This window comes from Rana temporaria, chromosome 3 (assembly GCF_905171775.1).
Source record: "Rana temporaria chromosome 3, aRanTem1.1, whole genome shotgun sequence".
Lineage (NCBI taxonomy): Eukaryota > Metazoa > Chordata > Amphibia > Anura > Ranidae > Rana > Rana temporaria.
In genome coordinates, this window is record NC_053491.1 from 107,839,057 (window position 1) to 107,911,145 (window position 72,089).

A 72,089-nucleotide genomic window follows, 5' to 3' on the forward strand; every position below is an offset into this window, starting at 1 on the left:
GTGTGGGGAATCCTGTGATGTTCTTGTATGGAGAGGAGGGAATGCTTGACGGGGATATCATACCGATACCGTCACACCACCCACCGCCTGTGAAAGGGAATTCCACATTCTTGCTGCTCTTACAGTAAAAGACCCTCTACGTAGTTTAAGGTTAAATCTCTTTTCTTCTAATTTTAATGAGTGGCCACGAGTCTTCGGCAAAAAAGTTTTATCCCTATTGTGCGGTCATCAGTACGGTATTTGTAAATTTAAATCATATCCCCTCTCAAGCATCTCTTCTCCAGAGAGAATAAGTTCAGAGCTCGCAACCTTTCCTCATAGCTAATATCCTCTAGACCCTTTATTCGTTTTGTTGCCCTTCTTTGTACTCGATCCATTTCCAGTACATCCTTCCTGAGGACTGGTGCCCAGAACTGGACAGTATACTTTAGGTGTGGCCGGACCAAAATCTTGTAGAGTGGGAGAATTATCATTTTATCTCTGGAGTTAATACCCTTTTTAATGCATGCCAATATGCTGTTTGCTTTGTTAGCAGAAGCTTGGCATTGCATGCCATTGTTGAGCCTATCATCTACGAGGATCCCCAGGTCCTTTTCCATCCTAGAGCCTCTTAATCCAGTGGCATTGGCTGTGCAGATACAATCAACTTCTTCTGTGATGTGATCACTCTCCCTTACACCACAATCCACAGTGTGTGTTCTAGCAGCTCACCTCATTCTTTAGACCTTAAGGTCTAATAATGTTTAGGGTGTGGACGATTCCTCTCTGTGGGTCGCTGTATCCAATATTCTCAAAAGCCTTAATGGACTCTGGAGTCAGGGGCTTGACCAGAGACGAGATGTTACGAATAAACTTCCGATAATAGTTGTCAAAGCCAAGAAAGTGCTGCAGAGGACGTAAACCCATGGGTCGAGGCCAATGTAGGACAGCAGAAAGTTTCTCTGGGTCCATCAAAAACCCAGCCGTGGAAATTAAATAACCTAGGAATTTGACCTGTTCATGATGGAATTCACACTTCTCCAGTTTACAATAGAGATTGTTCTCTCTTAGTTTCTGAAGCACTCGACAGACATCTGTGTGGTGGCTCTCCAGGGACTTGGAAAATATGAGCTCAGCCCTGACAATAGGATAGCTGGAAGCTTTGGTGCATGAAGAGAACTATTGTTTAATTGGTATTGCTGAATCTTGGCTTGACTCTTCATATGACTGGGCTATTAATATTTCTGGCTATGCTTTCTTTCGGAGAGGGTAAAATGCAAAGGTGGCAGTGCCTATCTCTATGTGATAAGTGATTTCAGAACGAGTGTGAAAGAGGACCTACTTGATGGAAAGTGTGATGAGGCTGAACATTAATGGGTGGAACTGCATATGGATATGGAGTTTGTTATAGGCCACACAGTTTTAATGAGGAGATGGAGACTTAGCACTTTGAATAGATGTATGGGGATACAAAGGCCGGGACAGTAATAATATTGGGGGAATTGTAACTACCCTGACATGGACTGAAGTAATGGCATTGTTGGAACAGTTAAAGGCCAAACATTTATAAACCTTTTGCAAGGCAATTTTCTGGTACAATTCATATAGGCCCCAACTAGAAATGTTGCCCTGTTAATATCAAATCATGCAGAGCATATTACTAATGTTCATATTAAAGTACATCTGGGTAGCTGTGACCATAACATGATTTTATTTAATGATAGCTGTATGCAACAAACACAAGATAAGAACACTTAACTTTAAGAGAGCAAATTTTCCAAGGTTGAGGGCTGCTCTCCAAGACTTAGACTGGGTGGGTATATTGGCATCCAAGAACACAAAACAGAAATAGGAATTCTTCAAAAAGACTGAATATGAACACATTGGAAAGTATATTCCCATAAGCAATATGTTTAAAAGGCTAAAAATAAAACCTACAGTAGGTGACCGCGATATTGTGTCAATCTCGCTCCCTTTCTCGGTGAGATTGACCACCTACGAGCCCCGTTGAGGGAGCCAGCGCCGAGACGGCTTGCCGTGATGGGAAAAAGCCATCATAGAAGCGACGGGGATCCGACTTGGATTCCTGCCAATTCTAGCCACGGGGTTTGGTATGAATCATGAGGGGGAACTCCACGCCAAATTTTAAATAAAAAACTGGCATGGGTTCCAGGCCCTTAGGTCTGGTATGGATTGTAAGGAGAACCCCCTATGCCAAAAAAACGGCGTCGGGGGTTCCCCCACAATCCATACCAGACCCATATCCGGGACCCACGGAGCATGATGGGACTGTGACGTCATAAGAGGCCTATATAAATCGGTGCGAGCCGCGTACCCGGCATTACAGCGGGAGGAAGCAACGTGTCAACATGAGAAGAAAAGAAGAAGGCAGAAGACGGCAAAGAAGAGCGGGCTGCGCTGCTGCTAGTAAGAGAGCTAAAAAGAAGATAGTGGTGACCAGCCCCGAGGAAGGCACCGGAGAGCGAATGGGAGAAGAACCGGGGAGCGCCGAGACGACAGTGGAGAGTGGAGAAGATGGAAGAAGACCCCCCGGAGAGTGGAGAAGACCCCCCGGAGAGCGGAGAAGACCCCCGGAGCTGACTAATAAATTATTTTAAAACCCTATGTTGTGTGTTTATTTTATTGACATTTTTCTTCCAGGTGAATGGGTAGGGGTACGATGTACCCCATATTCATTCACCTAGGGTGGGGGGCCAGTATCTGGGGGCCCCCTTATTAAAGGGGGCTCCCAGATTCCGATAAGCCCCCCGCCCGCAGACCCCGACAACCAACGGCCAGGGTTGTCAGGAAGAGGCCCTGTCCTTATCAACATGGGGACAGGGTGCTTTGGGGCGGGAGGGCCGCAGGGCGCCCCCCTGCCCCAGAGCACCCAACCCCCCATGTTGAGGGCATGCGGGCTGGTACGGCTCAGGAGGGGGGAGGTGCTCGCTCGTCCCCACTCCTTTCCTGACCGGCCGGGTGGCTTGCTTGGATACGGGTCTGGTATGGATTGTGGGGGAACCCCCATGCCATTTTTCGGCGTAGGGGGTTCTCCTTACAATCCATACCAGACCAATCCATTCCCTGGGGGGAAACCCATTCCGTTTTTTTATTTAAAATTTGGTGTGGAGTTCCCCCTCATGATTCATACCAAACGCTGCGGCTAGAATTGGCGGGAATCCAAGTCGGATCTCTGTCGCTTCTATGAAGCGCTCGCTGGAATGTGCTTTTCCTATTCCAGCGAGTGCGAGATGTCGGCACCATGTCACCGAGAATCAGCGCGATGCCGTCGTGCTGGAAACACATTCTCGGCAACAGGTACTGTATGTGGCTCACGATCAAAGTTAAAAGATGTAAAAAATAATAGGAAAAGAGCCTTTAAAAATATAAAAATGAAGGAACACTATCATCATTTAAATGTTACAAGAAACATACCAGAATATGTAAAAAGGAAATCAAGGCAGCAAAAATTTAAAATGAACAACAGATTGCAAATGAGAGTAAGACAAATCCAAAGAAATTCTTAAAATATATTAATAGTAAAAAGGTCAGGTCTGAGCATGTAGGCCATTTACAAAATAATCTAGAGTGGGTGACTGGGCACAAAGAGAAGGCAAATTTACAAAAATACCTTTTTCAGCTCTGTGTATACAAAGGAGCATGGGGATGCTCAAGTCCATAATGGGAATGATATTGACCCAGCCCCTAATGAACCATTCTCGCTCAAAATTTATATGGTCCAAAAATATTATAGCATAATGGTTATTAAAGCACCTGGACCAGATGGCATACACCTACATATCCTCAAATAATTGAGCTGAGAGAGGAGACCAATCTGTGTCCCTTGTACATAGGGACACAGCATCGGTCACATCCCCCAGTCAGTCCCCCTCCCCACACACAGTTATAACACACCCAGGATACACATTTAACCCCTTCCTCACCCCCTAGTGTTAACCCCTTCACTGCCAGTCACATTTATACAGTAATTAGTGCATTTTTATAGCACTGATCGCTGTAAAAATGTGAATGGTCCCAAAATTGTGTCAAAAGTGTCCGATACGTCCGCGGCAATATTGCAGGCCTGACAAAAAAATCGCAGATCGCCGCCATTACTAGTAAAAAAAAAATCATAAATCTATCCCCTATTTTGTAGGCGCTATAACTTTTGCGCAAACCAATCTATATATGCTTATTGCGATTTTTTTAACAAAAATATGTAGAAGAATACGTATCAGCCTAAACCAAGGGAAATTTTTATTTTAAAAATAAAAAATTGGGATATTATTATAACAAAAAGTAAAAAATATTGTGGTTTTTTTTAAAAAAATTTCTGTCTTTTTATGTTTATAGCGCAAAAAAAAAAATTGCAGAGATGATCAAATACCACCAAAAGAGGTGGGAAAAAAATGATTAAAATATAATTTGGGTACAGTGTTGTATGACCGTGCAATTGTCATTCAAAATGCGTCAGCGCTGAAAGCTGAAAATTGGTCTGGGCACGAAGGGGGTTTAAGTGCCCAGTAATGAAGTGGTTAAATAGGGTCTGGGATTAAAATAATACAGTGCCTTGAAAAAGTATTCATACCCCTTGAAATTTTCCAAATTTTGTTATGTTACAACCAAAAACGTAAATGTATTTTATTGGGATTTTATGTGATAGGCCAACACAAAGCGGCACAGAATTGTGAAGTGGAAGGAAAATTACAAATGGTTTTTATTTATTTTTTTACAAATAAATATCTGAAAAGTGTGGTGTGCATTTGTATTCAGCCACATTTACTCTGATACCCCAAACGAAAATCTAGTGAAACTAATTGCCTTCAGAAGTCATCTAATTAGTAAATGGAGTCCACTTGTGTGTAATTTAATCTCAGTATAAGTACAGCTTTTTTGTGAAGCCCTCAGAGGTTTGTTAGAGAACCTTTGAGAACAAACAGCATCATGAAAGCCAAGGGACACACCAGACAGGTCAGGGATAAAGTTGTGCAGAAGTTTAAAGCAGGGCTATGTTATAAAAAAAATCCCAAGCTTTTAAAATCTCAAAGAACACTGTTCAATCCATCATCCAAAAATTGAAACCGTTTGGCACAACTACAAACTTACCAAGACATGGCCACCCCCAACTGACAGGCCCGGGCAAGGAAAGCATTAATCAGAGGAGCAGCCAAAAGGCCCATGGTTACTCTGGAGGAGCTGCAGAGATCCACCGCTCAGGTGGGAGAATTTTTGACCATGACAATTGACCCTGACCTTGACCTTTGACCCTAACAATAACCCTGGCAACCTCGATCTTGTTCTTTTTTCTTTATTAATTTATTTTTTATTCTTATTGTTATTTTTAATTTTTATTGGATTTTCTTTTTTTTCACACACTTGGTTTGTTTACAATTCCTCTGCTGCAAGAAGAGGAAGATGCAATGTATCTTTCTATTTATTCAGAAGAGGAAGGAACCCCAGGGGAAGGCTTACAGTCATTGGTCACTGTGGTAGCCAATCAGAGGCTATTGCAGTGATCTGGTGACCCTGAACTGACAGTACTGGGTCCTGATGGTTAATACGGGGCCCGGGCCTTTCAATGAGATCCCTGTCTCTGTGTTGAGAGTGTGCTCCCTGCACAAAGGGAGGTATGCATATACAGTATGTGGCCCCACAGAAAAAAGGCCACTTCCATGAGGCTGCATATACCTGTATATGTGCGGTCGGAACAGAGATGTTAAACCAAGGTCATTTTAAGTATTGAAGTTTAACAGAAAGTCAAACACTTTTATCAATACTGTCTAATATGGGATTGTCACGAGTATAGTGTCAGCACAAAAACTGGAGTATAACCTGAAAGCCTGTTCTTATGAGTGCCTGACAGATATTCAACTGTTCATAAAAACCCATTGGGGGGAATAAACAACAATCAGCAACACAAAGTCTGGAAAGGTGAAATCACAAATAATGCTGTGACAACTACTAAAATAAAGGGAGGGCAGATGGGAAAATCATCAGATGGTTGGAGTCTTTAAAGCAGAGCTTTAGTGCAAAAGGTAAGAAATGCTGGCAAGTAACGTTTTTTTTTTCCTCAGAAGAAACTCTTATGTGATCAAAGCTCCTCTTTTGCCTGCCAGCTTCTCTTCTACTAACTGTATCCTGAGCTTTGCATGTTAGTGTACATTCTTGGCCTTGGTGCTGGGCTGAGTTGATTCCTGTGTGCATGAGTTGGAGTTATGTCATCCCAGGGGGGTCAACAAATATGTCAGTGCAGATAGGAAAGCATGCTGATGTCCCATTGCTGGAGGAGAGTTAGAACTTGCAAACTTTAGTTCCACTTTAAGGCAAGTACCCGAGTACCCATGCACTACAATAAGTAAAGAACACAAGCCCACCCTGAAAGCCTTGGCCACTTAGGCCACACCTTAAATAAATAAAAAGCGTGAAACCGCTCACCCCTTAAAATACCATGCTCTCGGTATTTGGACTTGGAAAAACGTAATTCTTCTATCATTTTTCTGTGAATTTCTTGAGTTGGGGAGGTTTCATGTCCCTGTGATAGCAGAAAAAAATTAAAGGCAGGATTCCTATGCTGGATGTCACTGGCATAGGATAACACAGTTATAATAACCTGACCGGTGTTCTAACATTCCCCCATTTGACTGGAAAATAACTGTTTTGTTGCAGTCTGCATCCCTGCTGCAGAGATTTCCTATCAAGTAAATCTCTCAAGTGGGGTCACAAAATGCAAAAAACATAGAAAATAATAACAGTACATGTGCCAGTCTAAATATATAGACAATGTGAAGCTATTACTCCTTATGGCTAGGTTAAGCACTCTTTCAGAGGCCATTGAGATTGTCAGATATGAGGAACTGTACACAGGCTCTGGGCATTATGAACAATTCTTTGCCCACATCAGAGTCATATAATTGCTTTTATAGTTTTGCTGTGGAGGATGGGGATATAAAATCTAAGGTCTTCTTATAAAGGTGAACTTATCTTCTAAATGTCATTTTAGGAAGGCACAGAGATTGTTGTGTTGCGTGTGTTCCTTTGTGCAGTTATCAGAGAGGAACAGCCGAGTACGTGAAAAGATCATAATTTGAAAATCACGTACTTACTGCCTCTAATAATTTGTGACTTGAGACGTCCTCACTCCACCTCATGACAAGAAGTCTTGTGTCTTTAGATCTACATAAATTTTTATGATTTAGCTCCTCAGTGGTAAAGTTTTGTGTAATATTTATCACTGCATGCACTGTAAGGCAAAATGTACATTAACATCATCATCTTGCTATGTTATGAAGAGGCAATAAACATGTCAGCTGCGTGTCTATGCAAATGAATGTGTATTAAGTGATTCATATCCATTGGATGAAGAACTTGCCAGATTTGTTATTTTTTTATGCAAATGGCACATCTTGTCTCATCATGTATTCATGTGAGATTTACTAACAACTGATAGTGAATAAATCACTCATTGTAGAGTCATATCTGTGCATGCTGTTTTATGAACTGCTTGCAGGCCAGTGGAAAACCACAAATGAGCTTCAATTTGATTTTTTTGTGTGACATTCATGTAATACTGAGTCAGCGCATTTGTGCATACTGAGAATAAAGACAAGGAGATGCTTAAAACTTATTGTAGCAAGCCTAGCAAAGATTATGCATTCACACATTGTAACTGTTTTAAGTTTTACTTTTCTACGCGGCATGTTTTGTGTGCCAAGCTGGAATCTTTTGAAGAGTAGGATTAAAAGTATATAGTTGCCCTAAAAGGGATTATTTTCTGACTAAACTGGAATTTTAAGTTAAAGCATAAAGCCCAGGAACTGTCCTACACTATCTTACAACTGCCAATCAAATTGAGCCCTGCACTTCAAAATTTCAGCTTGGAGACTAAAGCTACAAATGTGGCTTTGTGTTCATAAATTAGAAGCATCGAGGTAGGCGTAATATCCCATTTATAGCAGCAGGCACAAGTGTGTAAATAAATTAATATAAAAATCAGACACCAAAGCTCTGATCCCCCACCAAACTGCATATTTTAGCATAAAGTGTATTTAGAAGCTGTGTTTATCAATTCAAGCATATACTTAATCACATAAGCCCATGTGACCTCCCATTAGCCTTCATTTTCTTATTTTTCTTTTCATATTCATAAATTCCATTTGTTAAAAGTATAATCGGTGCAAGAAGCCTGAGCAGTTTTAGGATCTTTTACTAAAATTATTCAGTGTAAGATGCATGATAAGATTATGTTATAATGTAAGGTACAATTATAGTTTTTAAAAAGAACAAAGTAACAAATTAATTAAAACAATTAAATTATATATTTAGAAGTTTCTCAATTTTTCAGACTATAATTAACAGGGGACTTATTGAAACAGTGTACCAAATAAAAACCTTTTATGTCCTTAAAAAAATATATAAATCGGGAAATTTGTTCTAGAGTTAATCAAAGTGAAACTCATATTATATAGATTCATTACACACAGAGGGGGTCATTTACTAAAGGCAAATCCACTTTGCCCTACAAGTGCAAACTACAAGTGCAAAGTGCACTTGAAATTGCACTGAAAGTGCACTTGGAAGTCGTGTTTTACATCGTTTGCGTAAGTCGTCCGTGAATGGGGCTGGACGTAAGTTACGTTCACGTCGACTAGGCATTGAGCGGGCGTAATTTAATTTGAAAATTCGACGTGATACTGAGCATGCGCGTGCATGCGCGCATGCGCTGTTAGATAAAAGCGTCATTTACATAGGGTCACAAAACATTTACATACAACACGCCCCCTACCAGCCTAGTTTGAATTAGGTGGGCTTACGCCGTATAAGATACACTACGCCGCGGTAACTTAGAGCGGAAGATGTTTCTGAATACGGGACCTGTTACGGCAGCGTAGTGTATCTGAGATACGCTACGCCCGCCTAAAGATAGGCGCTTTTTTTTTGAGAATCTGGGCCACTACTTGCACTTGTAGTGCAAAGTGGATTTGCGTTTCGCAACTAACCCTCATAGTGATATATTTCAAGCATTTATTTATTTTAATTGTGATGATTATGGCTTGCAGCTAGTGAAAACCCAAATTCAGTATCTCAGAAAATTGGAATATTACATAAGACCAATAAAAAAAAAGGATTTTTAATACAGAAATGTAGGCTTACTGAGACGTATATCAATGTAAAGTATAGTATGTACTTGATCAGGGCTCCTTTTGCATGCATTACTGTATCAATGTGGCATGGCATGGAGGTGATCAGCCTGTGGCACTGCTGAGGTGTTATGGAAGCCCAGGTTGCTTTGATAGTGGCCTTCCACTTGTCTGCATTGTTGGGTCTGGTGTCTCTCATCTTCCTCTTGACAATACCCCACAGATTCTCTATGGGATTTATATCAGGTGAGTTTCTTGGCCAATCAAGCACAGTAATACCATGATTATTAAACCAGGTATTGGTACTTTTGACAGTGTGGGCAGGTGCCAAGTCCTGGCGGAAAATTAAAATGGCATCTCCCTAAAGCTGGTCAGCAGAGGGAAGCATTAAGTGATCTAGAATTTCCTGGTAGAGGGCTGTGCTGACTTTGGACTTAATAAAACACAGTAGACCAACAACAGGAGATGACATGGCTCCCCAAATCATCAATAAGTGTGGAAACTTCATACTGGACCTCATGCAACTTGGATTAGGTGCCTCTCCACTCTTCCTCCAGACTCTGGGACTTTGATTTCAAAATAAACTGAAATTTTACTTTAATCCTAAAAAGAGGACTGTGGACCACTAAGCAACAGTCCAGTCCTTTTAATTCTTATCCCAGGTAAGACACTTCTGACATTGTCTCTGGTTCAGGAGTGGCTTGACACAAGGAATGCGACAGTTGTAGCCCATGTCCTGCATATATCTGTGTGTGGTGGGTCTTGAAGCACTGACACCAGCCGTAGTCCACTTCTTGTGAATCTCCGCCAAATTCTTGAATGGCCTTTGCTTCACAATCCTCTCAATGCTGCGACTATCTCTGTTGCTTGTGCATCTTTTACTTGCGCATCTTTTTCTACAATACTTTTTCCTTCAACTCAAAGTTCCATTAATATGCTTAATACAGCACTCTGTGAACAGCCAGCTTCTTGAGCAATGACCTTTTGTGACTTATCCTCCTTGTTGAAGGTGTCAATGACTGTCTTCTGGACAACTGTCAAGTCAGCAGTCTTCCCTATGATTTTGTAACCTACTGAACCAGATTATGAGACCATTTAAAGGTCCAGGAAACCTTTAAAGGTGTTTTGAGTTACTTAGCCGATTAGAGTGTGACACCATGAGTCTAAAATATAGAACTTTTTCACAATATTCTAGTTTTCTGAGATACTTTATTTTGGGTTTTTCACTAGCTGTAAGCCATAATCATCAAAATTAAAAGAAATAAATGCTTGAAATATATCACTCTGTGCATCATGAATCTCTATAATATATGAGTTTCACTTTTTGAATTGAATTACTGAAATATATTAACTTTTTGTGTGTATACAGTTTTTATGATTTCCTGGCCATTTTTCAGAGAATATGAATGATAACACAAAAATGTTTCTTTTACTCATGGTTAGTGTTTGGCTTAGGCCATTTATTATTAATCAACTGTGTTTACTTTTTTTTTTAAATCATAATCACAACAGAAACTACCCAAATTACCCTGATCAAAAGTTTACATACCCCCAGTTCTTAATACCGTGTATTGCCCCCTTTAATATCAATGACAGCTTGAAGTCTTGTGTGGTATTTGTGAATGAGGCTCTTTATCTTCTCAGATGCTAAAGCTTCTCATTCCTTTTGGCAACAAGCCTCCAGTTCCTGTAATTTCTTGGGCTGTCTTGCATGAACTGCACGTTTGAGATTTCCCCAGAGTGACTCAATGATATTGAGGTCAGGAGTGTCAGGAGACACGCCAGAACCTTCACTTTATTCTTCTGTAGCCAATGACAAGTTGACTTGGCCTTGTGTTTTGGATCTTTGTCATGTTGGAATGTCCAAGTACGTCCCATGCACAGCTTCATGGCTGATGAATGCAAATGTTCCTCCAGTATTTTTTGATAACATACTGCATTCATCTTGCCATCAATTTTGACCAAATTTTCTGTGCCTTTTAAGCACCCACATCCCCAAAACATCAGTGATCCACCTCCGTGTTTCACAGTAGAAATAGTGTACCTTTCACATAGGCCTGGTTGACATCTTTCCAAATGAAGCATTTATGGTTATGATTACTTTGTGCCAGAAGTTTTTAGGCTTGTCTCTGTGCTGTTTGGAGTATTGTAAGTGGGATACTTTGTGGCATTTGTGTAGTAATGTGTCACGTACCTGGAGAGGGGGCTTCTCTTGCACCTCCTGTCTGACACCCCTGGTAGTGATGACAGGGAGTGACAGACACAGAGTGGCATGCGAGCCGATGTAATGGATGGCGCTGGCTGAGTGTTGGCAGGAACCTGGTGGCTGGAGAGCACTGGGCCGACTCTGAGAATGGGAGCGCCGTATCGCCGGGTCAGCAGACGGAGGCGTAGCCAGGACGAAAGCCAGGAAGTCATCAACAGCCGGACAGAGCAGGTACCGCGATGAGAGGCAGAAGCAGTGACAGGACACAGGCAGGGTTCGGTACACAGCCGGGCAGCAAGGTGCAGGAACATCAGGCAGAAGCGGAGTCAGACACAAGCCAGAAACAGGTAGGCAGGCAGAGATCAAAGAGTGGGTTCAGGTGAAGCCGGGTCAAGACACAGGAGACTTGGATCCGATTGGGTAAACAGACACTAGCTGAAAGACCACTCAGCAATGTTCATGTGTCAGTGTTCAGTTTAAATAAGGTCACTGGGCGCCCATATGTGCACGTGCACGCACACGCGCATGCACCAATACAAGTCCTTCTTTGTGCACACACTGGTGTGCCCATGTGCGTGCGCAGGTGCTAATCTGTTGACTGGATTTCTCTTACATAATGGCTTTCTACTGGCGACTCGACCATGCAGCCCATCTTTCTTCAAGTGCCTCCTTATTGTGCATCTTGAAACAGCCACACCACATGTTTTCAGAGAGTCCTGTATTTCACCTGCAATTATTTGTGGGTTTTTCTTTGCATCCAGAACAATTTTCCTGGCAGTTGTCGCTGAAATTTTAGTTGGTCTACCTGACCGTGGTGTGGTTTCAACAGAACCCCTCATTTTCCACTACTTGATTAGAGTTTGACCACTGCTGATTGGCATTCTCAATTCCTTGGATATCTTTTTATATGCCTTTCCTGTTTTATACAGTTCTACTACCTTTTCCCGCAAATCCTTTGACAATTCTTCTGTTTTCCTCATGACTCAGAATCCAGAAATGTCAGTGCAGCACTGGATGAAAGATGCAAGGGTCAGTCAGGATTCCAATAACTCATCGACCTTTTATACACACACACTAATTACAAGCAAACAGATCACAGGTGAGGATGGTTTCCTTTAATAGCCATTCAAACTCCTTTGTCTCAACTTGTGTGCATGTTATCAGGCCAAAATCACCAGGGTATGTAAACTTTTGATCAGGGTCATTTGGGTAGTTTCTGTTTTGATTATGATTTAAAAATAGTAAACACAGTTTTTTGATAATAAATGGCTTCAGCCAAGCACTAACCATGAGTGAAAGAAAAGTTTTTGTGTTATCATTCATAGTCTCTGAAAAATGGCAAAGAAATCATAAATTCTGCCAGGGTATGTTAACTTATGAGCACAACTGTATATATAATATCTCACAAAAGTGAGTACACCCCTCATATTTTTGTAAATATTTTATTTTATCTTTTCATGTAACAACACTTTGCTACAATGATAAGTAGTGAGTTTACAGCTTGTATAACATTGTAAATTTGCTTTCCCCTCAAAATAACTCAACACACAGCCATTAATGTCTAAACCGCTGGCAACAAAAGTGAGTATACACCTAAGTGAAAATGTCAAAATTTTCCCTTTCCCGGTGTCATGTGACTCATTAGTGTTACAAGGTCTCAGGTGTGAATGGGGAGCAGGTGTGTTACATTTGGTGTTATTGCTCTCACTCTCTCCTACTTGTAACTGGAAGTTCAGAATGACACCTCATGGCAAAGAACTCTCTGAGGATCTGAAAAAAAGAGTTGTTGCTCTACATAAAGATGGCATAGGCTATAAGAGAATTGCCAAGACACTGAAACTGAGCTGCAGCAGTGGTGGCCAGGATCATACAGCAGTTTAACAGGACAGGTTCCACTCAGAACAGGCCTCACGATGGTCGACCAAAGAAGTTGAGTGCACATGCTTTGTGTCATATCCAGAGGTTGTCTTTGGGAAATAGATGTATGAGTTTTGCCAGCGTTTCTGCAGAAGTTGAAGGGGTGGGGGGGTCAGCCTGTCAGTGCTCAGACCATACGCTGTGCACTGCATCAACTTGGTCTGCATGGCTGTCGTCCTAGAAGGAAGGCTCATCTAAAGATGACGCACAAGAAAGCCCACTAACAGTTTGCTGAAGACAAGCAGACAAAGGACATGGATTACTGGAACCTTGTCCTGTGGTCTGATGAGACCAAGATAATGTTCAAATGGTATCAAGTATTTCTGGTAGCAACCAGGTGAGGAGTACAAAGACAAGTGTGTCTTGCCTACAGTCAAGACTGTGCTGCCGGAACTGGGGAGCTACAGTTCATTGAGGGATCCATGAATGCCAACTTGTACTGTGACATACTGAAGCAGAGCATGATCCCCTCCCTTTGAAGACTGGGCCGCAGGGCAGTTTTCCAACAAGACAACGACCCCAAGCAGAAGGTGGAGGAGCGCAAGGTCTCTAACATCCACCAGCTCTGTGATGTCATCATAGAGGGGTGGAAGAGGACTTCAGTGGCAACCTGTGAAGCTCTGGTGAACTCCATGCCTAAGAGGGTTAAGCTACTGCTGGAAAATAATAGTGGCCACATAAAATATTGACACTTTGGGCCCAATATGGACATTTTCACATAGGGGTGTACTCACTTTTGTTGCCATCAGTTTAGACATTAATGGCTGTGTGTTGAGTTATTTTGAGGGGACAGCAAATTTACACTGTTACACAGCTGTACTTTACATTGTAGCAACGTGTCATTTCTTCAGTTCTAGGGTATCCTAGAATATTCTATTAACTGTCCTGCTTCTGTGACTAAAGTGAGCGAAGGGCCATGGCACTAATGTTTCATATTCTAGGGACAGCAGCAGGAAGGGTAAAAAAGCAGCATGAAAGGAAGAAGGAAATTAGAGCGGATTACACAGGAAACATAAAACATTATTTTATTTTATTTTCATATGTTATGATCCCAGAAATATTATGATCTTAGTGTCCAACTGTTCCTGGGGTCTTTTAGGATCCTAGCAATGCCCCTAAGTGTAGCCAGTGAGAATTTGGAAAATAGGAAAAATATTTTGCACAAATGACACTTACAGACGTATGCCTCCATATAGGAAAGTGTGTTCTTTTTACTTATTGCAGTCAGCAAGATTCTTTTTGTCATGTTCTAACCTGCTGCAGAAATTTTACAGCTGGAATCTGATTGGTTGCTATGGATATTCCTCCGAGACAGACTCCAGGGTAAAGGAGGCAAGAAGATGAAGCGTGATATCTAATCTGACAGTTAAAGCTTTATTAAGTAATTCAGGATCCTTTTTTTCAAGATAATTTACCCAAATAAGTAAATCATATTCTCTTCACAGAATGGCTTATTTACTTATGGAGTGCTAGACATTTATATAAATTCAAGGGAAAATAAAACCTGCTTTCAAATAAGGTCTAATTTACCATTAACGCTTTTTGCCATAAATATATATTTGCAGTGCTCACTGAGATTATTGCACAGCTGGGGGACATGATTTCTGTTTCTTCCTAATTAGGCTGTAGAAACACATCTGGCTTATACACTATGAACATGAGATTGAAAGTTTCTCCTGTGACATATTAAAGGGAAGCATTTTAAATGAATAGCTGTTTTAATTTTTTCTTGGGGCCAGATGTACTAAACAGTATTCCACACCGTGGGGTTTATATGAGCACAGAATGTTCACCTAGCTTAGGACTTACTGTAGTTGTGTTCCCTTCAATCATCCAATCATGTGTAAGGTAAAAACTTGTTTTTGAAGTTTACTTGCACTAATTGGGTTTTCAAAGTGAGCGTTCACTTTCTTGAAGAAAACTCCACATTTGTTAAAAACAATAATATTGCATACAGTAGTAGAATTGATATATAAGCAATTTTGTAATTTAATGTTATTAAGAATTATCTTTCAATTTTAATCTGCTACTACTGTATGGCAAGCTGGAGGACATTGGTTTATGTGATTGGTTTACAAGGCATCTCCTGTAATATGAATATCATTTTTGGTGAGTTACTCCATAACACCTGACCAAAGAGATGCTGGCCCTGTAGCTTACCTGATTAGAACACTGAGATGTGCTTGGGTGATTATAATGAAAGCAGACCATCACATTCCAAAAAAAAAATCAGAATAGACACAATGAGGCTTAGCTATTTTTGTAGAACAGAGAAATAATAATAATAATAATAATAATAATAATAATAATAAAACATTTTATGTGTAGGCGCCTTTCAGAACTCCCAAGGTCGCCTTACAAAGATAACAACCAAACAACAAAAAAGTTAATAAATAAAATAAAATACATTACATAACCATTAAATTACAAAAACAAATCAATGTCAGACAGAGTATGCTACTTTAAAAAGATGAGTTTTAAATGTGATTTGAAGATGGGTAGGAAATCAATTTTGTGGATGTCAGGTGGCAGGGTGTTCCAAAGTCAGGGAGCAGATCAGCTAAAGGCTCTCAATTCCATAGTGATCAAGTGGGCAGATGGAACATTGAGATGAATGAAAGAAGACCTGAGGGGGTCTGTTGATATGTAGGAGTTCAGAAAGGCACGGAGGAGCGAGGTAATAAATGACCGTAAAGGTAAGTAACAAAAGTTTGAAATCAATATGATATTTAACCGTAAGCCAGTGAAGGAGTAATGTGCTTAAAGGAGGGGGTTCTGGTGATGATGCGAGCAGAAGAGTTCATAAAAAGTTGCAGTTTATGGAGGGACTTGAAAGGGAGACCAAAAAGAGGGGAGTAACAGTAATCTAAGTGACCAGATTATGAATGAGAATGGCAGTACTGTTGGGTACTAGATGGAAATATGCTGACCAAGTGACATTGCTGATGTGAGCTTGGAAAGATAGTGTGCTATCAAGGATGACACCCAGACTCTTTACCTGAGGGGGAGGGGAGATTATGGAGTTATCAATATTAATTGAAAAAATTGTTAAGCTTTGTCAGGGTGGATTTCGGACCAATGAGGAGAACCTTGGTTTTGTCACTGTTCAATTTGAGAAAGTTGGAAGAGAGCCAGGATTTGATTTTCTGTAAACAATCAGTAAGGGATTTGGGTGGAAGGGTGGTAGTAGGTTTAGTGGACACATATAGTTAGGTGTCATTCACATAGCAATAGAAGTGGATGTTAAATTTACAAAATATGAGACCAGGAGGAAGAAGATAGATTATAAACACAAGGGGTCCAAGGACAGAACTATGGGGCATGCCAGTAGAGATTAGAGATGGTTGAGATTTGAAAGATTTGAGTTGGATGAATTGAGTACAGCCAGAGAGATAAGATTTAACCTCCCTGATGATCTGATTATGTCAGTATTTTTGAATGTCAAAGCAGTACATTGTTTTGCATGGAAATTTGTTGTTTTGTATTGAAGGCCTGTAATTCTTGGGAATAACTCACTTAAATCTGTCCAAACAAGAGTCTAGTAGACATCCGGAGGTATTATAAAGGTTGAAACACAAAATCATAAATTATAATATAATAATTTAATTACCAATAATTATAAAAACTTATAATATAATATTAATATATTGTATTCAGCAATACTCAAGATAATGCCTGAAGATCTTCTTGTAATACCGTATTTATCGGCGTATACCGCGCACTTTTTTGCCTTGAAAATCAGGGCAAAATCATGGGTGCGCGGTATACGCCGATACCCGCTTTCCCGTGCGCCGAGTTTTGAATACTTCGCCGACATATACCGAGCGCAGTACACTCGGGTATAGTCGGCCAGTCTCGGCTCCTTCCGCGCTCACGTCCTGGACGTACAGGACGTGAGCGCGAGAGTTGCCAAGCCTGTCCGACAATACACGAGTGTACTGCGCTCTGTATATGTCGGCGCAGTATTCAAACTCGGCGCGGGAAACGAGCGGGGAGGACGCGAGGACGCCGCAGAAGGACGCCGGACCCAACGAAGAGGACACCCGAAGCCCGCAGACGGATCCCGGACCCGACGAAGAGGACACGCGAAGCCGCAGAAGGACGCCGGACCCGACGAAGAGGAGACCCAAAGCCGCAGACGGATTCCGGACCCGACGAGGCCGCCGATGGACGCCGCGCAAGACACCAAAACTGTAAGTACAAAAAAAAATTTTTTACACAGGATTCGGGGCCAATTTAGGGGTGCGCGGTATACGCGGGAGCGTGTTATACCGCGATAAATACGGTACTTATTTTGCTGTTTCCTCATTGCTGGGTAGAATGTCATTGCTTGTTCCGGTCTGTGGCGTCATGATTTCTTTCCCACCTTTTGTCCATACCATAACAGTGGAGGTGTTATGAACTATACTCATTAGGCGCACATCTTTCTTCTCATGCCAACGCAGTGCCATAATTTTGCCTTTATGCCAGGCAATCATTTCTCCAGTCTTCAGCTTATTACCAAATATTGGCGGCATGTCACACCAGTTGGCCCTTACAGTTCCATAGGCATCTGTTTTGTTTTGCAGAAGAAACTCATTAAGTTCAAGAGATGTATAAAAGTTGTCAGTTGTTATGCAATAGCCCTGATTTAGCAATAACTCAATGAGTAAAAGAACTGAAGATGTTGCCATTCCATAGTTGCTGTATTATGGATTAAATGTTTTTCCTTTTTGCAGTGTATATGACTGAATTCCCAATGAAGCCAGTTGATGATTGGCATAGCATGTAGGATTTTACACCAAATCATGCTCTCTTTGATGCAATGTATTGTACCCAGCTGAGCCTTCCCTTAGAGGCCATTAGACTTTCATCTATGCTGATATCTCTTTCTGGCAAATAGCTCCGTTGGAAATTCTTTGGAATCTTTTGAGATGTTTCACAAATTTTCTTGTAGGATGAGTAGTTTCATCAAATTCTTTTTTGGTTTTTGAAATGTAAATATTTCATGATCAGGGAAAATCTGTACTCTGACATGACAGTGCTAAAGAATCGAGTGGCAAGTAATTTATTAGTTGTCCAATACCACTTCTGCAGGGGTTTCCCCACCACTCCCTGAAGTATTATTAAGCCCAGAAATTTCCAAATGTAATTTTTGGTCTCGGGTTCCCACTTTCTGCCTTTTGGAAACTTTTGATGCATAGTAGCTAATTGTTGCTCTTTGTACTGGTTTGTCTCAGTAACAATTTTTTCAATAACCTCATCAGTCAGAAATAATTGTAAGTATGCCAAGGGGTTGTCGTTTTCAATGTCTACTTTCATACTAGATGCTCCAGTAAATGGGAATCTTGGGGGCACTGCCTGCTCCATACCACAGTCAATAGAGCACCAAGTTCACACATCACTGAGCTGAGTTGGAAAATCGTCACTTTCAGTGTCTGATGACGAATTTCCCCACAAATCACTATCACTCAATTCTGCAAGTGATTCTAATTCACTATAGCTGTTTTTTAGCTGGTCTAAAACGTTTTTGACCTAAAGGGAAGCTTTTTGGATGCCATGAACGTTCTCAAGTTTCCAGGCAGAAGGAATTGTAAAATTGCAGGCAGGGCTCTGTACAAAGCACTAGGGTCAACACTGAGGTGAAATGGTTTGATACAGTAATTTAATCTACAGATTACAATGTATTGTGTGTATGTTAAGTTTTGAACTTTTTTGGATTTCCCGCCGGCTCCTCCTCCATGCGACGCAGCGCTTGCAGGGAACGGAACCTGGAAGACAGATGTATCTGCCGGAGAACACGGCTGGAGGGCACATTGGGAGGACATCAGGAGATGGTAGTGACAAGGTAAGTAAATTAGAGGAATACTATGGTGTGGCTCGGGGGTTATCGCTTTTGGTATTAAAAATTAACCCCAGAGGCACACTTAGGATTACAGTGAATCCAATAGAGGCTACTCTGTCAAGGAGGATGTTGTGAGAAATGGTATCAAAGGCCGCACTCAGATTAAGGAGGATGAGGATAGTTATGAGACCAGAATCAGCTGCCATGAGGAGATCATTTGTTATTTTTACGAAGGCAGTTTCAGTGCTATATAGGGGATGGAAACCAGACTGAAATTTATTAAATAGGTCAGAGTCAGAAAGGTAAGCATAAACCACAGAAGCAACAGTTTTTTGTAGGATTTTGGATAGAAAAAGAAGGTTGGAGATGTGCCGAAGATTTCTGAAGTCACTGGGGTCTGCACCAGGTTTCTTAATTATAATAATAATAATAATAATATTAATAATAATAATAATATTATTAAGGAAGACAGAGATGGTAGACATTAGAGAGTCACAAAAAGAAGTTGTACAGAGGTAAGGCGGAAAAGAGTATGGTGCCTTAAATATGCTATTCACTACAGAAAACAAGGCCTTAGTGCCATCTTTCCCCAAACTGAATAATTGTGTAAAGTAGGTGGATTATAATGAAGGTAGGTAAAGGTAGGCCTTTACCAATTAATACGCAAACATTCCTGCAATCTTTATACAGTAGATCACCTAAAGTTGATTGTTCTTTCTCAAGTAAATTGCATTTACAATTAAAGTTAATAGTCTCTGCTTCTTTAGAAAATCAACCCCCATTTGTTGTAACTTTTAGGCCCCATACTCACGAGCAAACATGTCTGCTGAAACTGGCCCGCAGGCCAGTTTCAGCAGACATGTTTGGTCGTGTGTGGGCGCGAGCGGGCCGAATTCCAGCAAACATTTGCCCGCTGGGCCTTTTCCCAGCAGACAAATATTCCTGGACTTGTTTTAAAACAGTCCGCTGGAATTCTGCCCGCTCGGACATGTACGGTCGTCAGTACAGACCTACCGTACATGTCCAGGCGCCCGCCGTCCCTCGCATGCGTCGAATGACTTCGACGCATGCGTGGAAGCATTTTAAAGGCGGGCCGCCCACGTCGCCGCGTCATTGTCGCGGCGACACCGCGTCATCGACGCGGCGACACCGCGGACACGCCCCGCGTATTGTTTACGCGCGGACTTCTGTACGATGGTGTGTACAACCATCGTACAGAAGCCCTCTGGCAGACATGTATGGTGAAAACGGTCCGACGGACCGCTTTCACCATACATGTTTGGTCGTGAGTACCCGGCCTCAGTGGTATTATAAGCTTCTATAGTCTGTGAGTATTTTGCATGCTTTATCAGAGGGAAAGTGTCAGCCATTTCAAATTTGATGAAATACATAAAAAAAAAACCTGTGTGGGAACTGGAGTATGGGCATATCTCAGAATCTCATTACCTGACATGGGGTTAGAGTTGCCCCCTTCCCCAAACTAAAGACTACATTGGGTAATTGGATGATGGCAAACCTGATCAATGAGTTGATAGTAGACCCTTAGGATTTGTTTTTAGTTCCTACTAAATTTGAAGAGATAGGCCCAGATTCACAGAGTGTGAGTGCACATTACGCCGCCGTAGCGCAAACGGCGTACACCACACCGACGCAGAGCGGATAGGAAAGCACCGCATTTAGCAAGCTCTTGCTCCCAACGCTGCGTCGGCGTGGCGTGGGTTTTGAAGGCGTAGGCCGGCGTAGGTGGACGTGGGTGTGACCCCATGCAAATGATGGTCCGAGCATGGTGCAGTGTTTTACGCCCAGCATATCATGAACGGCGCATGCGCTGTGACGAGGACGCATGCACAGCACCCCTATGCGCATGCTCACAACCATGCCGGCGCAACCGCCTGAGATACGCCGGCCCACCGGCGTACACTGAGAACATAAGTACGCCCAGCCATACGCCCGTCCAGCGCAAAAGTATGCCTGCTTGTTCCCTGGTGCTGACGTACTTTTGTGATCTGTGCCAAGATGCCAGATACTGAGATTGACAGGGAGAGGAGGAAGAAAAAAAATTCTGCTGATGAGAGGGCGATCCTGACCTCTGCCATCTCCAAATGTGATTCCTTCCACCATGGCGCACAGAGCAGGAATAACAGCAAGGCCAGGAAGGTAGAGATCCTGCAGAAGGTGACCCTTGAGCTCAATACCCTTGGGCATGAAACCAGGACCTGGAAGGAGGTCCAAAAAAAGATAAATGACATGCGTCAGCGTGTCTGGGAGAAGCTGGCCAATGTGAGAAGGCACCTCAGGGGCATGGGAGGCGGACCAGCTACTTCTGTCAAGCTGACAGCTGAAGAGGAGGTGATTGCCAGCTGCCTGAAGCAGGAGCAGGTGGAGGGCCTGGAGGGTTTTGACTCCAGCGAACAGGACTTGACGAGAGGTAAGTGTGTTTCATTCCCCATCCGGTGTGTAGCATGTGAGGGGGTGCAAGGGAACATGTGACAAGTGTGTGGGTCCACCAACATGTGAATGCTTTGTGTCATCCACAGATGTGCTGGAGGGAGCTGGTCCATCCTCTGCTGCTGGACGACCCACGCCATCCAGGGAACATCCTCTTCCTGAGTCTGACCCCCTGGCAAGCCTTGTAACATCTGGTCTTGAGGTCATTGAGGAGGAGCAGGTGGACATCCATCAGGAGGAGTGTGTTTATCTTGAAGAGGATTCCATCTTGGCTGGTCCCACCGAGACGGTGGCCCCCCTGACCCCCTCAAGGGCTACCCCGTCCAGGGGAACCCCCTCAAGGGCTACCCCGTCCAGGGGAACCCCTTCAAGGCCTACCCCCTCCAGACGGACACAACCAGCTTCTTCTCCTAGGAAGGCTCTGGGCAAGACTAGGGGTGTAGCCGGATCCCTCCAAGAAGGGCTTGAGAGGGAACAGGCCCGCCAGACGCGCCACATGGCAGATATTGCCTGCGACCTGCACCGAGTGGCTGACAGCCTGGCCTCCTTTGTTGGGTCCTCAGCAAAGACCCAGGCTAAGTGCACAGTGGCTGTGCAGGGCACCGCAGCCGCTATGCAGCAGTGCCTCACCCAACAGGCTGCACATACCCTGGCCATATCGGACTGCCTGCAGAAGGTGAATGCGAACTGCGCAGCCATGGCCACATGCCTCTGCGACCAAACCCAGACCCTAGATGCCATGCATCACCACATGGTAGCAGGGGGTCCCTCGACATCTGTGGACCAGGGATCTGGGGACGTGCAGGCCACCCAGGACTGGCACACCGCGGCTATTGTGGAGCTGCAGGCCACAGCAACAGGGATCCTGGCGGAGGTGAAGAGCCTGGGGGAGATTGTGCAGGCCAACACTGCCGCCATCCAGACAGAGGGTCGCCAGAACAACGCCCGGCAGCTGCAGATGCAGGCAGAGACCAATAGCGTGCCAACACGCATTGCCGTTGCCTTGGAGTGGATACAGGCAACATCTGCCATCAGCTCCAGGAGCAACAGCCCAGGGGATGAACCTCCTCGTGATGCCCCATCCCCCCCACCTGAGTCGTCGCCACGACAATTGAGGAGCCGAACCCTTGGCACGAGGCCTGGCCCACGAGAGGGCAAATGACTCTCCTCTGGACGAGTGCAGCTCAGAGTATGAGGTTTATTTTTGTTTTGTGTGACGTGCACAGATGTATGTTCCGTCCTCCTGTAAGGGCATGCCATGTCGGACAATGGCATGATCCCTATTTTATTTTTTTTAGTCACTGCACACGGTCAGGAGTGCAGAAGTGGTGACTGGACACCAGTTTGTAGGGGCAGGGTTTGCTCGGTGATGCTACAGTGTGACTGGTGTGTGAGTGTGTCTATGTGTGTGACATTCCTGCCAGCAAGGTGTGTCACCTTGGATCGTCAGGGAGAGGTTATCCCCACGACCGTGTGAATGTGGTATGAATGGACAGCAACATCATTGGGGCCTTGGCGTGGCGTTGCTGCTCCCAAGTCCAGCGCGGTGGACTTGGGCTAAACTAATGTGAGGTGGATATGGTGTGTGAGCTAGGGACCACAGTGGTGTGCATGCGTGCATTGTCCGTGTGCCATGATGAATGTGTGTGTTTAACGTGCAGAGATGCGTTCCACGAGGCAACTCCTGACTGCTGTTCCCTCAGCAGACGGGGTAGCCTCGGGCAGGGGGGGACTGTGTGGCTCGGGGGTCAGGTCATCACATATGTCAATCTCCAGGCCCTTTCCCATGGCGTAGTTGTGCAGCATGCAACATGCACCGATGATCTGGCACACAAAGTTTGGGGAATACAACAGGGCCCCCCCCGGACTTATCCAGGCATCGGAAACGGGACTTCAGGATGCCAAATGTGCGCTCCACCACTGCACGGGTGCGTATGTGTGCAGCATTGTATCTTCTCTGGCCTGGTTTGGGGATTCCGGTATGGAGTCAGGAGATGGGGCCCAAGTGCATATGCCGAGTCACCTGGAAGGGAAAAGACAGGAGGCTGTTAGTCGTGCATGTGCCCCTCGTGATGTCTGCATCATGGGGTCAGACAGTCATGCCTGACACCCATGTCACTCACCAACCAGCCAGCTGTCCCTGTAAACGTTCTGTTCGAATTCCATTGGGATGTTGCTTTGACGGTATATGTAGCTGTCGTGGCTGGCCCCGGGGTGTTTGGCACAGACGTGCCATATGAGGCATTGGGCATCGGCTATCACCTGTACGTTGATGGAATTCCACTGCTTACGATTACGGTATATGTGCTCTGTGGCACGGGGGGGCCGTAGTGCCACATGTGTGCAATCAATGGCCCCCACGGTGCGTGGGAATCCGGCAATTCTGTAGAAATCCTTCATTGCCTTCTGCCACAGGTGCTCATGGGTGGGTTTGATGATGTGGTGGGACATGCGTGTGAGGATTGCAGGGACAACCTGGTGCACGCATCTGCTGATGGTGGATTGTGACATCCCAGACACGACTCCACTTGTACGTTGGAAAGATCCACTAGCGAGGAAATGCAGTGTTGCCAGTACCTTGATCAGTGGCTGCACTGCATGTGAGCGTTCTGTCTGGCTGGTGATTTCATCATGCAGGGCTGTGGCTAATTCCAGGATGGCATTAGGGCTGAATCTGAAGATGCAATACACCTCCGATTCACCCATGCCAAAGACGTTCATGCGCGTTCGGTATATCCTCTCCTGTGCCCTCCTCCATGCCTGTGGACGCAGTAGTGCTATGACCATGGCTGCCCCTGGCATGTTGGCATACAAATGTGTTGTCCTGCAAGTGTGGTTTGCTCAGCTCGTCCGTAACGGTGCTGCTGCAGCTGCTCTCCAGCTGACCTGTGCATGTCTGTTGCCGGGTTGCACCTCCTTTATGGGGAATAACTTTGTGCCGGACGTACAACTTACGCGCGCCCCGCGTAGCATGCGCCGGGCGCACGCACATTCGTGTATCGCCGTATTTCCCTCATTTGCATATTTGAATGCCTAATCAATGGGAGAAGCAACATGTGACCAGCCCATATTTGCGCCCACGCTACGCCGGCGTGTGCAAGATACGTCGGCGTAGGGTGGCCATTTTTTAGGCGTATATTGGTTTGTGACTCTGGCGCACACACATACGCCAGCGCACATTTGCACTTACGTCGGCATAACGTGATTTACGTCGGCGTAAGTGCTTTGTGAATCTGGGCCGTTGTCTAGAAATAGATTAAGAAGAAAATACAAGTCATCGTAAAAGGGTAAAAAGAAGAATGTAAATAAACCCCTTTACATGTCCACAAGGGTCAAGAGTAGTAACTTATCTTGTTATTGTTGTTATTGTTATTCCACACTTCAAGTCTTGCGCGAAATAAGACAAATGGCTAACTTAAAGTGTATATATTATCTAGATAAAACAGGATCAGAATTTATACAATAATTTATAACACAGTAGTGTTAATATTACATGTCAAAGGTTCTTTGGGGGATTTTTAAGACACCATATAATATAGCTTTAAATATAAAATGAGTTTTAGGACCATATTGAATATTTAAAAACACTCAATCACTGTGTCAGATGCAGAAACACATTCTGATTATCATAACACCTCTGACTCTTCTCGGCCCTTTCTAATATTCAATACTTTGCAATTTTTTTTATGTATTTATTTATTTGTCTAGCATTAGTGATTGAAAAAAAACAGAAAGAACCCAGACTCAATGGCATCTGTCCCATAAGGACACTCCCTCCTGATTGGCTGCTGGAAAAGAACACTCAAGTCTCGACTCTGCTGCTGCCACCTGTCGTCCTGGGGTGGGATAGCACCCCAGTAACAACAGAATGAGCCCACAGCACAGTCAAGCCGAAACAGAGACCCTATTTAATCATTGTTATTTGGATCAGAGTCATTAGTACTCTGATCGCCCTCTAAATTTCAAAAGCACCGGTACTTGGAAGTAACCAGGCGCTACAATATATTTTGTAAAATACTGGTATTATTAAAGTGCTTAGGGTTAACCAAAAGAACCAACCTTAGTACTTCTCTCCTTAGCTATTTTATTGTTATTTAAAAAATATATATATTTTACTGTTCGTATGCAAAAGAAACTCAATTTTAAAGTGTTCATTTGATAGTAGCATTGCATTACAAATACACAGAATGTAAAAAGCTTTTATTTAATTTGTAAATACATTTACTATTTGTTATAAATAGACCTAATGGCAGATGAAATGTGTTTTTTTATCTACAGTAATCAGTTATTCAAAACTACCACGGTTTAAACTAGTTTTTTTTCCCCTTGAAATACAGTATATACAAATAATACACAGTTGTGGGAGCGCAAGTGGTTCATAAAACATATAGTTTTTATAGTACCAGTACCCACGCATTACAATATAGGCTTTGCTAAATTGAATGTAAGTTGATTTGTCTGCAAGTGTCTTCGTTTTTGGAACATGGTAGTAAGTATGTTGTCTGAGGTTTCAAATGGAATACTCAGACAGCACTAAAGGGCTTTATTATAAGAAATATGGATTCTCAGAGTAGGCTGTAGAATGCAGTTGCCATAAGTAAAAATTGTCTACTGACCTCTGATCAGTAGACAATTAGTAAAATAGAGACCTCCTTTTGAAAATATTGTTGGATCATCATATATAATTTGCAGGACACTGTTAATCAGCAAGGTTTTGTGCAAACCATTACTGCATCCTAATGCTAATCCAGTTGCCTGCATAGAATAGGAAGTGTCAAAAGCGCTCCTAGGCAAACAGATGTTACGACTTGCTTCAAGAATACTAGATAAACACCCCTTCTTTTGCTTGTATTTATAAAATGCAGGAATTAGGAAAATCATGTTTTTTAGAGGTTTTGAAATTGGTTTTTAGAAAAAGCAAGGTCTTTAAAGTTTCCTTGTCGATTATTTGAACACAAATGTTTGTTATATTCAAATATTACATTTTATTGCAAAATGCAATCACTTATTAGCATAAATAAACAGAATCACTGAAAGGTGTTTGTTGAACACAATCCAGCACAATAACCTTCACACTTTATGAAATAATCATGAAATGCAGGTATACATTAACATATTGACAATGTCAATGCAGAGAAGTAAAAATGTGAGCATACTACTCTCTTGATGAAAAATTAAATTTCATTAAACAAGATTATATTGTGTTATGCTTTTCGTATTGTGTGTAAGTACTGTCCTTACATTAATGAGAATTAACAACTTTTGTTTATTTATTTATTAATAATGGAAGAAATTACATAATAATCTTTCAGAAATCAATTTCATGCTAACCCTATGCAGAAAGTTGTTTCTGTGTAGACCAAGAGAATCAAGGGCATCAGTTGTAAAAATAAATGATACGCAGACGAATGCCCTTGGCTGTAACATTTGTCATAAATATAGTGAATGCTGCCTAAATCTGAAATTCCCATTGAATCCAAGGGAGGGATAAAAGGATCATGATCTTTCATGTGCAGGAAAATCAATCGTTCAATGTTTTGAATGAGCTTAATCAATGAACAAAATGTGTTTGGGTTTGGTGATAAAAAAATGATGAACGATCTTTAAACTGATCATATTCCACTTTATAAATAGACATCACGTAGACAAATGCATTCATGTGATTCCAAACGCACTTGAACTTAATTTTCAGCTTTTTTTTTTTTGTACTTTGTGTACCTGTCCACCTGCAACTGCTAAATGCATTGTCAGCAATAATTGTTCATATATATCAACGTACTGTGGTGTCAAGTATAAGTGATAAGACGTCTTATTAGTGATTAGGCAAACAAAAGTCCACCTTTAAAATAAATATGTAAATTTATATAGGAGTCCAAAGGCCAATTATAATCCACAATGTGAAAATAAAAAACGTGCAAACTCCACAGGATAGATAGAGCAAATATATCTTCTTACCAGATATTAAGACCTTCCAAGGTCTATATGCGCATCAGTGAGCAATTACCTCTCATTTTGGCTATTAACCTGCCTCAGCTGTTCAGCCTACTTAGTGGACTCCAGTGATGCAACTCCCCACAGCAATTATCCTTGAGGGAACTCCCATACCTGATCACACAGTATATTGTATGAAAGAGGAGAACAACCTCATTATGCAGCGTTCATTAAAAAACACAAGAATTTATTTTAAGGTTCTCTACAAGTGCCACAACATCACTTCTGCTCTGTGTCTAGCCTGACGTAAGTTTCGCCCAATGGAACTTCTTCTTACTGCCTCACAGAAGAAGCGTGGCACTTGTGGAGTGTGTTGGATGAACGTTTGTTTCCAAAAAGCCTAATGTAAAACCTTTGCTGTAAGTAGAACCTTTAAATAAACTCTTGTGTGTTTTTAACGAACACTGTGCAATGAGTTTGTTCTCCTCTTCCATATGGTATACCGTGTGATTGGGTTTTGGAGCTCCCTAAATGATAATTGCTGTGGGGAGTTGCATCATTGGAGTCCACGAAGTAGGCTGAACAGCTGAGGCGGTTTATACCCAAAGTGAGGGGTGATTGCTCACTGATGCACATATAGACCTTAGAAGGTCTTAATATCTGGTAAGAAAGAATATATATTTGCTCTATCTATCCTGTGGGGAGCACTGGGTGTTTGCACCAATAGAAATTGGAAGGACACTTCCTTTATTTTCACCTTGTGGATTATAGCTGGACTTTGGACTCCTATAAAAGTTTACACATCTATTTTAAAGATGGGCTTTTGTTTGCCTAATGACTAATACGGCGTCTTATCACTTATACATAACAGTGCACCACCTTTATATGTAAAAAGAAAAGAAAGGAGGGCGCACCGACCTTGTGCATTACCACTTAAAATTTTTAATTAAAAAACAGAATAAAAAGCAATGGTCCTACTCACAAAATAATTATAAGTAAGCGCTTTTCAGACAGCTGGACTGGACCTCACGGCACCTGCCAGTGGAACTTCAGACATCTGAACATCTGACGCGTTTCTGGGGCGTACCCCCTTCTTCAAAGCCTAGATGGTCCATGATACCTCTCTCCTGCTGCATGTCCTCCTTAATATAGGTATATGTGTGTATGTATGCACATGTGCAAGGGCTGCCCCCAACGCTAGTGGCCACTGATTGGCAGGCCCCACCCCTTTCCTCGGAACCCCACCCATCCAGACTGCCACCCCAAAAAGGCGTGCACAAGTGTGGTATAGAGAGGCACATTGTGTCAAGGTGATCCCTGCACTGCTGTAGACTCAATAGCCTCCTTGTTTTATGTTTAATAACAGGGGTCACCAGGAAACAAAAAAAAAAGAAAAAAAAAAAAGAAGAGGAAAAGGGCCGAGCATGATCTAAAAAACGGGGCAGTGCCCAGATGGTCAGATAAAAGGAGTCCTTACCTGCTCCCCCTTGTGTTGCAGGACAGGAGCCATGATGGGGCCGTTTGCTGCCATCATCTCAATAGCCAGAGTGTTCCTGGTCAGCGAGTGTGTGCACTGGAACGCACGCCATCATACAACCAGGAAGTGCGGGGACCGGTTCCACCAAAAAAAAAAAGGGGTGAGCATGATCTAAAAAACGGGGCAGTGCCCAGATGGTCAGATAAAAGGAGTCCTTACCTGCTCTCCCTTGTGTTGCAGGACAGGAGCCATGATGGGGCCGTTTGCTGCCATCATTTTTTTTTTAATTGAAAAAAATGCGTCATTGCTCGTGTGCATATGTGTGCACATCCGCAAAATGCGTGTGCATCCGAGGTGCGCGCGCATAACCAACTCCCGTGACCAGGAAGTGCAGGTGTATTGCGTTCCACCCGCCACCTTTATATGTAGAATTTGTTGGATATGGTGTGTACATATTTGTGAGTGCTGCTGTTTCTTGTCACAAAGTTAATTTTGTTATTCATTTACACTAAGGGCAATATTCTTTTGCATACAATAATTGTTCATAACCAGTAGCAATGAGCAAACCAAGCAAGGTTTGGTTTACTGGATGTTGAAAAAATTTGCAAACTGCAATGAAGTATATGGGAGCTGAATCTTGTAATTCTTGTCTATTAAGGTTTGCAAGCTTTTGGTAAAAAGGCATGGGTGATTGGGACATTGCCAGATGGGATATGTTCCAATGAAGATATTTTAAGAAAAAAATACTATTAAGCAGGTGGTTTAACTGCTTCCTTTCTGTCCAATGTCCATGTACGGCTAGGCGAGGGCTTTGTCAATTCATGTGTACATATCTTTTTTTTTGTTTTAAAGATTTTATTGAAAAGATTTGCATATAACATAAAATGGAGTGGCTCCATGAGCCCAAACACAAAGTCGTACAGGCAAATTTTGGCAAAACATAGATCCAATATGTCTGTACAAGTCTACACAATAGCTTCCCGGGTCAAATGATTTGTTTGGGTGGGCATATTTAGAAGAGTTAGAAGGAGAGAGAGGGAAGGGGGGAGAGCGAGAGAGAGATAAGAGAAGGAAAAGAAAGGAAAAAAAAGAAAAAAAAAAAAAAGGGGGGGGGCACGTTGGGGAGAGATAGGTGGGGGGGAGGGAGTATATGGGTAAGCAGGGAGAGAAGGGATGAGGGGGAATGAGGTTTAATCAGGAGAGGGGGTACAAAAGTCACCAGCTACCCTCTCCAGCATCTAGTGGTCATAATTCTACTGTGTGCCAGGCCAGGAGTGTGAGTCTGAGTCTGTATCCTAGACTAAGGGCAATAATGCCACAGTGTGGTACTAATCTGCATTATTGAGGAGATCCTTGTATGATTGAGAGTTTTTAAAGGTTATCCATGCTTCCCATATAGCAGTGAATTTAGAGATATTATCTGAGGCCGTGTAAATCAGTTCCTCCATCTCAGTGACACGGTTTATTCGAGAAGCCCATTCAGCCATGGAGGGCGGGGATGGCGAACGCCAATGTACTCGTATGCACATTCTAGCAGCATTAATCATGTGCATTGCCACCGACTTGAAGTACCCCCCCCTGAGGTTTTTAGAGAAATGCAAGAGGTATTGTGCTGGGCAAAATTCCAGAGGGAGTAGGGACACCATTTTTGTCCAATTATGTACTTTGTGCCAGAAGGGTTGGAGCATTGGGCACTCCCACCAGATGTGGAGAAAAGTGCCACGTTCCTTGCCACATCGCCAGCATTGGTCAGAGACTGACGGGGAGAATTTATGGAGCAAGTCTGGGGTTTTATACCAGCGGGTTTTTAGCTTGTACCCATTTTCCTGGATAGAGACGTTCAGGGATCCTTTGTGAATGTACAAGTGTATACGGTCCCAACTCTCCTCGTCGATCTCCGAGTTCAAGGCTGAATTCCAATAGGAGCGTTCTGAGTTTAATAGTGAGAAGGACTCCCCAAAGAGAGAGGTGTAAAGCATGGATATGACATGATTCTGGGGTGTCGAGCGAGAACATAAAGACTCCAGGACCGTAGGGGTCCTTGTAAAGTCTTTTCTTCTGGACGGGTCGTCTAAAAAGTGTTTGAGCTGGAGATAGGGCCAGAATGGAAATGTGCCAGTGTTAGAGCGTCTAGCAAGTTCGGTTTGCCGCAAAAAGCGACCCCTTTGAAAAAAATGTTTGGCCAACATTTCAGCTTGCGACCATTCAGATCGTAAAAACGTTCCGGAAAGGCCTGGGGGAAAGTCTGGGTTGTGTCTTACTGGAGTAATTGGGCAAGATTTAGTTGAGACTGCGTGAGCAGCGCAAGCCTTATCGAATTCCTGAAGGGTGGCACCAACCAGAGGGTGGGTTAAGGCAACTGGGGACATGTGTGACTTAGGGATCCACGGGGCGCATTGTAAGTCCGAGTTTGTTGTCATGTTTTCAACAGTCACCCAGTCCTTATATCGACTATGTACCTTCCAATCTACAATTCGCGCTAAATGTACTGCCCGGTAGTATCGTTGCAGGTCAGGTAGACCTATTCCTCCGCGCGCTTTCGGGAGCACCAGCTTCTTCCAACTAATCCGAGGGGATTTGTTGGCCCACAGGAAGGTTCTAGATATGGACCTATAGAGTTCAAAAAAGGAAGGTGGCAGACGAATAGGTAGCGTTTGGATTTTATAAAGCAGCCTGGGGAGGATTGTCATTTTGATAATGGACGCTCGCCCAAACCAGGAAATAGTGGATTTATCCCATTTTTGGAGATCACGACGTATGTTCTGCAATTCCGTTTGGAAGTTCCTATTATAAAGCTTTGCTAAATCGGCCGGAAGTTGGATCCTTAAATAGGGTATGGCATCCGGTTTCCATTGGAAAGGGAAATTTAGCTGGCATTGCTTCGCTAGTGCCGCGGGTAGAGATACATTTAATGCAAACGATTTAGAGTAATTGATTTTTAAATTTGATAGCAATTTGAAATGTTCCAGGATTTGCAGGAGATTAGGTAGGGATGTGAGCGGCGAAGAAAGAAACAGTAGGACGTCATCTGCGAATGCCGCAATTTTAAATTCACGTTCCTGTATCTTTATGCCTTTCACATCTGGGTTGGCTCGAATGCAACGGAGAAGGGGTTCCAGTGTAAGTATATAAAGCAGGGGGGATAGAGGGCACCCCTGTCTAGTTCCATTGTGGATGGAGAAGGCGTCCGACAGGTGACCATTGACTTTTACTTTGGCCGTTGGGTTAGCATATAATGAGCAGATTAATGACCGCATACGTGTCCCCAATCCCAGCGCGGTTAGGACTTCTGCTGTGTAGTCCCAAGCCACCCTGTCGAACGCCTTCTCCGCGTCCATTGCCAGGAAAAAACCTTTTTGCCCGGAGGTAGTAAGCCAATTGTGAAGGTTCAGGGCCTTAATGGTGTTGTCCCTGGCTTCTCTTCCAGGGACAAACCCCACCTGGTCCAGGCCCACCCAGGCTGGTATGTGGTGAGATAGGCGAGTTGCCAAGATTTTGGCAAAAAGCTTGACGTCCACATTGAGCAGGGATATTGGACGATAACTGGCAACATTAGTTGGATCCTTCCCTTCTTTGGGGATAACAGATATATAGGCTTCAAGCAATCTTTCTGATCTGTAAGAGGAGTCAGTAGGAAGAGAATTAAATGCTTTAAGGAAGCTTGGTGCTATGACGTCAGCAAAGGTTTTGTAATATATGGCCGTAAAGCCGTCTGGGCCTGGACTTTTGCCTGGTTTTGTGGCTTTGAGTGCCGCTAGGAATTCCCCTAGGGTCAGGGGGGCTTCTAAGGCTAGGGAATCCTCCGTTGACAAAGCTACTGGACTGTGTTTACCTAGGAATTCCCTAATTAACTTCTGGCGTTTCTCCTGCGTTGCAGGATTCTCATCTCCTGGGCGTAAGTTATAGAGGTTATTGTAAAAGGAGTGGAACTGTTGTGCTATGTCTTCGGTTTTTGAGTGTGTCCTACCCAAAGCATCTACAATATGATGGACTGTAGAGGCCAATTTACGCTGCTGGGTGGCTCTGGCCAGTAACCTGCCTGGTTTGTTGCCTTGTTCGAAGAAAAGTTTCTGGGCTAATGCATTACTTCGGCGTGCTTTTTTGAAAAGTTCCTCCCGTAATAGTGTTCGTGTTTCTGCCAGTTCTTGTGATGTTTTAAGCGCTAATGTACGTTTGTGTTGAGCTTCTAAAGTGCGTATTTTGGTGGACAGCGCAAGTACCAGGGCTTGTCGTTCCTTTTTTTTCCGAGCCGAAATCGAGAGCAACTGGCCCCTAATGACGCATTTGTGGGCCTCCCATTGTGTCATGGGAGATGTATCTGGTGTGTCGTTGTGGATAAAGAATGCTTCTATTTCGTGTTTGAGCGTCGCTAGGTCTCCAGGGTCTGTAAGAAGGGACGCATTTAGTTTCCAGAGCTTAGTAGAAGGGACCATGTCAGGGAATTGCAGGGTGATCGTGATAGGATGATGGTCAGACAGCGTCATAGGTTCGATCGATGCTGAGTGAAGGAAGGATAAGTCTGCCTGTGTTACAAATAGGTAATCCAGCCTTGAATATCGGTTGTGTGGGGTTGAGAAAAAGGTATAGTCTTTGTCTTTAGGGTAGAGGGTCCTCCAGGTGTCGTGTAGTGTCAGGGACGCAAGCTGAAGTTTAATTTGGCGAAGGGCAGAGTAGGGGAGGGAGGAAGTACTGGTAGAGGTGTCCAATAGGGGGTCGAGAGGGACATTAAGGTCGCCCCCCATAATCAAGAGCCCCGCTTGAAAGAGTGTGAGTTTCGCAAGGGCTTCCCGAATAAATGTGACCTGCTTAGAGTTGGGGCAGTATAGATTAGCTAGTGTTATTGGTCTGTTTTTTCATGAGCCCCTCAAAAAAATGTACCTACCCTCCGGGTCTATTAGCTGGTCCTCAATATCTAGAGATAGCCCCTTGCAGAACAAAATGGACACTCCTTTAGTCTTAGAGTTAGGGGAGGTGGCCTGGTAGGCCGTGGGGTAGTAATCGTTGCGGAAGCGCGGGACCGAGTCCGATTTAAAGTGTGTTTCTTGAATAAAAAGGATTTGTGCTCCAAGTCGGTGTGCTTCTGCTAAGACACTGCTGCGCTTTTCGGGGACGTTTAGTCCCTTGGCGTTCAGCGAATATACCTTGAGAGAGAGGGGAACTGAACGTGTCGGATTGGATGGCATGGTGAATATTGAGGTGTACACGCTCAGAGGTGGGCCTATAAATAGACAACCAGGGTCGTAGAATGCCGGAGAGGGTAGAGGGGGTCGGGATAGAGAGGGGCGAGGGAGGTTGGAAGACGGGAGGGGGGGGGGGACAAAAAAAATAAATAAAAAAAAAGGGGGGGGGGGGAGAGAGAGATGGGGAAGATTCCCCTAGTAAGGGCGAGGAGTGAAACCTCGCAGAGCAACTACCGGAGGTGGAGACAGGCCTGCTCTTCCACCTAAAAAAGTCAGGGAAGGGTTATAGAAGGGTACAGGAAGAAGAAGCCGGGTACTTTTAGAGGGGAGCTAGCCGCTCTAAAGTGGGGTAGTAGTCTTACACCGGGTAATAGGTAGTATCGACAGCCAGGACTAACACACTTTGAGAAAAAACATAACATATATAACAGCCTCAATGTAAGGAGTAACATGGCCCTAGAAAGAGCTTCCTTAGATAAGCAAGCGTTTCATTCCCAGGTCCCCTTGGGCCCAGTTAAGAAATGTAATATCTGTGCCGTGTTATATGAAGTTCGGAAGGCCACAAATGTGATCTCTGTCCCGCTCTCTTATCCCGCCAAGGAACCGGCCAAAATATCAGGAAATCCGAATGTAGCCGTCCGGAGGTCAGTATACACCGCTATAGAAATCCTGTGTAACCTTGGGAATGTTAATACAAGTACCGCAAATAAACAGTGCATAGAACTTAACAGTCTAAGCTAGTCTGTCCATCCACCCGCCTCTATAACTGGGTCATAAAACAGGGATGCCACTGCCCATCAGAATGTAGAGACTCGCTCTCCCATCCGGCCATCCTGCTCTACTGGAAGAGATGTTCCGGGCAAGGGAGCCACGTCCCCATTCCCAACATGTGTTGTATCATCTGTTGGTCCTGGGCCCATTGTTTGCCCCGGGCCCTACTAAACAGGCCAAGCCATCTAAATTATCTAACCGAGATTTGTGCATTGTTGTAACTGTGCTATCAGACCGAACTGCAATTAACATTATGCAAGGTTTCGATGGTGTAGCTTAGGCATAAAGCAGGGCCACAGCCAAAGAAATCCCAAATTCCCCTTGGGAGGCCCCGCAATCCCTTCGGGCATGGCCCAACTAAGGCATGAGTTTAAAGAAAAAAAAAAAAAACAGTTATTTACCTGAGTCCAGTCCATTGAGCCCTAGAGCATAAGAGTGGTGTTGCCCCCTTAAAAAAAAAAAAAAAAAAGGGGGGGGGGGAGGGGGATTATTAAATAAATAAAATAACAAGGGGTAGTGTAAGTTGAAAATTATGCGACTTCTGGGCCAAACATGCAAAAATGAGCTATGGCAGTAGGATCTCTTAAGTGTGTAAAGGTTCTGTTCTTTTACATGAAGAGGATGGTCTTCAGAAGGCATCAGCAGGTTGAGGACCGTTCTGGATTATATGAGGAAGTCTGACTTACATCAGTCACTTATGTAATGCCAGCGAGGGAGATGTTATTAACATTCAAGTTTCTGCGGCAGTTTCAGTCTGGATGGGTGCCCTAGCATTGGCTGGTGGGTGGAAGTCAAACAAGGCGGCAAACATGCCAACAAGAGTGCGGGAGTCGGAGAGGAAATCATCGCTTGTTCAGCCTGCTGACTCACGTTCAGTGGTCTGTTTTTCGGCGAGCCGCTGAGGGTGAGGATCTCGGGTGACGGTCAGTGATGTCATCAGGGCCTCTTCTCGGTGAACTGGAGGCAGATCTGCGGCGCCTTTGGCGGTTGCGTTGCGAGCGTGGGGTCATTTCCTGCTGTGTGTTGATCCAGGGTTCAGGTTGCATGAAGGCGCTATACCACTCTGGGACAGCAATCACAGGAATGCCCAGTGTGTCGCAGAATAGCTGCAAATCTGCTGGCGTACGTAGAAAGGCTGTGCGGTTCCCAGCGGTTGCGGATAAGCAAAATGGAAATTTCCAACGGTATACAATACGCCTGTCCCTCAAGGCTTTGAGAAGGGGACGAAGCTCTCTTCTGTGCTGGAGCGTAATGGCAGAGAGATCCTGGTATATTTGTATGGGAGAGCCTTCATGCTGTAGTTGCCCCTGATTGCGTGCTAGCCTCAGTATCTCTTCCTTTTGTGTGAAGCTCACTAGGCAGCATACTGTATCTCTAGGTGGCTCACCATCTCTGCCTCTCGGTCTCAGAGCTCTGTGGCATCTTTCCATCTCTATGGGAGCATCTGGAGGCCTGCCAAGGAGCGTGTTACATATTGCACATACTGCTGGTTGTAATTGGGGGCCTTCTATGTTTTCAGGGATCCCCTTAAAACGTAGGTTCCGCCTCCTTCCTCTATTGTCGAGGTCCTCCATGTGTCGGTGGATCTCAATGAGGTGTCTGGTGTGTGTGTCAGTGACTCTTTGTACCTGCTGTATGGCTGCTCCATGCGTCATGGCCGCCGACTCCACCATCTCCACACGTGCTGCCACGGCCTTGATGTCAGTCTTAAGGTCCGAGATCGCTGCGGATAGCGTGGTCTTGATATCCATTGCCACCTGCTGTAGATCTGCCATGCTGATGAAGGAGGGTGACGGCATAGCGAATCTGACGGTGTTCGGGTGTCCCTCATGATCTGATGCGCTGGGCAGGCTGATATGACTGGCGGCATCGAGGCTGGAGGCCTGTGTGTCTGCCTGCTGAGAGCGGAATAGCGCCGGGATGGTTCGGCTAAGCTGCGTCGGAGGATCTGCCTGGGAGCGGGTGACTGAGCTGCTCCTCCCGGCCATCTCTGCGTGATCGCGGCGCGGCTGTCTGGCTTATGAAGGCTTGTGTGCTAGTCCTGGATGCCGGAGCTCGGAGTTCAAGCGGCCATTACAGTCCGGTGCCAGGCCACGCCCCTCCATGTGTACATATCTTAACATCCTCGGCAATGGCTTGTGCACAGCTCCTAGAAAGAGCACCTGGAACCCTGGAGATTACTGTGTCCCCCGGAAATTGGTGCTGTACTATGTGATCTTTGTGCCCAATCATAGAAATCACATGTATAAACAAAGAAAGCAATAGTAAACATCCTCTTCTCTAAGAGGAGAACTTACTGCTATGGCCAGCTATAGATGGGGCAGTGGACATGTTTATGTTTCACCTGCGGTGCTTGTATTGGTCCAGCAGTGCACCAACACCTTTGCAGCCATTGTGCTACATGCTGGGTGTTTGGTGTGCTTCTGCACATTTAAGAAGGGGTGGTTCCCCTTCAGTCCACCTGCCCTCATCTATCCATTAGATGGCATGTGCCTCCATTGTGGGCACACTCATTGTTTAGTGTTAGAACCATTGATTACAGGGTGCCTCGGCGTGGCTCTGTGGCTCACTCATGCGTTTGCAAATGCGTGCTGACAAAACCCCTGTTTTTAACGCATACTGTTAGACAGGTTAATTGGCTGTTCTGCGAGCTGGCCGGTAAGTAGGCTTGGTTTTTCCCTGGGCATTCCCCAGGTTTTGTTGTTATCTGCTTTAGCCTTCCAATGCTACTTACTGCTATGGCCAGCTATAGATGGGGCAGTGGACATGTTTATGTTTCACCTGTGGTGGTTGTATTGGTCCAGCAGCGCACCAACACCTTTGCAGCCATTGTGCTACATGCTGGGTGTTTGGTGTGCTCCTGCACCTTTAAGGAGGGGTGGCTCCCCTTCAGTTCACCTGCCCTCATCTATCCATTAGAATGCATGTGCCTCCATTGTGGGGACACTCATTGTTTAGTGTTAGGACCACAGATTGCAGGGTGCCCTGGCGCGGCTCTGTGGCTCATGCATGCGTTTGCAAATGCGTGCGGACAAAACCCCTGTTTTTAACGCATACCATTAGACAGGTTAATTGGCTGTTCTGCGACCTGGCTGGTAAGTAGGCTTGGTTTTCCCTGGGCATTCCCCAGGTGTTGTTGTTATCTAAGAGGAGAGAGAAGCATTACAGCAGTACTGTGAGTGTTATCATCCTGTCACACAGCAATTTCACACACAGAACACCAGTGCCAGCCAGTATGAACAGACGGTCAGGCATTTCTCCCCTGACAGGACCGGGATCTGTGTGTTTACACACACAGCTCCCGTTCCCCGCTTTGTAAAAAGCAATCGCGGGCGCCCCTAGTGCCCGCTTCGAGAGCCTGACATATAGCTACGTGCTCTCACGCAGGGGAGCCGACCTGCCGCCGTATAACTGCAAGTAGTTAACCACTTCAGCGCCGGACCATATTGCTGGTCAAAGACCAGGCCACTTTTTGCGATTCGGCACTGTGTCATGCTCCGATGAAGATCCGATAGGATCGAAACATGTAAGCATTACGTTTATCAGCAATGAAGCAGGACTGACCATCATTCCAGCCACCCAGCTATATTTCTACTGGGTGTCTTTTCTCCCAACCTGAGAATTTATTTATATTCCAGCATACATCCCTTTATGGACATTATCCTGAGATACACAGCAAGGATTTAAAACTGCATGCTGACTCTTTACTGCCTATCTACGCTGCCATCTACTGGCCTCTTCACAAAAGGCATTCATCCACCCTGAAATCATCCTGGAACCTGGAACTCAATCCCCTGGTTGCTGTATGCCGAGGACCTCAATTGAAGGTGCACTCCTTACCCTCCTGCTGGAGGAACTTGCAGAAACACCGGCTTTTGTAACCAGAGGGAGTCCTGTAATCTACAGAAACGGACAATCTTTCAAGGGTGGTAAGATCTGAGCAATAAGCAGTTTTTGTGATATTGTGATCTTGTTTTTTAGCTGTACTGACTTATGGTACACCTTGCTGATTGCAGCCTCCACAGCAATCCTTGCTTGGCTTAAACAGATCCTATTACATGTTAATCACACGTATCACTGCCAACTAGCAGTGCTTTCAAATGATTTACTTGCTGTCATCCATCACTGAATTGTAGTTTTATCTACTTCATCTCTATGTGGAATAGATCTCTGTGAACTGGTGATAGAATTTGACTGGAACTGTACTTAGCTTCACAGCCCTGTCTGTGGCTATATTATCCTCAATCCAGCCCTGTGATATTCCTTATCATGCCCCAGCTCTTTGATTAATTCCTGCAGGTGTATGTAAGCTGTGTGTATGGCTGTGGTGGCCACCTGTCCTGTTTAGACTAACGTCTAATTTTACTAGTGCTGTGGAGATACTGGCACCTCTGTGTTATTTAATGTGTTTTTTATGTGGATAATTAATAAATTGCAGTCCTATTTATCCGTATTCCTTTCTGACCAATTCTTTCTCTCCCATTTTTGATATGCAGTATTAATTTAGAGGAATGCAGATAGTAGTATTTAATATATCTATGACTACCATCAAATCGGATAACATGATCTGGTTAGTGTGACTAATGCAGGATTTCTTTCTGTCACCTACCTCTGACTGCACTGGATGAGTCACTAATGCCTATATTTTCGTGAATTATTCAGTATACACTAGCACCAGTGTGTTGAGCACTGTCACACCAGTGTCAATGTCAACAGAGCCAGTGTCTCTGACTGTAGTGAGTGAAGCCAACAATATTGTTCTGATTCCTAGTCATGTCAGTGTCAGTATAGCTATTCAAGTGAGCATTACGTGTAATTATCACTGCCACACCAGTGCCAGCATCACCAGAACCATGTTCTTTATTGCAGTGACATCAGACCACTATATGCCAGTACCAGTGTCCTAATCACCTTCATGACCCACCTCCATGACCGCACAGTTGCCAAAAAAAGTAGTACAGTGATGAATAGCAAAACATGGTCTGGTCATGAAGGGGGTAAAATCTTCTGGAGGTCAAGGGGTTAAAATGTAGCAGAATACATTTTGGCCTACATTTATGAAGAAACTAAAGAAATTAAGGAAAAAAAAAACATTTTTATTTTTATTTTGGCAGGGGTGATTAAAATGACCAGCTTTTATTTATGTATGGAAAACATTTATCCCAGAAGGAAAAAAAACTGTTTGCCATAACTGAGTATACAGTGTGAGCTGGAATTTAGCTTTAATTTGTTAGTGTCTGTAAATCTGCTAATACAGTTAACACTATTCCCCCTCCCCAGACAACAATGCTGCTATCAGATGTGCCTCCTGTGCTCATACTTCCAGAGTTGCAGAAGCACATTATAAATTAGGTGTTCCTCTCTCAGGTATGTAGTACCCACAGTGCTAAGAAAAGATTGCCCTTAAATGAGCACATTGTTATCCTGAACTCATCCTGAGAATTTCCCTCTTCCAATTCATAAGTCAGCAGGATGTGGTCGCTGCACTGTCAGAATGCCTGCTTGTAGCTGCATACAAAGGTCTAGTGGATAATGTTGTGCAGATTACAACTGCTCATCAGAGGCAATTCTTAGTTCATGTGTTATATTATTATTATTATACAGGATTTATATAGCGCCAACAGTTTACGCAGCGCTTTACAATATAAAGATATAAATATATGAGTTCCCTATTGTTAGAGAGTCATATCTTTCCAATGAACCTTTTCGGGTGGAGCGCAGTTGTTGGTGGAGGTCCTTTGGGAATGGAATTTACGTGAGGACTATTTTTTGGACTATTTATTTATTTGTTTGACTTTGTATTTATATAGGGTCATTTGTGATATACAGTTTATGTTTGCACTATATATTTATGCATTTGCATATTTAATCATGCATGTATATCATTGACACCGAGTGTACTGTTTTAGATTATTTCAGGGCCGTCTTTAAGGCAGCTGCCCTGGGCCCTGTTATTGTTGTGGGGCCCAAATCAGCTGCCTCATACTTGCCAACTATCCTAGTTTAAATTCCCTTATCCCTTGAAGTTTTAGTCCTGTGCTGTGTCCCGATATCTCAGTGTAAAGTGCTGCTACTAATGCTGCCCAGCTGTGCCATATTGTTGGTAACAGACCCTACAGACCCTGTGTTTACATGTAAATAACTATCATTCATATGCAAATAATGGGAGCATTCGTATGTAAATAGTGCGACCAACGGCATTGATATGTAAATAAAGGCGGCATTCATATGTATATCATGCCCCTCTGCAGTGAGGAGATGATGTGCTGTAACCTCTAGCAACCAACCAGTAGGCAGTATTACTGTGCTGTCACCTCTAGCAACTAATCGGTGGGCCATATGGGTGCTGTAACTTCTAGCAACCAGTCAGTAAGTGGTAATGATATAACCTCTGGCAACCAATTGCAATCACTGCCTGATCTGATACAGTAAACTGATTTTAAGTCCAGCTGATATTTATTGTATGTCTCAGAGCACATGGAAAGCGAAATTGCATGGGGGGGCCCAAGAAATGTTTTGCCCAGGGTCCAATCAATATTAAAGACGGCCCTGAATAATTTTATCTGGTGTATGTCTTGCATATTTTTTTAGGTTAGCTCTGCACTTTGTTATATTTTTATTCAGACTATGGTGGTTATCTCATAGTGTGCAAGCAGCTTCTTTAGGCCGCTTTCACACTGGGGCGGGGGGCGGCGTCAGTGATAAAGCGCCACTATTTTTAAACCACCTGCTGCAGCGGCACTTTGCCGTCGCTTTGCCGGCAGTTTGGCTGTGCTGCCCATTCATTTCAATGGGCAGGAGCGGTGGAGGAGCGGTGTATACACCTCTCCTTCACCGCTCCAAAGATGCTGCTTGCAGGAGTTTTTTTAACGTCCTGCCAGCGCATCGCCTCAGTGTGAGACTCTAGGGGAGACATTTTCAGGCGCTTTACAGGTGCTATTTTTAGCTCAAAAGCGTCTGAAAAACACCCCATTGTGAAAGGGGTCTTAGAAATTCAAATGCGCGATTGTACGCAACTTTTCCACAGATAATAACCATATTTGATCGATGGCATCAGCTGGCATTTCCTGGCCAGTTTGTTGACATTCAGCTACTGGCCAGGGAACTATAATTTGGGGGCAGAATCTAAAGAGAGCTGATAATTGGAGCAGGCTGTCCTGTTTGTGACCGTGGGTCATTTGGATGTCATTCATTGTAATTGATGATGGATCTACATTGCTGATTGATGTTGGTTTGATGTTGTAGAGCTTTTTTTTTTTTTCAATAAAATATTTTTCTATAATGTCTGTGTGTTTATTTACTTTGTACTACCTTATATTCTTTAATCATTCAGGTTGCCACACATATAAAGAATACATGCAAACCATAGTACATTAGTGTCTGGATTTAGGTCTTCACTAAACAAAATGGGGCATGTTGTGCCACCTATTTTTCAGCTACAAGTCTACTCTTCTACACTAGTAGATGTATTCTTAATATTGCTCAGTGTACTCAGTAATCAGCGACGATAAAGCCCCAAGGTATCTAAGACGCCAGACAGAACTTTTTTCAAATAGAATGCAAACACATAGGCCCGGATTCACATACATCGGCGCATATTTATGCCGCCGTAGCGTATCTCATATACGCTACGCCGACGTAGCGCAGAGAGGCAAGCACTGGATTCACAAAGCCAGTGCTGCCAAATCTGCGCTGGGTTTCCTATGCGTAAGTCGTCGGAAGTGGGCGTGAGCCATGCAAATGAGGCGTGACCCCATGCAAATGATGGGCTGAGCGCCATAAGGATACGAATAACGAATGGCGCATGTGCCATCCCGTGGACGCATCGCACTGCGCATGCTCACAATCACGTCGGAACTACTCCCTAAGATAGGATGGATCACTGCCTACGACGTGAACGTAACCTATGCCTAGTCATATTCACGTACAACGTAAAGCGACATAAGATACGACGGCTTGTGTTCCCTGGTCCATACCTTTGCATGGGTTGCGCCTCCTATATGGGGAATAACTTTACGCCGGACATACGACTTACGCAAACCGTGTATATCATGCGCTGGGCGCAAGTACGTTCGTGAATCAACGTATCTCCCTCATTTCCATATTTGAATAGGAAATCAATGGGAGCACCACTTGCGTCCAGCGTAAATATGCGCACACGATACGCCGGCGTAGGCAAGTTACGTCGGTCGGATGAAGCCTATTTTTAGGCGTATCTCGGTTTGTGAGCACGACGCATAGATACGATGGCGCATATTTGCACTTACGTGGAGTATCTCGAGATACGTCGGCGTAAGTGCTTTGTGAATCCAGGCATTACTGTATGTAAAGCACTCACATAGGCCTTTCCTAATTTTATCAACAGCCGCCATGATTTTTAGGCAACTGCACTCTAAACCAGCTTTTGAATCCCGAAATACCTAAACAGATCAAGGGACCATGTTTGGTCGATGCTTTGGTGCCAATATAAACTGTTGTTGGTTGGTTGCAATCATTTGTTGATCCATTTTAGGAAAGATTGTGGAAGTGATTGAAAATGCCAGAAAATCTCTGAGTGTGTGGCCTGCATATTAGTTGTTAGTACCCTTATGCCGCATACACACGATCGGTTAAACCGATGAGAATGGTCTGATAGAGCGTTTTCATCGGTCCAAACCGATTGTGTGTGGGCACCATCGGTTATATAACCATCGGTTAAAAATAAGCCAACTTGTTTTAAATTTAACCGATGAATTCCTAACCGATGGGAAAAAAACGATCGTTAGTAGGCACAACCATCGGTTAAAAATCCACACATGCTCAGAATCAAGTCGACGCATGCTTGGCAGCATTGAACTTCGTTTTTTTCAGCACGTCGTTGTGTATTACGTCACCGCGTTCTGACACGATCGTTTTTTTAACCAATGGTGTGTAGGCGCGACGGACCATCAGTCAGCTTCATCGGTTAACCGATGAAAACGGTCAATCGGTCCGTTCTCATCGGATGGACAGATCGTGTGTACGCGGCATTACTCTACACTTCCTTAACATCTGGATAGGTTTTCCCACATGAGTGACAGATTTGATTCATTCTGCTGGATAAATGTAGCTGCCATTCAAACACAGAGTGGGTGAATGCAGGAGTGGAGATTTGTGTGCAAAGAGTAGTATGCCTTTGCATTTCTGACCTCCAAAGTCCATAACTGCGCTCATCCTCTCTATCTCTGTATAGCACTTTCATTCAACCGTAAAGATGAATGGAGCTTGTCATTCATGCAGTAAATCCTGTCTAGCTGCATATTAAATGCAAAATGCAGAGCAGCGAGCTGTGTCTGTATGAAGTGTTAATGAATGATCCCTAACTACTGTGCTGCAGCAGCATATGTACACTAGTTATTATTTTTTTGCATTATTTATACATTCTACATTACCACATCACACATTTAATAAATTTACTTTAAAACCCTGGTAAGGCTTTTATTTACTGATATGAACTTTTAGTAACACATAGCCACAATGTAATAGATGTTTGCTGTGAAAAAAAAGATATGTTTTTAGTAGGGAGACCATGAATTTCACTATAAAATATTACAGAAAAATAAAAGCAAAATAACTTTACTTCTTTATTTAAATACACCATAAAACAAAACATTTTTCTTCTTTTTTTTTTAATACAGTAATTTCCCCCAAAGGTTTGATGCCTGGAGTGCCGAGACTTTTCCCGAGTTACCTGCAGGGAAATCTTTCATTAATATTGAATCCCTGCTGGGTGTTGAAGCTGAGCTGTGTCAGTGGAATACGGATTCATTAAATATAAATGGCAAGATGCCCTTTTAGAAAATGTAGCTTGCCTGTTTTGGCAGCATGAAGGGTAGTTCTCAGCTAATCAGAGACTGATATGTTAACCCTTTCAAATGTTTCCTTATACACATCTGACATATAAAAGTGTATGAGTACAACAACATAACAACATAAACGACTAATGCCCTGTACACACGATCGGTTCATCCGATGAAAACGGTCTGATGGATTTTTTTCATCAGGTATCCGATGAATCTGACTTTCATCAGTCATGCCTACACACCATCAGTTAAAAAAACTATCGTGTCAGAACGCGGTGACGTAAAACACAACGACGTGCTGAGAAAAATGAAGTTCAATGCTTCCGAGCATGCGTCGACTTAATTCTGAGCATGCGTTGATTTTTAACCAATATATTTCCCTACAATCATCAGAAGAAAACCTTGCCTACGCCCTCACCACAAAAATCAGCGTTTGAACTTTGCAAATGAACATAGCCTGATGCATTTTGGAAACAAGTTCTGTGGACCGATGAGGTTAAAATATAACTTTTTGGCCGGAATGAGCAAAGGTACGTTTGGAGAAGAAAGGGCACAGAATTTAATGAAAAGAACCTCTGTCCAACTGTTGATCATGGGGGTGGATCAATCATGCTTAGGGGTTGTATTGCAGCCAGTGGCACAGGGAACATTTCACGAGTAGAAGGAAAAATTGATTCAATAAAATTTCAGCAAATTTTGGATGGTAACTTGATGCCATCTGTCAAAAAGCTGAAGTTAAAGAGAGGATGGCTTCTACAAATGGATAATGATCCTAAACACACCTCAAAATCCACAGGGGATTACATCAAGAGGTGTAAACTGAAGGTTTTGCCATGGCCTTCACAATCTCCTGACCTCAACATAATTGAAAATCTATGAATAGACCTTAAAAGAGCAGTGCGTGGCAGACAGCCCAGAAATCTCAAAGAACTGGAAGACTTTTGTAAGGAAGAATGGGCAAAGATACCTCAAACAATAATTGAAAGACTCTTGGCTGGCTACAAAAAGCGTTTACAAGCTGTGATACTTGCCAAAGGGGGCAGTACAAGATATTAACTCTGCAGGGTGCCCAAACTTTTGCAGACGCCATTTTTTTGTTTTCTGTAATTTTGAAAGTGTAAGCCCTGGTTCACACTGGGTATGATTTGGAACGATTTGAGATGCGATTTGACATGTCAAATCGCATCTCAAATCGACGTCAATTGTCGGCAATGGCACTGTCCTAATCAGTGCGACGCCGCATCTGCGATTTCAAAAAGTAGTTCCTGTACTACTTTTTGCGATTTCGGGCCGCGATTTACATTAAATTGCGGCCCGAAATCGCGGCAAAATCGCGGCAAAATCGCAGCCGCAAAATCGCGGTAAAATTGCGCATTTTACTGCGATTTTGAATTTGCAGCAGTGTGAACCTAGGCTATATGATGGAAATAAAATCTAACTTTTTTGACATATTATAAGAATGTCTAATCTGTAATTTGATGCCTTTTGGAGATTTTTCCCCATCTTTCCTTGGCTTCGTTATGCACATTAATACAAATTTTTACCTGGGGTGCCCAAACTTTCAATCCCCACTGTATATAGATTGTGATGTGAAAGGAGACAACTTACCTTAATATAGACCTTCTGTATCACTTGTATGATGGAAGAACACTTAAAGCAGAAAGCAAACAAGTACAGCAAGGCCTGAAAAGAACGAACTGAAAAACAGAAATCGAGCGGACAGTAATGCAGTGCAAAACACATACGACCTGACTGCAAGCACTGAAAAAGAGATACGAACCCACAAGCCCAAATTGAACCCGAGAAAACAAACTGCAAAGCACGGAGACTAAAAAACGTGAATCGGCTCGAACCAAACTTTTACAAACACGTGGTAACACGGAATCAGCCAGAGCAGCCCCAAGGGTGGCGCCATTGGATATGACCTTCCCCTTTATAGTGCCGTTGTACGTGGTTTACGTGACCGCGTTCTGACACGATTGGTTATTTAACCCATGGTGTGTAGGCGCGACGGACCATCAGTCAGCTTCATCGGTTAACCGACGACAACGGTCCATCAGACCGTTCTCATCGGATGGACTGATCGTGTGTACAAGGCCTAACAGGAATTTGCTTAATAGATTAACATAAATACGATAGGATGCATTCAATTACATTTTAGTTTTTGGATTCAGACACACTTGAAGTCTACATACTATGGGCCAGATCCTCAGAGCGAGTACGCCGTCGTATCTACTGATACGCCGCCGTACTTTCGAATTACCCGCGTCGTATCTTTAGTTTGAATCCTCAAACCAAGATACGATGGCATCTGGGTTCGATCCGACAGGCGTACGGCTTCGGACGCCTTCGGATCGTAGATGGAATACTTCGGCGTCTGCTGGGTGGAGTTCTCGTAGTTTTCCGCGTCGGGTATGCAAATTAGCTATTTCTGTCGATCCACGAACGTACGCGCGGCCGTTGCATTCTCTAACGTCGTCTCTAGTCGGCTTTTTCCCACGTATAGTTAAAGCTGGTATTTGGCGGCGTATAGATAGACTTGCCATGTTAAGTATGGCCGTCGTTCCCGCATCGAAATTAGAATTTTTTTTATTTTTTGCGTAAGTCGTCCGTGAATCGGGATGGACGTAACTCACGTCAAAGTTAAAAAATTACGTCCTAGCGACGTCATTTAGCGCAATGCACGGCGGCAGAGATACACTACGCCGCCGTAACTTAAGGCGCAAATTCTTTGAGGATTTGAAGATCCGCCAGGTAAGGTACGGCGGCGTAGCGTATCTCTGATACTCTGCGCGGATCTAATTCTCTCTGGATCTGCCCCTATGTTTTCAGACTATTTTATTTTAGTTATTTTCTTGGAGGATTTTACAGGTTATGTAAACATTTTTGGACCTGCAATTGAGAGTGTTTAGAGGATTAAATTATTTCTCTATGTGATTCCTTTCTTCAAATGCAATCAGAGTATTAAGGTGATTGTAGATTGGAGGGGGCTGTTACCTTTTGAGTAGATAAACTTCATACCACCTTGCATGTGATGCCTAATGCAGGGAAAGACAGCCACACTATATTATAATGTGATGCCCTCCCAGGCAAAGTCCTTTTCAAATGTTTACACACAAAGGGCCAGATTCACATACTTTTGCGGCGGCGTAACGTATGTAATTTACGTTACACCGCCGCAAGTTTTCAGCGCAAGTGCTTGATTCACAAAGCACTTGCCTGTAAACTTGCGGCGGCGTAGCGTGAAGCCGTCCGGCGCAAGCCCGCCTTATTCAAATGGGGCGTGTATCATTTAAATTAGGCGCGTTCCTGCGCCAAACGTACTGCGCATGCTCCGTTTTGAAATTTCCAGCCGTGCTTTGCGCGAAATGACGTCGCACCGACGTTATTTTTTGAACGGCGACGTGCGTTACGTCCTTTCCTATTCCCGGACGTCTTACGCAAAAAAAATAATAATTTAATTCGACGCGGGAACGACGGTCATACTTTAACATGGCTGGTCTAAATATAAGCCAAAAAAAGCCGTACGCCTGTCGGATCTTAGCCAAATGCTGTCGTATCTTTGTTTGAGAATACAAATTTGAAAGTACGCCGGAGTATCAGCAGATACTCCGGCGTACTTCTACTGTGAATCTGGCCCGAAGCCTTCAATATAGACAACGTCAAAATAATTTATAAAATTTTAATTAATACTATGCACAATAGATGTTGGCCAGTTATCCATTCAATTCTTAATGTAATGTGCAAAATAAAATTAGTTTATGAACAAAAGTGAATGTGCATAACAACCAAAGAAAGTGTTATTAGTCCTGTCCTGCTATATACCTTGAGTTAATGTTTATGTAAGTTATAATAGGTAATATCATCCATGCACAGTATTGTTTATGAAATTAATTAGAGTAGAGAGGATATTTCCTATGTTGCTTAGAAATATTTGTTTTGCTTTTTAAGAGGGACCATTCTCTTTGAGAACATCCTGTCAGTTACACCAGTTTCACCACACCCTTGCTATTCAGTGAAGAATAAATGAACTACTGTACTTGAAAAATAATCTCTGCCTTTGTTGTGGGCAAGAATTATTTTTCAAGTATTTCTCTCACACTGTATACAACCAACAGCTTAGATAACCTTCTCAGGCCAGCTGCTGTTCCTTTTCTTCAGACAGCTCCTATGATGGAATTATTCCTACTATATTTGCTACACCCAAATGATGGAATCATTTACATGCAGGTATGCTGTGGTATTCCTGAGACATTACCTGGTAGAAAATACAGATTCATCTCAGTTCACTTGGACAGTACCTCAGGTTTTTTAACCTCCCTGGCAGTATGATTATTTCAGATTTTAGGTGCTGAAAGTTGTACCATTATTTTGCATGGAAATTTGGCGTTTTACATTGTAGGCCTGTAATTCTTAGGAATAACTAATTAAAATCTGTCCAAATCAGAGTCTAGTAGACATCTTGGTTATGATAAAGTTTGAAAAACAAAATCATAAATTATAATATAATAAATAACTATAAATAATTATAACAAATAATAATATAATTATAATAACAATTATTCAATAATGTAATTAAATCAAAAACACTGAAATGTGCTCAGTTGCAGAATTGTCCCTGTCATTACTTTTTTGTTTGATGACGAATTTCCCCACATATCGCTATCGCTCAATTCTGCAAGTGATTCTAATTTATTATCGCTGTTTTCTAGCTTCCTAAAACCACTTTTGATGTAAAGGGACACTCAGTTCCTTACCAGTTTCTCAAAAAACATAATAAGGATCCAACAGGGCTAAAAGTATTTGGATTGGGGACGATCACTGTGAATATAGGGATGTGCTACTGTAACATTTTGGATACACTGCTTAGGCACTTTGTCACATCCATCCCCGCTCGGTTCAGCGGGTCTTCACTCCTTCTCGGCTCCACCTGAGCCTGGCTGCATGTCATGGCAGGGTCAGGCAGATGCGGCACGCCAGTGCCGCACCTCACATCCCAGCTCCCTGCTCTTTTCAGAGGCTCAGGTGTCCTCCGGCTGTCCTCCTCGGCTGTCCTCCTCGGCTGTCCTCCTCGGCTGTCCTCCGGCTGTCCTCCTCGGCTGTCCTCTTCGGCTGTCCTCCTCGGCTCCTGAGCCTCCTCGAGTCCTGGCTGCATCTCTTCCACGGCTGAGGTAGGTTAGTGATTGTGTATGTAGGTCAGTGATTGTGTATGTAGGTGAGGTCAGTGTATGTAGGTGAGGCCAGTGTATGTAGGACAGGTCAGTGTATGCAGGTCAGGTCAGTGTATGCAGGTCATGTCAGGTCAGTGTATGTAGGTCAGGTCAGTGTATGTAGGTCAGGTCAGTGTATGTAGGAAAGGTCAGGTCAGGTCAGGTCAGTGTATGTAGGACAGGTCAGGTCAGGTCAGTGTATGTAGAACAGGTCAGGTCAGTGTATGTAGGACAGGTCAGGTCAGTGTATGTAGGAAAGGTCAAGTCAGGTCAGTGTATGTAAGAAAGGTCAGGTCAGGTCAGTGTATGTAGGACAGGTCAGGTCAGTGTATGTAGGAAAGGTCAAGTCAGGTCAGTGTATGTAAGAAAGGTCAGGTCAGGTCAGTGTATGTAGGACAGGTCAGGTCAGGTCAGTGTATGTAGGCCAGGTCAGTGTATGTAGGTCAGGTCAGTGTATGTAGGTCAAGTCAGGTCAGTGTATGTAGGTCAGGTCAGGTCAGTGTATGTAGGTCAGGACAGGTCAGTGTATGCAGGTCAGGTCAGTGTATGTAGGTCAGGTCAGTGTATGTAGGTCAGTGTATGTAGGGCAGGTCAGGTCAGTGTATGTAGGACAGGTCAGGTCAGGTCACATCAGTGTATGTAGGACAGGTCAGGTCAGTGTATGTAGGTCAGGTCAGGTCAGTGTATGTAGGTCAGGTCAGTGTATGTGGGTCAGGCGAGGTCAGGTCAGTGTATGTAGGTAAGGTCAGTGTATGTAGGTCAGGTCAGTGTATGTAGGACAGGTCAGGTCAGGTCAGTGTATATAGGTCAGGTCAGTGTATGTAGGTCAGGTCAGTGTATGTAGGTAAGGTCAGGTCAGTGTATGTAGGTCAGGTCAGGTCAGTGTATGTAGGTCAGTGTATGTAGGACAGGTCAGGTCAGTGTATGTAGGACAGGTCAGGTCAGTGTATGTAGGACAGGTCAGGTCAGTGTATGTAGGACAGGCCAGGTCAGTGTATGTAGGACAGGCCAGGTCAGTGTATGTAGGACAGGCCAGGTCAGTGTATGTAGGACAGGCCAAGTGAGTGTATGCAGGTCAGGTCAGTGTATGTAGGACAGGCCAGGTCAGTGTATGTAGGACAGGTCAGGTCAGTGTATGCAGGTCAGGTCAGTGTATGTAATGCCATCCTCTGCTGAACTGCCCTATGAACCACCAGTACCCCCTAAGCGTTCAAGTAACTATTCAATGAGTCAGGCTAAAAGATGCCATGCAGTGCTTCAGCTGGTCTATCTAGGGGACAGGAGCCACACCAGAGCAAAGATTGTTTCAGCTCTACAGGGGCAAGCCCAGAGGTGGTTCACATCACAGAAGCTGGAGCCAGGAATGGTGGTGTGCGATAATGGCACTGACCTTTTGTCCATGCTTCGACAGGCAAAGTTGACACATGTGCCATGCCTGACACATGTCCTCAATTGGGTGGTGCAGCATTTCTTAAACAGGTACCCAGGATTGCAAGATCTTCTAAGGCAGGCCAGAAGAGCCTGTAGCCATTTGAGGTGGTCATACACACCCAGTGTTCGACTGGCTGAAAATCAGAGGGGATTTCACCTGCCTGTAAATCGCCTGACTTGTGACATGCCCACCAGGTGGAACTTAACTTTGGCAATGCTTCAGCAGCTGCACATGCAGCAGAGGGTCATCAATGAGTACCTATGTGACTATGGCACAAGAACAGGGTCAGGGGAGCTTGGCTTCTTTTCCACACTCCAATGACTGCTGATAAAGGATGCTTACACTGCGCTGTCACCATTTGTGGAGGTGACAAAGATGGTGAGCCTGCTCATGCTGGAGCATACTTTGCATGACACTATGGAAAGGGCAGAGCAGTAGGAGGAAGAGGAGAACTTCCTTTCCTCACAAAACCTGTTTTATGCATCATTCTTGCGACATCACAGAACACACAAGAGGAGAGGGAGGATGAGGAGGAGGATTCTGACAGTTTTGGAGGCATTGAAGCAGAGAAAGACACACGTAAAAACCTTAAGTAATGGTTTTTAGTCCCCAGCAACCTTGGAAGTAGTATGTGGCTGAGAGGAGGCAGTTCCAGATTGATACAGAGTGTAATCCTCAGTGACCCTGAGGACTTTGATTCTCATGCTGCCGAAAACTTGCGCTGCATGGGATCCCTTATTCTTCAAAGCCTGTGAAAGTACCTGCAAGTTCGTGGCATCAAGGAGAAGGATCATTATTGGTTTGCAACCCTCCTTGACCACCGTTACAAGGGAAAAGTCTCTGAACTTATCCTGCCCTTACAGAGGGAGCACAGGATTAAATATCTTGAGGACACCTTAAAGAGGAGTTTATATAACACATTTCCAGACTGGTGAAGGGGGCTGCTTAAGTGATGCATTTAATAAATATTTTTGTCCTCAGTACCCAGGACTGTCAGCTTCCACATCCCATTGCATCGGCAGCATCTGCACCATTGGGTGAAAAAATATCTAGGGGCAAAAACAGGCATGAAGAGCTTTCCAGTTGATGATCCACTGTTTTGTTTGGCTCATGAGAATAGACCACTGTCCAGAAATTTCCCAGTATGAATTTGAGCTGCTGGGCTGCCCTGCATCCAGCGTTCCTTCCAAACAGGCATTCAATGCTGCCGGAGGTTTTGTGACAGATAAAAGAACGTGTCTGTCCACACACTACCTTGACTGGCTGACATTTGTTAAAATGAATCAGTCCTGGATTAGCAGCGACTATCAAGCCCCTGATTAAATGTTTTTGGGATCTGTAATCTTTGTAAGACTGTCTAGGCTGCCTAGCTTTGTGGGTGTTGATTTTATCTGTAAGAAAATTTTGAGCATAGGTTTCATGGGCACTATTAACACCCAAGGACCAACTTTTCCACTTGACAAGTGCAAATAATTGAATTTTTTTACAGAAAGGACAATTCTTGCTTTCATCAAATATACCTCTATAGGGTTACAGTGTGAAGGCACCACCAACACTCAAAGCCCAATTTTTCTGCACCAGTTTGACAGATGCATATACTTTCAATTTTTTACAGAAAGGCCAATTCTTGCTTTTATCAAGAGAACCACTGGCCATTTCCTGCTCTCTCTGGTGGGGTGTTCTCACAAGGGATTGGAACTCTTGCTTGGCACTTGGACTTTTTTTCACACAAAATTTATATTATTGTATTATTGAGATTTATGTTACACTTATAAATATAGATTTTTTGAGGCTTTAGTCACTTTTATGATTATTTAGGTTCACTTTTCAACTGAACACATTTTTATTTGAATACCGTGGAGTGATTTGATCTCTTTGGGCCAGATTCACAGAAGAGATACGACGGCGTATCTCCTGATACACCGTAATATCTCTGTGATCTGCCCGTCCTAACTATGCGACTGATTCATAGAATCAGTTACGCATAGATAGCCATAAGATCCGACAGGTGTAATTGACTTACACTGTCGGATCTTAGGATGCAATTCTATGCCGGCCGCTAGGTGGCGATTCCATTGCGGTCGGGCGTAGAATATGCAAATGACTAGTTACGGCGATCCACGAAGATCCGCTCGTTCGTCGCAATCCCGTACATCGTCGCTAGTCGTTTTTACCCGTCGCAAAGTTACACCTGCTTTAACATGGCTTATCTTTAGATCAGCCATGTTAAAGTATGGCCGTCATTCCCGCATCGAATTTCGATTTTTTTGCGTAAGACGTCCGGGAATACGAAACGCCGTAACGCATGTCGCATTTCAAAAAAAACTTTGGGGCGCCGTAATTTCACGCAAAGCACGTCGGGAAATTTAAACACAGAGCATGTGCAGAACGTTCGGCGCAGGAACGCGCCTAATTTAAATGGTGCCCGCCCCATTAAATGGTGCCCGCCCCATTAAATGGTGCCCGCCGAGCGGAATTACGTTACACCACCACAAGTTTACAGGTAAGAGCTTTGTGAATCAGGCACTTACGCTGTAAACCTGCGGCGGTGTAACGTAAATCCGATACGTTACGCCGCTCGGGAGCAACGTAATTGTACCTGAATCTGGCCCCTTGTGTTTGCTGCTCACTTGTTGCTTTGTGTTCAAATTTTCTTTCACACATACAGTAAGTACAAATACCTCCTCAATGGGCAGCAAGCCTTTACAATATTTAGGGCTGCTGAGTTTGGAATATAATAATATTTTTTTCTTGAAAAAATAATTAACTCATCTCTTAGAACTACATTGCTATCTTGGGCTCCAATCAAACTACGGTACTTCCATGCTCTCCATCTATTGTGTGAAAAAGTTTGCCTTTGTCTCTAAAAAATGCTATTGTGATTTTTTTTTATTTTCCTGCACAGAATAACAATTGCATTGGCTCTGTAATATAGGTGTGTGGTTTGTGCACATTAAAAGTATGTTACTGAATAGAAAATCACAACAAGCTAAGCTCTGTTAGTTGTTTTGCTTGTTTGGTGATTTATGTGACTATGATAGCTTTAGCTTTTTTTTAAGTACTGTATAATCCTATGATAGTTTTCACATTCTGCTTCCACTGTTCAGTTGTTACTGCTACACAAATAAATCTGTTGTTTTGGCAAATACTACCTACAACAAATGTATTTTGGGTTGGAAATCAATCATATTGGGTTGCCGCTACTGCATGTAAACTATGTATTAGAAAAGTAAATGATTATACGTGCAATTTATGTGATGCCATTATAATTGCTGTCACTAACACAGTTCCCAAGAGCCATAATGTTCTGTAATTGCAATTAATTTTTTTCCTTTTTTTGTAAATGTCCCCCAGGTCAGTCCCCACTATGCCTTTTGTTTGCAATCCCTTTGCCTTTTAGCTTTTTAGCTTAGAAATGGCCTTTACTGAAAACAAACATTTGTCTCCCATTGATTTCAATAAGGTTTCAGATTCCAGATCTGAACTTCAGTAATGTTCACTGAACTGATCTTGGATATGTTTGGTTCATCACTGTTCATTATAGTTCTTGTAGATATGGAACCGTTGGTGCCACTTAAGGTACTGTGCCTTCATATAATAATGTTTGTCCCCACAACCATGGAAAGTTAGGGCTTTACAAATTAAATCTGATCCAACTGTAATGTATATTCATATATTTTTTTTTTTTAAGATGCACGTGTGTCTCATCATCTATGACCCTTTTGTGGCCTCCCTTATGTTTGCCCATTAGTGAGTTCTCACACACAGCCACCAAAACGAACTGATGTTTTTGTAAGTACACATGGTGCTCTATAATTCTCTATAATGTATTATGTTTTAGGAATTATAAATAAATGTTCTTTGTAATCTTTTAAATGTGTACCACTTTAACACTCCTGAAAAAGTTGATGTCTATACCAATGAAACACATTGAGTTATAGTTCCAATTGGAGTGAACATTCCATGTTTACATACAGTATCTGCTGTAATCTGAATGTATGAAATATATATGTACATAAGCAAAATGAGGTTAAAAGAAAAAAGTTTAAGGCATAAAGTTATGTTGGCTGGTGAATTCAGATCTTAGAGGTGGTAAAAAGTATATTTTCAGTGCATTCTAAACTAAGATTTAAATATGAATTTCAGTAGCATGAGTACTGCTTGGACCTAGAAGAAGAGGACATACCCCAAAAGCTTGTCCTGAAAAATTGTATGTTAGTGCAAATAAAAAGAGTATCACGGACAGTCCTTTTCTCAGTAGCATGAGCTAAAGTTTTTAATGTTTTTGACCCGCGGACCCGATCTCCGCCGGATTCCTGCGATCGGTCACAGGAGCTGAAGAATGGGGAGAGGTGTGTGTAAACACACCTTCCCCATTCTTCACAGTGGCGCTGTCATTGATCGTCTGTTCCCTGATTTAGGGAAAGGCGATCAATGACGTCACACGTCCAGCCCCCCTACAGTTAGAAACACATATGGGGTCACACTTAACCCCTTGGCGCCCCCTAGTGGTTAACTCCCAAACTGCAATTGTTCTTTTCACAGTAAACAATGCATTTTTATAGCACTTTTTGCTGTGAAAATGACAATGGTCCCAAAAATGTGTCAAAATTGTCCGATGTGTTCACCATAATGTCGCAGTCACGAAAAAAAAAAACGCTGATCGCCGCCATTAGTACTAAAAAAAATATATTAATAAAAATGCAATAAAACTATCCCCTATTTTGTAAACGCTATAAATTTTGCGCAAACCAATCGATAAACCCTTTTTGCGATTTTTTTTTTTACCAAAAATACGTAGAAGAATACGTATTGGCCTAAACTGAGGAAAAATTGTTTTTTTTTATATATTTTTGGGGGATATTTTATTTAGCAAAAAGTAAAAATTGTCGCTCTATTTTTGTTTATAGCGCAAAAAATAAAAAACCGCAGAGGTGATCAAATACCACCAAAAGAAATCTCTATTTGTGGGAAAAAAAAGGACTCCAATTTTGTTTGGAAGCCACGTCGCAGGACCGCTCGATTGTCAGTTAAAGCGACGCAGTGCCGAATCGCAAAAAGGGGCCTGGTCCTTTACCTGCATATTGGTCCGGGTCTTAAGTGGTTAATTAGAAAAAACATTTTGGGGAAATAAATATTGGGGGGATAAGTAACTAATTCATTAGTTATTTTGCTTATGTACAGTCTGTAATTATGATCTGTATAGTTTACCAAGATATAAAAACACTAACTTGCACAACCTGTTAATTTTTGCGATTGAAAGCTAGTTGAAACTACCTGAAAATGACATGTGTGCCCAAAATTAGAGTTCATGAAAATATTTGGGTATATCCAAACACATTACACACAGTTTCATTCCAGTTTGTGTAGATACAATCAACCCCATGTGAGCCCACAAACATTGAAGATATATGTAAGTTTCTATCTTTTACATGTTAAAATTGTGTGTCATAATGTGACTGTCATCAATTAAAAATTAAGATCTGGTAATGTTAAGGTATATAAATATTTTCACCTTTTATTTATTTGTGAATAATTTATATCCTGAGGCATTGCTTTGGCTAGCGTTAATTCACCATGGCAATCATTAGATACATCAGCCAGTGCTATAGCATCTCCTGCTATTCCAATATTGCTTAACACACTTTTAGGTTTATTTTTTGGAGATGGCACATTTTTGTACGTTTGTGTCATGCAACCAATCAGAAAAGTAATTCCTTCAATAAATTACAGCACTTTTCACATTGCCATTGAACATCACTGCCTTGGGCTGTGTCTTTACTTTAATGGTATGTACTGTGCAATATGCAAATAACCTATAAGTGTGACAGTTACATTAGTCAACATTTTTGAATCAACATTTTTATACCTGCCTGGACAACTTGACTGCATAGGCAATTTTTTTTATACTTTGAAATAGTATGTTTGGAATAATACATTCTAGCTGGATTTATGTGGTGAACTAGATAGTAAATTGAGTTAGAAGGGTGGAATTCAATCTATTGCTTTGACAAAACCAGTCCCTTAAGCTTTTGCTTTAGTCTCTGCATGGACTTATCCACAGAGAAGAGACCACACAGACACTACAAAAGACAGATCACATGTGATTAGTCACACATATTTTGATTCCTGATCTTGTGACTGTTAAAGGCTGTAGGCAAGTTAAACACATAAGTAGAAGATCAGAGAATCTGTCACACTGTCCACTGGCTTTTTATTATGAAACAATATCACCTGCATTGTACTGGGTAAACTCAGTTTTTTTTTTTTGCCTGCTACATCAGATGTATCCTGCCCAGAAGTCAAGTGAGAATTGAGAGGCAAAATATAAAAAGGAGCCCACAACATGAAAAAAATAAAATAAAATGGTTGTATGCAGATGATGTCATAAATATATTGAAGAAGCGCTAAATACTGGTTTAACAAAGTGCTATGTGAATAAAATTAGTGCAAATAAATCTAATGATAAAGTGCATCACAACAGTATAATGTTAGCAATATAAAGTCCATAAAGATAAAATATAATAAAACTAAAACCAAGTCCATATGACAAGTTCTTATAAATAGTGAATCCACAAAAAATCTGATCATCCAGGGAGCAAATCAGTCCTTATCACAGCAGGATGGTTTCATAGATGAGCAAAATGAAGAGAGGAGGAAAGAGACGGGGAAAGGGACAGGCAATGGAGTCCAAGTCTGGAAAATATGTAGATTATAATGACAGATTCCTCATATCCTCCCCAGGTGGTAATAGCCTCTTACCTTATAGATAGACCCTGCTTGGTCTAATGGTGCATTGAACGATGATGGCCAGCCAGCGGTAGTTGCTCCTTCCCCCTCAGTGTGTTTTGGACAGGACACCACTGCAATACTGCCTCCAATCTCAGCACAGATTTCCTAAAGGTGTATCTCCAGATCTGAGAATTTAAAAGCAAGAAAAAAGGATCTCCATAGTGTAGTAGATTAAAAGGCACAAAGGTCCATTTATTAAAATAAGTAATTGGCAATATAAAAAGCAAAATATGCCATAAAGGTAAAAACAGCATCAAAAATACAGGGACTTCTAAGCTCCTCCCGACACGTTGCGTCACTGTCATGTGACTTTATCAAGGGAGTAGGAGCCAGGTGACCATGGTGAACTTATACAGACATGGGCCCGGATTCAAATACGAGTTTCGACAGCGTATCTCCGGATACTCCGTCGTAACTCTGAGTGTGTGGGGTCGTATATATGCGCCTGATTCTTAGAATCAGTTACGCATAGATTTCCCTAAGATCCGACCGGCGTAAGTCTCTTACACCGTCATATCTTAAGCTGCATATTTACGTTGGCCGCTAGGTGGCGCTTCCGTAGATTTTTGCAAGGAATATGCAAATTAGGTAGATACGCCGATTCAGAAATGTACGTCCACCCGGTGCATTTTTTTACATCGTTTACGTAAGGCTTTTTCCGGCGTAAAGTTACCCCTGCTATATGAGGCGTATCCTATGTTAAGAATGGACGTCGGGCCAGCGTCAAATTTTACGTCGATTACGTCGTTTGTGTAAGTCGTTCGCGAATAGGGCTGTACGTAAGTTACGTTCACGTCGAAAGCATTGCCTATTTGCGACATAATTTGGAGCATGCGCACTGGGATACGTTCACGGACGGCGCCATGCGCCATTAGTCGAAAACGTAATTTACCTGGGGTCAGCCTTCATTACCATACAACACGCCCACTGCATGGATAATTTGAGTTCCGCTGGCTTACGCCGAACCACATACGCTACGCCGCCTTAACTTAGGGCGCAAGTTCTTTCTGAATACGGAACTTGCGCCCTAAGTTACGGCGGCGTAATCTATCTGAGATACGTTACGCCCGCCGATAGATACGAAAATGTATCCGAATCCAGGCCATGGTAATTACGGACATCTGGGAGTGCAAAACTCTGGCTCTCACTAACTGGAAACAGTAACAATGGTAATAGTATAAAAGGAAGCCTAAATAACAAAATGAAAGGTGATAATAAATACCAGAGAAGGAATGGTGAATGAAAGAGAGAAAGAAGAATAACTAAGAGAAAAAGAGAAAAAAAAGGAGAAAAAGAAAGATACTTTTTTTTAAAGAATCATCCAACAAAATATTAAATACTAATAATTGGAAATAAAGCAATTAAAATCGAACTCTATATTAAGACCTGCGGGGGCAAAGGAGTGAATTTTGAAAATACAGCGAGATTCGAATTTACTAAGGGTAATTATTTTGTTACTTCCTCGCCAGTGGGGCTTAAACTTTTCAATGCCCCAGAACAAGAGTGAACTCGGGTCTTTTCCATGGAATTCTGCATAATGTCTAGAGACACTTTGTTTCGGATAGCCTGACTTGATATTCTGAACATGTTCTCTTTCCAAAGGGGTCTTTTCGTTCTGCCCACGTATTGGAAATTGCACGAGCACTCCAATACGTAGACTATTCCCTCTGTTCTGCAAGTAATAAAGTCCTTAATACTATATTTCTTCCCTGTAGTGGTAGCACTAAATTCTTCTTTCTTCTTTTTCTTGAAAGATGTATGCGTAACAAGTTTTGCACAGATATAACCCCTTTGCCTCAAAAAAGGTGAAGGTTTTTTTTGTACGGGGGTCCAGAACATTCTTAGCTATTATGTTGTTTAGCTAAAAATGTTGTTTTTCAGCATGTCTAAAAAACTACGCTTTCCCAACTTCATCATTAAAACGATGTTGCCTACACACCATCGTTTTTAAAAAATTATCTAGCAAAGCACGGTGACGTACAACACGTACGACAGCACTTTAACTGCTTGCCGACCAGCCGCCGTCATTCTACGGCGGCAGGTCGGCTCTCCTGGGCGAGAGCCCGTAGCTCTACGTCGGCTCTTTGAGCCGCCACTAGGGGCGCGTGCGCACCCCCCGCTCGCCCCCGACTCCCGTGCGTGTGCCCGGCGGGCGCGTTCGCCGCCGGGCACACGCGATCGCTCGTTACAGAGCGGGGACCGGGAGCTGTGTGTGTAAACACAGCTCTCGGTCCTGTCAGCGGGGGAAATGCTGATCTTCTGTTCATACAATGTATGAACAGAGGATCAGTGTTTCCCCTAGTGAGTCCACCCCCCCCCACAGTAAGAACACACCCAGGCATACTTAACCCATTCCCCGCCCCCTAGTGTTAACCCCTTCACTGCCAGTGGCATTTTTATAGTAATCCAATGCATTTTTATAGCACTGATCACTATAAAAATGCCAATGGTCCCAAAAATGTGTCAAAAGTGTCCGAAGTGTCCGCCATAATGTCGCAGTACCGAAAAAAAAATCGCTGATCGCCGCCATTACTAGTAAAAAAAAATATTAATAAAAATGCCATAAAAATACCCCCTATTTTGTAAACGCTATAACTTTTGCGCAAACCAATCAATTAACGCTTATTGCGATTTTTTTTTACGAAAAATATATAGAAGAATACGTATCGGCCTAAACTGAGGAAAAAAAATTTTTTTATATATATTTTTGGGGGATATTTATTATGGCAAAAAGTATTAATTTTTTTCAAAATTGTCGCTATATTTTTGTTTATAGCGCAAAAAATAAAAACCGCAGAGGTGATCAAATACCACCAAAAGAAAGCTCTATTTGTGGGAAAAAAAGGACGCCAATTTTGTTTGGGAGCCACGTCGCACGACCGCGCAATTGTCTGTTAAAGCGACGCAGTCCCGAATCGCAAAAAGGTCTCTGGTCTTTGGGCAGCAATATGGTCCGGGGGTAAGTGGTTAAAGGGGAAGTTCCATTCGCCTTTGGGCTGCTTTAGCTGATTCCGTGTTAGTAAAAGACGATTCGCGCTTTTTTGTCTGTTACAGCGTGATGAATGTGCTTACTCCATTATGAACGGTAGTTTTACCAGAACGAGCGCTCCTGTCTAATAACTTGCTTCTGAGCATGCGCAAATTTTTTTCATCGTTTTAGCCCACACACGATTATTTTTTACAACCCTAAAAACGACATTGTTTAAAACGACGTTAAAAAATGCAGCATGTTCGAATTATTTTTTTTTCGTTTTTCAGAACCTGAAAAATTATGTGAAGCCCACACGATCATTTTAAATGACGTTTTTGAAATACAACGTTTTTTTCATGCTGAAAAATGATCGTGTGTACGCGGCATTAGGTCACGAAGTGTCGGGGCCCGTCTATAGACAAATCTAGGGAATGGTGGTAGCCGATGCATTTAACTTCACGCAGGTTTTAAATAATATATTTATCCATTTCGAGGTGCACAATATATACACTGTATATTCTTATGATGCAAACTATCATACATTTTGCATATCACTATATAATTTAAAGTAATCTAAAAAATTTTAAAAAATTGTCACTTTGGATAGAGTACAGAAGTGTTTGTGTCCATAACAGGGTTTTATTGTTGTCTGTGTCAATTCTAGAAAAATGCACTCTCTTTTGTTGTCCTGTGACAACTATCACAGATTGTGAAAGCAAGAGTCAAGCCCCATATACACTATCAGTTTTCCTGCAGGTTTTTCTCTTCAGGTTTACCAAAACCATCTAATATGAGGTCAAACCTTAAGGCCCCGTACACACGACTGGATCTATCCACTGGGATTGATCCGCGGATCAGTTCCAGCAGATAGATCCGGTCGCGTGTACGTCCAAACGGACATTTCCCAGCGGATAAAAATCCAGCCGACGGATTTCCAGCGGATAAAAATTTCTTAGCATGCTAAGAAATGTATCCGCTGGAATCCAGTCCAGCGGACTGATCCGGTCGTCTGTTTAGACTCACCGGATCAGTCCGTCCGCTCCCATCCCTCGCATGCGTCGTAATGATTCGACGCATGCGTGGAAGTATTTACCTTCAGGGTCGCGCATGTCGCCGCGTCATCGTCGCGGCGACGGCGCGGCCACGTCACCGCGGATGTATTCCGCGGGGATTTCGATCTGATGGTGTGTACAGCCATCAGATTCAAATCCGCCAGAGGATTTATCCGCTGGAAACGGTCCGGCGGACCGTTTCCAGCAGATATCCTGTCGTGTGTACAAGGCCTAAGAGTTTCAATTTGTATGCAATCAGGCAGGCCCTTGCACTACATGGTTTTGGTAAACCCGAAGAGAAAACCCTGCAGGAAAACTGTTAGTGTGTATGGGGCTTTAGTCCAAAATGATGATCCTTTTCCACCAGAACAGGAAAGGAGAGGAAATATTTCAATTAGCACAACAGTGACAGGTGCGTTTGGCCTGCAGTTTAACACCTTTTGCTTCAAATGGATTTTGCATTTACTGATGTGTAAAAGAACTTGAGCCAAAGAGATCATTTTACTAATTTCAGAGAAATTAAAGTAGACCTTTAGGCAAAACGTTTTCTTTTCATTTTTGGATAGAGTAAGGGAGGGTTATAACCCCAGTTAGGATTATTTTTGCCATCTTTGTCCCATTGGGGACATTTCACTTCACTTCCTGTCCCCAAGACAAAACAGGAAGTAAGAGAAAAACCCTGCAGATTAAGGGAATCTCTTGGGAAACGCCAAGTCACCAGAACTAGTGTCCCCATTCAAATATTTCCCCTCTATTACTTTTCTGGGGACAACCCACATTTTTGGATTTTCTTTTACTTTCACTTTCAATGATAATGGTAAACAGTACATATATAGGGGGTGAATCTACCTAACAGGGACACAGACAGCAATAAAAACAAACAGGTGTTCTAATTCATCTCTCCTTTATACAAAACAAAACACAAAGTTTTAGCTATACTTTAACGCTCACTTCCTGCTGTGTCTACAGGACAGGAAGTTAAGGGAAATCTCCCCAATAAACATAGATGGGCATAAAAAAACGCATAACCCCTCCCTGCTCTGTTTAAAATAAAAAAAAGCTTTAGAATTACTTTAACATTGATATTTTATATGCTTACTATATCACATGTTTCATGATAATGTGTTTTAAAAAAAGCAATTAGGGAGAGCTGCTAAATGTCAGGCAATGCAGTTTAGCATGATTACTTAACAACTGCTGTGGGAATATCAAGTACAGAACAAACCATCTATGCAGTGTACTTTTCCTTAGTTCTCTGCATAATATGATAACTAATTCCGAAGTTTTGAAATATTTTAATTGTTTTTATCATCTGTATCATATTTTTCATGACAGCATGTTGTGTACAAGTTTTATCCACATGGGAGAGCAACTGTACGTATGTAAGACATAGCTATTTTCCCAAAATATATGGAGTGTAATTTAAATATATTCCATTTGGATATGTTTTCTACAGTTTGTATACTGTTCTGTCCTGAATAAAGAAAACAAGTTAGTATGCTGATAGTTAACATGCAACTCATTAGTGTAGAACCATCAGTTAAAAGTTTAATTTTACTCTGTAACACACTAACATATGAAATGTATTATAAAAATGTCCACTTCAGTGTGTACCGGGAGCAAAATGCTAAAAGGTCACCTAACCTTTCCAATCTGACAGCTTTTATAAAATATATAAGGCTACCATACCTTAACAAAACTTTAAACAGTCTGGATAGTACTGACTTGCTCTGTGCAGCTGAACTCAAGCTATTGATCTCTGTTATCAGCCTTTTCAGGCTGACTGAACTGTCCTTCAAGAAGATTACTCCAAGAAACTGTGCTGTTTAGAGAAAATATCTTGATCCACCATAAAAACTTTATCTCAGGATCTTTATTCTTGACAAGCTTCATATCATTTTGAATGGCAGGAGAATCTCTTTGGCATAAGATAAAATTCATTGTCATATGGACTAGTTTGGCTTTTAAACTAATATTTAAAAAAAGAAAATAAAACATTTTCAATCTCCAGATGTTATTGTTGAAAAAAAAGTCCCCCCCCCCCCCCCCCTACATGAAAAATTGCAAATGCCCTGCTCACCCTCTCCACATTTCCATAATTCCCACATATTTAATGGCTCTGCATGGCCACTTTGGGGTTAAATGATGCTGGTCCTCATCAAAGCCCTACCTGTGAGCCTAAAGTGTCAGTGAAACACAACCATGGCTTACCATTATCATGGAACCTGGCTCACAGCGCAATGCTGGAAACTACTGCATTCACGCGTTAGATTTTCACTGAAAACTGCTCATCAACTAACACCGGAGAAGAGAATATACAGTGGGTAAAATAATTATAAGATCCCCTGCATATTTTGTTAGTTTGCTCACTTAAGGGTCTATCATTTTTATTATTCTTTCTCATTTAAAATACATCTACTGTATATCAACACAAAAATCCAGGGGGAACAAAAACACACAAAACAAATGTTATACAATTCAGTTGAAGTTCAGTGAGTAAAATAAGTATTTGAACTCCAAGCAAAACATGATTTAGTACTTGGTGGAGAAACCCTTGTTGACAAGCACAGAGATAAGACATTTCTTGTAGTTGGTGACCAGGTTTGCACACATCTCAGGAGGGATTTTGGTCCACTCTTCTTTACAGATCTTCTCAAAATCCTTAAAGCGGATGTGCCATGGGGAAAAAATATTAAAAGCCAGCAGCTACAAATACTGCAGCTGCTGACTTTTAATATTAGGACACTTACCTGTCCTGGAGTCCAGCGCTGATCGCAGCAGAGCACGAGCGATCGCTCGTCTCTCTGCTGCTCCCCCCGCCATCCACGCTGAGGGAACCAGGAAGTGAAGCGCTGCGGCTTCACTGCCCGGTTCCCTACGGCGCATGCGCGAGTCGCGCTGCGCCCGCCGATTGGCTCACACGCTGTGTGCTGGGAGCCGAGTGTTCCCAGCACACAACGGGCGACAGACGGGAAGTCAGAAAAACCCGTCTTTTGCCCGTAGCGTGTGGCCGGAAGTGGGTGCAAATACCTATCTTTAGACAGGTATCTGCACCCCCCTCCCCCCTGAAAGGTGTCAAATGTGACACCGGAGGGGGGGGAGGGTTCCGATCAGCGGGACTCCACTTTAGGGTGGAGAACCGCTTTAAGGTTTCTTGGCTGTTTCTTGGCAACTCAAAGTTTTAGCTCCCTCCATTAATTTTCTATAGGATTAAGCTCTGGAGACTGACCAGGCCACTTTGTGACCTTAATGTAATCCTTCTCGAGCCACTTCTTTGTTGTCTTGGCGGTATGTTTTGGATCATTGTCATGCTGGAAGACCCATCCACAACCTATCTTCGGTGCTCTAGCTGAGGAAAGAAGGTTCTCATCCAAAATTTTACAATGCATGGCCCCTCATGCAGAAAAGTCAGCCTGTGACTTAAGCAGAGAAACAGCCCCTAACCATCATGTTTTCACCCTTGTGCTTGACTTTAGGGATGGTGTTCTTAGGGTCATAGTCAGCATTTTTCTCCTCCAAAAACAGCAAATGGAGATAATTCCATACAGCTCAATTTTGGTCTCATCTGACCACAGCACTTTTTCCCATTCCTTCTCTGAATCATTTAGATGTCCATGGGCATGACTGTACATGTGCTTTCTTCAGGTGTATCAAACCCAGATATAGGTAGACCAAAGAATATGTCTGCTAGGACAATTATAGAAAGAATTATATATCCCAGTAATTAAAATACCCATTAACCGCTTGCCGACCGCTGCACAATGATATACGTCGGCAAAATGGCATGGCTGCCCAAAGGGACGTACCTGTACATCCCCTTTGAATCGCGGCATCGTGGGCATGCTGCTGGTGGTGCGCACCCACCACGTGCTCTGTGAGTGTGACCATGGGTCCCACGAACTCGATGTCCGCCGGGTGCCCGCGATCTTGTCACAGAGCTGCAGAATGGGGAGATGCAAACAAGGCATTTCCCTGTTCTGCCTAGTGACAGGACAGAGATCTACTGCTCCCTGTAATTGGGAGCAGTGATCACTGTCATGTCACTTGTAGCCCAGCCCCCCACAGTTAAAATCACTCCCTAGGACACACTTAACCCCTTCATCGCCCCCTAGTGTTTAACCCCTTTCCTGCTAGTGTCATTTACACAGTAATCAGTGCATAGCACTGATCGCTGTATAAATGACAATGGTCCCAAAATAGCATCAAAAGTGTCCGATGTGTCTGCCATAGGCTGGGTTCTTACCAGTCCGGTGTGAATTCCAGCTCCGTTTTCACTGCGAAGAGAAAAATCCGTTGTTCAGCATTTCATGTAAGTTTTTGATCAGGATCAGGTAAGGATTGCATCATTATCAGGTCAGGATCAAGGCAGGATTTTATCCTGTTCACAACTGAATGCATCTGCGAATCAGATGCGTTCCCATAGAAGATAATAGGCCTGAATTTGCACCTGAGACGGACCGCACTGCCTAGAAAACGCACACTTTTTTGGGCAATGCGTAGTGCAAATGCACCGCAGATATGTGAACCAGCCTCATTCAAATGAACGTATTTTAAAATGTCATGCTTACACCGCATCCAATACGCATAGGTGTGAACCCAGCCTTATACATTTTAAATGATCACTAGTTAAATCCATTTATGATCTTCTTTCCTTTTAATCTGATTTTAAAAATTGAGTTGGTAATGCATGTCTTTTTTTAACCTTTCTTTACAAATTATAATAAACTGTCAAATGTAGGGTATGACAAGCAAAGCATACATTGGATATGTCAGGAAAGGCTTTACATCAAAAGGGCACAGATCATGGATCTAAGTGAACAGAATGTCAAAAGTGTCAGGTGAGACTTTGCATGTTAGCAAGAACAATAAGGATCCAACTATTGCAATCCTACTGCAATACCAGTACATTTTAGTCCTACTACAATCGAAATAATGAATAAACCTACTGCAAGTTAAGACTGGATGTGATCGATTTTAGAGACGTGTAATTGACCTAAAGGGTAATTCCACTTTTGTGGAGAAAAAAGAGCAATCAAAGAAAAATGTATATAGCGTATACAATTGCGACACGTCATATTGTAATTGAATGTTATTAAAAATTACCTTTCCTTTTCAATCTGCAGCCCTGTAATTTTCTGTAAAATGCAATGCAAAATGGTTACCTGGAGGTGTTCTGTACACACAATGTGTACAGAATGCCTCGTACAGACGAGCAAACATGTACGATGAAACCGGTCCGCCGGACCGTTTTCACCGTACATGTCTGCCCGGGGATTTCTGTATGGTGGCTGTACTGACCATCATACAGAAATCGGCGCGTAAACAATACGCGGGGCGTGGCTGCGCCGTCGCCGCGATGATGACGCAGCGACGTGGGCGGCCCTGCCAGTTCAATGCTTCCACGCATGCGTCAAAGTCATTCGATGCATGCGAGGGATGGCGGGCGCTCGGACATGTACGGTAGGTCTGTACAGACGACCGAACATGTCCGAGCGGACAGGATTCCAGCGGGCTGTTTTAAAACAAGTTTGGAAATATTTGCCCGCTGGAAAAAGGCCCGGCGGGCAAATGTACGCTGGAATCCTGTCCGCTCTGGCCTACACACGACCGAACATGTCTGCTGAAACTGGTCCGCGAACCAGTTTCAGCAGATATGTTCGGTCGTGTGTACGGGGCCTAAGAAACATAATTTCCTGCTGCTATGATTGGCTCACCCAATTTTCCAGAAGTCTGCCCTAAGATACAAGTCAGATTTCAGGCATCCCCTACAACAAAAAATACATTTTTGGTGAGACACTCCCAATAGGAAATCACATATAAAGGGATACAGACCCTGCAATTTTCCTCATTAATGCATTGCAGATTCTGCAGCTGATTGATAATTAAACACTTCCATTAGATTTATTATCCACATGGACACAGACGAGCACAAAGTGATTTCTTCAAAAAAAGGTAGGAATCTGCAACAAAGTATGTTACAAGTTACAGAGATCACCCAGGGGGGAGTGTTTTTTTTCAACAAAAGTGGAGTTACTCTTTAAGGTTTTAACTGTCAGTTGGTCATTCGCACATTATATTCTATACCCGAAGGAGTACAAACAATAATGAATTGAAATTTCTTCAAAATGTGCTTGTTGTTTAGCTTGCTAAATATCAGCGCATCCGGTTTGCCATATAATCTTGGAGTTCTCATCAAAGTTTGTAATACACTTATTCAGTTTGTGAAATGCAAGCTTGAGGTAGGTGAAATTAAAGTATTATTACTATTAGTAGGGATGAGCTGAACACCGGTTCGCACCAGAACCTTCGAACGGACCGAACGTTCACGCGAACATTTAGAACCCCATTGACGTCAATGGGACTCGAACGTTCGAATTCAAAAGTGCTAATTTTAAAGCCTAATATGCAAGTTATTGTTGGAAAACGGGTTTGAGAACCCGGGTCTTGCCCCAAGGAACATGTATCAATAAAAAAAAGTTTTAAAAAACGGTCGTTTTTTTTGAGTGAGAGAGCTCCTGGTGGCTCGCCCGTTTGAGTCCCCATGACCTCCTATTGGGGGGGGGGCGGGCTCAGCAGGGGGTCAGCTGAGACGCTCATTATGTATTTAAACATATGTGCATTGTAAATGTTTCTTACCCCATGCTAATGTTGACGTGTTGACTGTAATGTAAAGGTCCGGCCGGACAGGTTTCTCTGTCATAAATAAAAAATTGAAAAAAAAAAACGGTCGTTTTTCTGGAGCAGTGATTTTAATGATGCTTAAAGTGAAAAAAAATAAAAGAAAAATCCCTTTAAATATCGTACCTGCTGGGTGTCTATAGTATGCCTGTGAAGTGGCACGTGTTTAGAACTGTCCCTGCACAAAATTAGATTACTTTAAGAAAAAAGTAATTTAAAACTGCTGGCGGCTTTAATGTAATGTCTGGTCCCTGCAATATTGATGAAAATCATTGAGAAAAATAGCATGGGTTTCCCCGCCCCCCTCCCCCCAGGTCATTACTAGCCCCTTTGGCCCTATATACTTTGAACAGCAGTATACAGGCAGTGCAAACAAGACAGGGACTGTAGGTTTGTTGTTAAGTAGAACATGTTTGTAATTGTGAACTGGTACTTTTTTTTTAAAGTGTAGCTCCAGCCATAAATCTTTTTTTAAGCTTTTCTGAAAACATAGAGAAGGGTTATCACCCCTGTAACATTTGTTTTCCTGTCTGTGTGCATCTGTTCTGAAGATTGCAATTCACTTTCTGTCCCAATGACAAATTATTTTTTGAAAATGTGGGTTTTTTACCGAAACAAGGATTGGTGATAAAGCATCAGTCGACAGGAGACACCTCTTACAGAAGAGAATTTCCCTTCCTATGGGTAGATTACCTCTCACTTCCTGTTGTCGTTTGTAAGTTGGATGTTTGAAATTAGGGGCCTGCCGTATATAGTCTGCATACATTTGGGCCCTAGGTGTTGGTGTTGCCACAACACTGTAAGCCCTCACAGTTAGTCTTGGTGGGCGGCGACTGCTGGAACGCCCTGCTGTGTGAACTATTATATCAAGAACTCTAATTACATGTCATTGTTGAACAGTGGTAGAAAAAATGGGGCCTTTGGTGCTGGCGCTGGTGCCACAACACTGTAAGTCCTCACAGTTACTCTTGGTGGGTGCAGGAATGGGCCCTGCTGTGAAATATTAAATCAAGAATTGTAATTTTGAACAGGGGCAGAAAAATTGGGCCTTTGTTGGTGGTGGTGCTGGTGCCACAACACTGCAACCCCTCACAGATACTCTAGTTAGAGCGCAGGAATGAGCCCGCTGCAAAGTATTGCATCAAAAATTGTAATTACACGCCCCTGTTAAACAGGGGCAGAAAAATTGGGCCTTAGGCACTGGTGCTGGTGCCACAACACTGCAACCCCTCACAGATACTCTAGTTGGAGCGCAGGAATGAGCCCGCTGCAAAGTATTGCATCAAAAATTGTAATTAGACGCCCCTGTTAAACAGGGGCAAAAAAATTTGGCCTTAGGCACTGGTGCTGGTGCCACAACACTGCAACCCCTCACAGATACTCTAGTTGGAGCGCAGGAATGAGCCCGCTGCAAAGTATTGCATCAAAAACTGTAATTACACGCCCCTGTTGAACAGGGGCAGAAAAATTGGGCCTTAGGCACTGGTGCTGGTGCCACAACACTGCAACCCCTCACAGATACTCTAGTTGGAGCGCAGAAATGAGCCTGCTGCAAAGTATTGCATCAAAAATTGTAATTACACGCCCCTGTTAAACAGGGGCAGAAAAATTGGGCCTTAGCCACTGGTGGCGGTGCCCAGAACCAAAAATGTTCTTACAAGCTATCAGCATGATCATTGAGGAGGAAAAGGATAGTCACTCAGCATAACAGGATAGTCACTCAGCATCAGCATAGGCAGTCTTGAAGGGATCTGACATATCAAAATAAATTATTCAGTTACATCAGCATCAGGTGCTTGGTAGCTGGTGGTGATCCAAGCCTGATTCATTTTTATGAAGGTCAGTCGATCGACCGAGTCGGTGGAGAGGCGCACCCTGTGATCGGTTACAAAGCCTCCAGCAGCACTGAATGTGCGTTCTAAAAGAACGCTGGATGCAGGACAAACCAGTAGCTCAATTGCGTACTGTGCAAGCTCTGGCCAGTGATCCATCCTCAAGACCCAGTAAGCCAGAGGATTTTATGTGGGAAAGGTGTCCAAGTCTGGTCTTGCCCCTAGGTATTCCTGTACCATGTAAAACAGACGCTGGCGATGGTTGCTGGAACCGGTCATACCTTGGGGCTGCGGACTAAAAAATTGTCTGAATGCATCGGTCAGACGGCCACCTTCTCCACCGCTCTTTCTGTGACTGACCGAAGCCTCAGCAACACATTGTCCAGGACCAGGATTTTGTAACCTCCCAGTCTCTGGGAACGCGTTGCACAGACCTTTCTGTAAGGCCTCCCGAAGATGTTTCATCTTCTGCTCCGTCTGTGCTGGCAAGATAAGGTCCACAACCTTATTCTTGTAACATGGATCAAGGAGAGTTGCCAGCCAGTAATGATCACTCTCTTTGATAGCACGAATACGAGGATCCTTCTGCAGGCTTTGCAGAATCAGGGAGGTCATACAACGTAGGTTTACTTAGGCATTCGGTGCAGAGTCCTCTGGGTCACTGAGGACGACATGATCCGCAGCCACCTCGTCCCAGCCACGTACAAGTCCATGGGTTTCTTGGGACTGTAAATGATCCCTTGAAGACTGCTGCTGATGCTGAGTGCTAGGCTTTGGGAACTTGCCATTGAGGTACCGCACATTCCACAAACTCACGGAAGGGGGCAGAATCTACCAACTAAAAAGGCAGTAGTTGAAGTGCTAGCAATTTAGCTAAGCTAGCATTCACCCGCTGGGCATGTGGATGGCTGGGAGAGAACTTCTTTCGGCGCTGCAGCAGCTGGGGAAGGGAAATTTGCTTGGTACAATCTGCCATCGGTGTACCTATAGTAGATTGCCCGCATGTACTGGGCTGTGACACACCTAATTCTATCAGTGCAGGCTTCAGAGAGGACTGAGGGTATAGTGGGGTTGGAGATCCCAGCTGATGAGGGGCAAGGGGAGGTCCGCTTTGTTCTTTGGTGTGGGTCTTTGAGGTACGCTTGCCAATGAACTGCATGGCAGGTCGACATATGTCTGGTCAAGCATGTGGTGCCCAAGTGGGTGATGTTTTGGCCACACGAGATACGCTTGAGACATATGTTGCAAATAGCAGCGGTGCGATCTGATGCACTCGTCTCAAAAAAGGTCCACACCAAAGAACTTTTGGAATAACGCTGAGACACAGCAGCGCCCTGCACATGCGCAGCTCTGCATTGTGATGCAGTTGGTGTGCTGCCCTTAAGCTTTAGGTGCAATCTGCATAGGACATGGGCAGTACACACCAAGTAG